The 72,089-nt window shown below is 34.9% G+C and overlaps 1 long non-coding RNA gene across 1 annotated transcript; it reads left to right on the forward strand.

The window, feature by feature from the left end:
- The first annotated feature begins 4,601 nt into the window (after nt 1-4,601).
- Nucleotides 4,602-45,198, forward strand: LOC105505822. The gene is made up of 6 exons (XR_001000810.1): nt 4,602-4,732; nt 7,951-8,006; nt 24,902-24,986; nt 38,539-38,637; nt 42,639-42,683; nt 44,611-45,198. It is a non-coding gene; the product is annotated as an uncharacterized LOC105505822 (long non-coding RNA).
- Nucleotides 45,199-72,089: the final 26,891 nt, after the last annotated feature.

Below are 72,089 nucleotides of genomic sequence, written 5' to 3' on the forward strand. Positions count from 1 at the left end.
AGTGAGCTGAGATCGTGCCATTGCACTCCAGCCTGGGCAACAAGAGCAAAATCCCATCGCAAAAAACATAAGGCAAGATGTTATAGAAGTAAAGGGTTTTATTTCTTGCCTGTGCATCCAGAGTCTATGTTTGTTCTAAGATTCTACACTGTCTCATACACTAAATCAAGGAAGGCACAGAATGTGGATTGCCAAATCTGGGTTCTATTTATTGTTCATCCACTAGGTATCTTGCTGTTTCAAGTAAACCACTCAACAGGTGTAGGACTCCGCTAATTCCTTGAGGTGCTTGTGTATTTGCTTTAATTTTTAAGAAGGACTGGTCAATTAAAATAATCATTTCCAACATTTTCCAATCAGATTTTTGTCATATAACGGATCTAGAAAGAGTCCCATGAAATAAATTGCTCATGCCTCTGTATAAAGTGCTATGTGAAAATTTTCTTTCAGAATATAGAGCCCTCCAAAAAATATGTTTCTTGTAATGTGCACCAGAAAACATGGCTACAGTTTTTAAAATAAAACCATGAAATGGTGAAAAGTTTTGAATGCAATATTTAGAAGCCAATGTGATTTAATCACATATTCACCCCTCTTACAACTCTGTAATTTCCATTGGATTTTTCTGTCTTGATTCATTATTTTGTTTAATATGTTTTATAAAACTGTTTTATATAGTTTATGTAAAAATATATGGTGCATATATATTTATAACTTATTGCTTCAGTTAATATATGTTTAATGTATAATAGCTAAAAATCCTTTGTAAAATAAAGTGAAAATGAAAACAAATAAGTTGTTTCTTCCCACTTTTTTTTTTTCTTTTTTTTTTTTTGAGACGGAATCTCCCTCTGTTGCCCAGGCTGGAGTGCAATGGAGCAATCTCAGCTCACTGCAACCTTCCCCTCCCGGGTTCACGCCATTCTCCTGCCTCAGCCTCCGGAGTAGCTGGGACTACAGGCGCCCACCACCGTGCCCGGCTAATTTTTTGTATTTTTAGTAGAGATGAAGTTTCACCGTGTTAGCCAGGATGGTCTCGATATCCTGACCTCATGATCCACCCGCATCCACCTCCCAAAGTGCTGGGATTACAAGCGTGAGCCACCGCGCCTGGCCCCTACTTCTTAACTTACGTCATCAGCACAGCCTCAGACCCAGTCATCTGAACTATATTTAGCAATATTACCAAACAATAGCTAAATTAATCAACAGTACTAGGAGAATCATAATAATTCAATCAGAGCGGTTATTTTTAATTATACAAGTTAGGAAATGTTTCTAAATTTTTTGTTTTTGAAACACATTGTTTAGTCTAAGGCTGTGATAACACCTTTAGTCCCTTGTCAAGTGAAAGCACATATCCAGGCCCTGGCGCCGTGGCTCACGCCTGTAATCCCAGCACTTTGGGAGGCCCAGATGGGAGGATCACGAGGTCAGGAGATGGAGACCATCCTGGCTAACACGGTGAAAGCCCATCTCTACTAAAAATACAAAAAAATTAGCCGGGCGTGGCTGCAGGCACCTGTGGTCTCAGCTACGCAGGAGGCTGAGGCAGGAGAATGGAGTGAACCCGGGAGGCGGAGCTTGCAGTGAGCCGAGATCGTGCCACCGCACTCCAGCCTGGGCGACTGAGGGAGAGAGACTCCGTCTAAAAAAAAAAAGAAATAATAATAATAATAAAAAAGCACATATCCACACACATACATTCACAAAGCATATATTTATATCTGTTTACATAAGCCTTTTAAATTAAGTGGAACACAAATCAGTGAAAGCAGCTACCTGGCACAGTACAATCAAAACAGCTGGCTGATTGATTAGGTTTTACCATCTGTAATTAACTATTGTATATGTATAGCTTCAAAATTAAAATACTCAAGGAATATAAAACAGATGCAAACTGTATGCTCTCATTTGGTAAACAACTTTAATTTCATGCCTTTTTGCTGCATTGTTTGGAAGTTCTTTGAAAAGCATGTATTATTCAAAAACTGAATTTCAGTCTGTTGCTTCCGCTGTGTGGAGAATGCATGTAAAAAAATACACAAGTATGCAAGTTATTACTGGGTTCTAATTTATAGAAAATTGCTCTCTGGCATAGTTTTTCCACCCACTGCATGTCCTTGATGTAGAGTATAATATATACCATTAGTATTCATCCATGAAAAATAAAATTTAAAAATAATAATAAATCAAATCTTAATGTTTTACTTCAAACTTTTTGATTTTATTTTATTTTTGATGGAAAAATACTGATTGTACATATTTGGAATACAATATGATGTTTTCATATGTGTATATATTTTATAATCATTAAATCATGTTAATTAGCATATTTGTCACTTTGAACATTTATGATTTCTTTGTGGTGAGAACATTCAAAATCCCCTCCTATAGCTATTCTGAAATATACAATTCATGATTTTTATCTGTCACTCTTCTTTGCCATGAGAATTCCAGATTTATTCCTCCTATTTAATTATAACTTTGTACTCATTGACTATCATCTACCCTTTGCCCTTCCACCCAGCTTCCCAGCTTCTGGAAACCACCATTCTACTCTCCACTTCTATGAGTTCAGTTTTGTTTAGATTTCACATATGAGTGAGATCATATAGTATTTGTCTTTCTGTGCCTAGCTCGTTTCATTTAACACAATGTCCTCCGGGTTTATTGTTGTTGTCACAAATGACAGAATTTCCTGTGTTTTTAAGACTATATAATATTTTATTGTATCTATATACATTTTAAAAATATATTCATCCTTGGATAGACACTTAGATTATTTCCAAATATCTGCAATTGTGAATAATGCTGCAAGCAAGATGAAAGCACAGACATCTCTTGGCCATTTTGATTTTGACTCCTTTGAATATATACCCAGTAGTGACATTGCTAGAACATATGGTAATTCTATTTTTAGTTTTTTGATGTGCCTCCCTACTGTTTTCAAACATAGCTAAAGATATACGTAGTTAACACATAATTGTTACAGTATTATTCTGAATCTGACTGAGTACTTACTGTTACAAGTAAGTTTTATACTTTTTAAATTTTTTAAATCAATAGGATTTTTTTATTTCAGCTTAAAGAACTGTCTTTATCATTTCTTGTAACACAGGTCTAGTAATGATCAACTAAACTCCCTTAAATTTTGTTTTTCTGTAAAAATCTTTGTTTGCTTTCTTTCTAAAAAAATTGTTGGATAAAGTATTCTTAGTTGAGAGGTTTCCTTCAGCGCTTCATATATATCATGCCACTCTCTACTAGCCTATAAGATTTCTGCTGAGAATTCTGCTGACAGTCATCTTGGGACTTTCTTGTATCTGATATGTTTCTTGTCTCTTGCTGCATTCAGAATTTTTTATTTGTCTTTGATTTCTAGTAGTTTGATTATTATGTCTTGGTGTACTTCTCTTTCTGGTGGATTTTACTGGAGATCATTGTGCTTCCTATACTTTAATGTTGGCACCTACTCTCTGATTAAAGAACTATTTGGCCATTATTCCTTCACATGTGCTTTCTGGCCCTTTTTCTCTTTGTTCTCATTCTACAAATTCTATTATGCAAAGCTTTAGTCTCTTGATTGTGTCCCATAATTCCCACAGGCTTTCTTCATTCTTTTTCTCTATTTTGTCTTTTTTCTCCAGTGACTGGATGTTCTGTCCAGCTCACTGTTTCTTCTGACTGATCAACCCAGTCTTCTCTTGAAGTTTTGTGTTGAAATTTTTAGTTCAGTCATTGTATTTTTCATCTCTAGAATTCCTATCTGGCTCTTTTTATTATTTCTACTTTTTGTTGATCTTCTATCTTCTTTCTTGTATTGTTTGCCAAATTTTACTAAATTGTATATCTGCATATTCTTGTCATTCACTGAACTACTTTATGAGTATTATTCTGATTCTTTTCAGTTATTTCACAAATTTTCATTTCTTTGGGGTTCATGATTAGAGCCTATTTATTTTTTATTGAGTTATCATGATTCCCTGATGCTTTGTAATCCTTGTGTTTTTATGTTGTTATCTGCACATTTTAGGAGATAGCTTTGTTTTCTGGCCTTTACAGGAGTTCTTTGGCAGAAACAAAGCATCACTATTTTGTTATTTTCATTTTTGAGACAGGGTCTTGCTGTGACATCCAGGCTGGAGTACAGTGGCAATCATATCTCACAGCCTCAAACTTCTGGGGTCAAGCAATCTACTCTCCTAAGCCTCCTGAGTAGCTGGGACTGCAAGTGCACACCACTGTGTCTGGCTAATTTTGTTTTTTCTTTTTCTTTTTTGTAGAGACAGAGTCTTATCTTATTGCCCAGGCTTATCTTAAACTCCTGGCTTCAAGCAATTCTCCCTCCTCTGCCTCCAAAAGGGCAAGGATTATAGGCATGATCCACCACGCCCAGCCCAGAGCTTCACATACTTGGTCTAGCCTGTGATTCTGGAAGGGCTAAATAGTGAAAACCCTAGGCAGGTAGAAATTACTGAGTTCTCTAGTTGGCTGATCCACTGTCTTTGCTCTGATGTCAGAATGGGCTATTGATTGGCTTTACTGACCAACGAGACCACTGTCTGGGCTTTTCTGTCAGATGAAACTACTGGCTGGATAATACAATGGCTTCTGGTCAATTCAGTCATAAGATGTATTCCTAGCTGGAAAATTCTGCTATTTGAAATCTACAGTTAGACAAGATTGCAAGTTAGACTCTGAAGTTAGGCAGGGTCACAACCCTGGACAGGTAATACCTGAGGCTACAATACACTACTTATACAAAACTGAAGATTTTTCTCCCTAACTGGGTGGAGCCATGAAGTGGGCTTCCAGCTGAGTTTATTGTTTCATTGACTTCCCGGATAATGTAAGACTAGCCCTTGTGTTTCTCCAAAATATAGAAAGGTGGACATATTCCTTCGTGGTTAGAGTCATTGTGTGTGTTTTTTGGCTGTGTGGGGCTGCTACTTGTTTTCCCTGGTCAGGCCCAGTCTACATCTTCTCTTCTCACAAATAGGTGAAGCTGTGTTTCCCTGACTGGACAGTTGTTCGCCTGGGTTCTAAGGCTGAGCCCAGAGACTAGCAGTCTAGGGGCTCAAGTTAAATTGTATTCCCACTGTGCTTCTGAAGGGAACCAGAACCAGATTAACTCTGTGGTTGTGTCGTGAGGTTGGCTGATATCCCTGATCGGGAAGCACAGCTGTCAGGAAAACAGAGGTACCACCAAGATCTGTGCACCAGTAACTTTTTTTGTTTCTACTTGACCCTAGGGCAGGCAAGCCATGCCATTTCCCCTAGTATTCTCCATGAGGTGAAACCAGAGTGGACTTCCTGAGTAGCATCTTAGAACATTAGGGAAACTGAATGATTGCCTCTTATTCTCTTTCTTCTGGGGAGAAACTGTGAGTGCAGGGAAACCATCTCCATTTGCTGTGCCAATTTGAGGAGAAGGAATGTGGAGGCCCAGGTAAAGTAAGAACATTCTTCTTACCCTTCAGATTCAGATTTCATTCAATTCTACATCCCATGCTGGTATTTCCGGCTGGTTTCCAGGTGTAGGGGTTTTCAAAAGATATTCTAGTTCGTGGATAGTTGCTAGTTAAACCTTCTGTGGGCCAAGTAGAGGCTGAGATTTCCTGTTTGACTATCTTGCTGACATCACTACCAAGATTTACCTTTGATAGTTGAGACTGCTGAACTGTTTTCATCTTCTAAATTTTCATTATAAATTATTTTATTGATGTTAGAATAAGAAACAATACTGAATTATAATGCATGGCCACTCTTCAAAATATAACAGTGCCTTTGTTAGTCTTTGCAATCGTTGAAGTGACAAAGGATTTTTTTTAATAGAATGTCAGTTATGTAGAAGAGATAAGGGTTTTATTTATCCTGAAACATCTATCTTTGTATAAGTATTTCATAAGAAGCTCTGTGGGATCAGAAGAAGTAGTCCCTCCACCAAAAGCACTTCCTAAGGATTATTTTGCCTCGAAGCCCTCCTACAGGCAAGAGGAGCTTACTGGACTTCCTAGAAGAAAATGTTGTTGTGGCATGAGGCACTTCTCTGATCGTATCACTGCTGTACTAAAGGTATGTTCTACATGTACTTTTTGGGAAGAAATTGATGGTTATTTCGCTAGTGTTTATTGTTGATATAAAGGACCAAGTAAATCTCTGAAGACTAAGGTCTATTTTCTTATAAAGAAAAAAATATTCAGACTGATGCAAAGTTACTTTCTTAGCATAAATTCTAGAGTTATACTTAATACCTTGCCTGGAATACTTGGGCCAAAGTCCAGCCATCTTTGTCGGGCTACTTATTCTGTAAAACTGCAGTTTTCTCTTCTATGCCATTCCACCATATTTTGCTGGTCATTGTGAGAATGAAATTAAAGTACACATGAAGAGCATTTTACACAACACATAATACTTAGTAAATGTTCAATAAATAATTAATTAGAATTTAAATTTTTGTGCAACTCACTTTAATAAATAAAATTCTAACCTTTTCCACTAGTAATTAAGCAAACTTCTTCAAATATCAGGCCTTGTTAATTTCTCAGCTTTTACTCTCATGGCATGAAGTAACTTAAGTACATACATTGTTATACCATCATTTTGCTATTTCTGGAGTCACCTTTCTGAACTGTATATTAATAATCACAATAAAAAACTAGACAACACAGCACAAGGGATCTCAAATCATAAATTTAAAAGAAAAAAATGTATATAATTTAATCCAACAGCTGAACATAAATTATCCTAGAACAATAAGGGCAAAAAAAATGGTTAAAGAATAGAAAGTAAAATTGTGTGCTAATCTCCATAACTTCACTAGACAAAAAACAGTACTTTCATAATCTTGATCAAAGATTTTTCTTTTCAACTTATTTTGGATGCTGTTGTTCAAATATGTATGATCTACTTAGGCTAGAAGGAGGAAATGTATCAATTTGGTGCCTACTAAAGCAATATTTACTTGAATTAGATTTAGCAAAGTATTTCAACGTTATAAGATGGGTAAAATGTTCAGACATAGATTCTTTCTGGGGGAAAATATATTTATAATTACTGCTTTTAGAAATTATTAAAATATAGTTAGTTGTGAAGCAATATTAGTAATGCTAGACTCTGCGTCAGATCTGCTACATATCTGAAAGACAACATTTAAGAGCTTTATTTTTTGCATTCTTCAAATTGAAATACAGCATTTTTTCAAATGTAACAAAAATAATGGTAATATTCTTTGAAAACATTTAGCTCTGTATTTTAATACCAGCAGACTTGAATTATGAGAATTCATGGAGAAGGGATTTATTAGGAGCTGAAATGACTATAGAAGACTGTCATTATTGGTTTAATTCTGACTAGAAATTCTCTCTGAATGTTTATGGCAGTCCTATTTTTGATCAATGAGTTAGAGACTTAAACCAAATGATCTCTCTTCTGTTTCTCTTTCTTCCTCTCTCTTTGTCTGGCTTTCTCTGTCTTGCAAATGGAAAACATCATTAGGTATACACAGAATATAATTTGAAACTTCAAAGTTTTTATGTGATCTGAAAATCATGCCCATTTCTAGTCATATATGTGTGTAATCAGTATTCATAAGAATGTCAATTTATGCATTTTCAATTCTGTTAAATTGACTGAAATCATGTTTACTACTGCCACACATTTTTTAGTGTGCTGTATTTAATATTGTCCTTATTAATATAACAGAAATGTCGATTATTTGTTAAAGTAAATGTATGACACAGAGAAATTTTAGATTTATACTCATATCTCTTATGTTCATATCTCTTATGTTTTTTACAAGTGAAATGTTTTTCTGACCTTGTAATAAAAAATAATAGGTTACTGAAATATAAATGACATTCAAATTAATTTTATTACATAGGCAATTATACAACTTCTAATATGATTCTATGATTATTTATCTTACAACACACAATTGTGCCCTAGGTATAGGGTGTATTCTTTGTTGAGGAGTTTGGACAGTACAGCAGCAGCTGCTCTAGGTAAGATAATCAGGGCAGTCCATTCTGAGAAGACGACGTAATGTACACACACAGAAATATATAAATAATTTAAAGGCACAAGCTCATTTTTGTATGACATGCTTGTTTGTCACAGTAGGAATAATTGTCTTCATCATTTCTTGGTCGTTTTCTTGCTTAGCAATGTTGATCCTGAAGATCAAGTATGTTTCCAAAAACACTTTAGCATGGAGTACGAGAACAATGTAGATTGTTCTCTCTCTCCCTCTCTTTTCCTCTCTCTTTTCTCTCTCTCTCTCTCACACACACACATACACTCTCACCCTCCCTGTATCTCTCTCTCTACACACACACAAACATATCAACATTCTGATCACCACATAAAAAATTTCTGAGATCTTTCATTTCTATGACTTGAATTTATGAACAATAAACTTGGGTCATGTAATAAAATGTAACTTAGTTTATGCATGGAACATATAGCTTAGAAAACCACCATATGTATACCATAAATAAATTGACAAATACAGATAACGGGGATACAGTACAATACAGTTACAGAAACATAGTAATCTTATAAGCGGTAAGCAAATTGGACTTCGAGTATAGATAACACATATTTGTTATTGTTTTTCAAGTTATTTTTAATTTTATTTTCTCCAAATCTCTATTCTCTGATTAGTCTATTTATTTCCAGATGGCATAATTATGTTTCCAAATTTCTAAGATTCTGCCCTTATGGTTTAACTTGTTTTATTTATACCAGAACAGCTGACTTCAACAGCTGCTTTTTCCTGAAATAGATTTTAGTCAATAGTTTGCCATTTCCCTCAATTCAGATCATCTGATTTACTACAGTAGAATATTTCTATGGAATATTTTAGGAGTTTTCTTGTACTGGAAATGAAAATTTAACATTAGATGTTTCAAGTTGTTTGGCCAGTATCTCCCTGAAACTTTCCAATGAACCAAATTAATACATACTCATTTAGCACTGATATTACCAATTGAATAATATGGATCACTAATTCCTCTTTTGATAGGTAATCATACATATGTTTGCCAATTTTTATTCAATTCAGGTGTCTCATGTTTCTTACATGTCAATGATAAGTTGTGTTGGAATATTTTCCCAGTTATGCTATTTACAGTTTTTAATTTAAAATTTAAGTATACTTCATTGCTTTAATACCAAAAGATTCAATACACTTAAAATTTACAAATACACATTTAAAAAGGAAGTTAAGTTAAAATAATAAAATACAGATGCTCCTCAACTTATGATGGGGTTAAGACCTGATAAACCCATTTTAAGTCAAAAATGTAAGCTGAAAACACATTTAACACCTTGATAAAACTATCATAAAGTCAGAAACCCACAAGCCAAACAATCACAAAGCAAGAAGTCTCTGCAATACAAATTTCACATAACTTTTACATAATTTTTAAAATTGTTTTTTAAATATTTTGATAATTTTAAATATCAAATATTTTAAATATTTTGATAATAGAGGGAAGCAAGGGTAATTAATGGGTGCAGATACTGAATTCCGATGGAAGCTTAATGGTATTCAGATGGAAATTTATGCTTTACTTGCTTTTATAAAACAAAATGAATAATAATTTCATATTTTACAAAAACAATGTTCAAGAAATGCATGATCCAACAAAAATAATGTGTAAAGAAATTCATGAAGAAAAATATAAAATTGATTGAAAGATCTTTGAAAGGCCTAGGTAAATGAATAAGTTCACCATGTTTCTCTTGAGGATGATACACTGTGAAAAGGTGCATGCCAGTTATACCTACATCAACCTACAAAGGCAATGCATTCTCTTTTTTTTCTTTTTCTTTTTTTTTTTTTTTGAGACGGAGTCTTGCTCCGTTGCAAGGCTGGAGTGAGATGACACGAGCTTGGCTCACTGCAACCTCCGCCTCCCGGGTTCAAGGGATTCTCCTGCCTCAGCCTCCCGAGTAGCTGGGACTATAGGCGTGCACCACCACATCCAGATAATTTTCGTATTTTTAGTAGAGATGGGGTTTTACCATGTTGGCCAAGATGGTCTTGATCTCCTGACCTCGTGATCCGTCTGCCTAGGCCTTCCAAAGTGCTGGGATTACAGGTGTGAGCCACCATGCCCTGCTAAGGCAATGTATTTTCAATCAAAATGCCCCTGTTTTATTTTTAACCCATTCGGTATGAGTAAACAATTAATATCATAATGTATATTAAAATGAAAAGCCAAGAACAAAGATGTCAATTCTGAAGAAGAAAGAAGTGAAAATTCCACATAATAAATATCGTGGCTTACTATAGAATTATATACTGTAACCTGTAACACTGGTGAAAACTGTCTAATAACACAAATGCAGAGACTGAGGTCTGTATTTTCTTGTTGGCTCTAGTTATCAGTTCAGAGACACTCTTAACTTCTAGAGGACTTTCTCTAGCCCTTGAGCATAGCCCCGACATGGCAGAACCAGAAACTGACATCATGTGGTTCTCATATGACATCTCTTGGGGCTGCTTCCACAGTCACAGATCTCTCTGACTATAGCCAGGACAGTTACTCCACTTTAAAGGAGCCATGTGATTAGACTGGGCTCACACAGATAATCCAAAATAATCTCCCACTCTCAAGGTTCATAACCTTAATCACATTTGCCAAGTATTCTCTCCCCATTTCGGCATGAGATAACATATTCACAGATTTTGAGGATTAAGACCTGAATTTCCTTAGGGATCATATTTTTCATTCTATCCCATAAACTGACGATGAGATAGGCAAGTTGATAGACTGGATACGTACAGATCAGATATAATATATATAAGAGCAATTTTAGCTTACTATCTGATACTTTTTAAGACTAGAAAGATATTTATTGAAAAATATTCTGTGGTGCTCATACATGTTCTCTTGATATTGAGTCCAGTTATTTTTAGTACTTGGTGCAGGGATAAAACAGTAGATACATTGACCTTGCCTAGTTTCCATCTATCAACAGAGTTGAATCTGTTATATCTGAAGCAGAAACATATTTTCATTGACGTTTTTACACATTATTTGCATCTAGAAAAAATGTGGGGACAGAGCTGCTCTGTCATCAGGTCTGCTGAAGGAAATCGTCACCCTCCCCAATCAAAACCAACTATTCATGGATCAACTGCATTATTTGACACAAGGAAGAAATTTTGGTGAGAGCAAGAAACATTCCTCTGCTTAAACTGAAAGATGGGGACAATATTATCTGTAGCTATCATTCATTGATTTCTAGATATTCAGAAATCACAAGTGATCTCTTGTATCAGAATCACAAGTTATCTCTATTACTTGTGTATCTATTTCTCAAGCATAAAACATCACAATAATATTAATCTACAATGCCTAATTTTTAAACTCATATGTGTAGTGGTTCTTAAATTTGAGCGTGCTTCAGAAGCACCTGAAGGACATGTCAAAATACAAATTGTTGGGAGCCACCTCCAGAGTTTCTAATTTATGTGTACAATATACAGCCATACAAATTTGTGCATATGTAAACACAGGCATGATACTTGTTTACAAATAAAAGAGTAGAAACATAACAGTAAAAACATATAAAACAGAGCACTATTATCTTTCTCCTTCACTAAGAGATCATCAACATTAGCTGAAGACGTTTCTTTCCTTGTAATTTCTTGAAGGTAAAGATCTTTTATAGTGCTCCTAGGTTAAAAAATAATAATAAAGTCATAAATAGGTCTCTAATCTAGCCAATGAACAATCACTTGATATCCCTGGTCTCAGATATAAAGAGCAAACCTAGCTCAATAATCTCAACTGAAATAGTTATAAGGGTGAATCCTGGGATCTCTGCAGAACCCAGAAAGGTAAAAGAACGGAGGGGAGGTCCAAGAATAAGGGGATTTAAGGAATCCACTAACAGGAGGCTGTGTGTAGACTGAAACGTGACAGGAGGGCAAAGGAAAGAAATGCTTTGCCCACACTCTGGGCTCTAGATTATCAGGATCAGCCATGACTAATAATAAGTCCTCCCGCCAATGGCTTGTCTGTGCCTGTGTACCCCACCAGATGCCATGGCCATGATGGAAAGGCTATGCTTTTGTGCACTATCACCCAGAGTTGTTGAACTGTGATGCAATAATCAGCAGCCTCACTTGTAAACTTGCCATCAAATTGAGCAAAGCACACTACACCATTACATCCAAATTGTTAGTGGAGGGGTGTCAGGGAGTGAAAGCAGATTCAGCAAACACAGTTATGGTGCCAAGTGTAGGCACTCAGTGAGAAAATGATGCCATGTAGACCACTGGGTAACATGAGATTCAAGACTAAGTGGGCCAATGAGAAAGCAAGGAGCATACTCTAGAGTGTCTGTTCTTCTAGAAGTTTCCACTGAATTTTTCTTCAGAAGTTGTTACGGCAAGAGAGGTAGCTAAAGGGCAGCTGGATAGAGTGTGATTGATTGCAGTTGTCATCCTTCTAAGTATATGTGCAACTTAAGAAAAATAGTAGTTTTAAAGAAAGCTTCCTTGAGAGCCCTTTTTACCAATTACCACTGCCTTACCCTTTCATACAGGTGCCACTGAGAAAAATGGAGAAAAAGTAGCTATTCCAGATGCCTATACTCTTCAATATTATTGTGCAGCAAAGGGTTAACTCAGCAGGTCTAGCTTGCCCAAACTGCAGATTCCAAAGGTCTTCAGGACCAGCCTTTGATCAGTTCCTGAAAGATAACCTCTGAACTCCTGGAATCTTTTGAAATACAAAGCGTGCTTTTGTAGATTTGAGACCTTGGGAATGCCAGTTTATGCTAACAATGTGATTAATGGTAGATGCTTGTTTTCTATTCCTAGACTTTGGGTCACACTGTACCAGTTTGAATTCTGGGGGTTCTGGGTCGGAGTAGCTAAGGTGAGTCAAATGAGAGCCACATGCCTATAGATTTACCTTTAAGTCATATAGGTAAAAAACCTACAAGTCATATAAGTCAAAAACCCTGGGAACCATGGTTCAGGTGAACTTCTCTGATTGGCACCATTTTACATGTGCTGTCACACATCGTTGCTTGGAGAATTAAGCACTGTTTCAGTGATTCCAGTGAGAAAGGACAACTAGAAGCTTGTTCCTGTTCTCTCTTGGACCATCTGCCAAAAGTGTCTTTTCTCTTGCTATTTTTAAGCTGTATCTTTTAACTGCAATAAACTATTACCATGAGTGTAACAGCTTTGCTGATTTCAGTGAGTCGCTGTGGTGAATCTTTGAACCCGGCAATGGTCCTGGGCATCCCTGACACAATTACTCAAAAAGCTAACTGTTCCTCCATAGTGACAGAAATATGTATCATGAGTGTTTTGGCAAAACCAATGAGATAACTCAGTATTCAGAATACAACAATACACTACACGTGCATACGCACACACACAGACAAAACTAGGACTCTGTGCTGGAGGGCTTGGGGTAAACAAGAGATAAAATTCATAAAATTCAATGTAAACTGCATACAAATTATTTTACTTACATAATTGTTTCTATATTTTTGGTATTTATGATTTATGGGCTTGTTTTTATATTTGGTTCGAGGTGACTCCCACTTGAAATATTTTGTTGTATGAAGAAAAGGCTAAGCATGAGGCGGTACAGCCTATCTTTTAAAGAGTAGTAATAGATAACCTGTATGACATAGGTATTGGATTAGCAGGAGACAGGGCAAAAGGTCTCTCTTTTATCACGAATAAAATAATAGAGGAAGATGAGTTGAATTGAGGAAGATAGTAGCAAAAGAGGAAATCACCTTCACACCTCTTTGAAACTAGTGACGCTGTTCTTAAAACCTCAGCTGACACGAATGTCACCTCTAAAATAATCAGAATGTCACCCCATTTTATGAATAATTTGCTACCATTAGCCAAGAACTGTCATAATAAATACTCAAATCTACGAGACTGTGATGGGAATGGCATCCGCAAGATGCAGTCAGTGATTCCGACTGCTTGGTTTCTCAAACAAAGCTTTAGTTGAGTTTTTAATGTCCAAATCCACCCAACAAATAGTTATCAGAGTTCAATTCAAGTTCAGGGAACATTGTATTTGAGTCTTGGATTTACTACCAGAGTTTTATTTCTTCTCAGAGGTATTAGGTGTGAATGATTAGCATAGGTTATTTTATAAACTCTGTGGACATGACTGGAATCCAAGCTCAAAATCCTCATAAACTTCAATTAATTATAAAGTCTAACTTTGTGATATTGATTAGGGTCAGTAATTGTCTGATCTTTGCTTAGCAATTATGGATCATTGCAATGGCATGCATTAATTAATAGAAACATATGGCAGTTAAACATATTTCTTTGTTAATTTTTACTGAGCTGATTTTTGTGCTAATTAATATGAGTGTACTCTAGAAGGCAATAAACAATAATCTCACAGGTACACATGTTGGCTTACAAATACCAGGTTCAAGAAAGGTTTGTTTCCCGGATGGAATGCAGTAAATTTTTTAAAAATATTATGTATGCTTGGTTGTGTGCAATTTTAGATTTTATGATAAATTTTAATTTTAACTTCTGTATTTTTAAAATTTTTGCATTATAGCAGTAAATGATTTAATTTCACTTTTCAGATTAAATTATTTATGCATCTATTCATTTTCTCTTATGACTATTTCCTAGTTATGTTCCCTGCTGTTCTGAGTGCTTAGAATATATATATATAATATATATATATATGGTTTTTTTAAATATAACTTTTGTTTTAAGTTCAGGGTTCTATGTGCAGGTTTGTTGTATAGGTAAACTTTGTGTCATGGGGGCTTGTTATACAGATTAATTGTCACCCAGGTATTAAGCCTTGTACCCAATAGAATGTATCTTTAAATTGTATTTATTCTTTTAAAATATGTAGATCGTGTGTGTTTGACTAATGTAAATGACTCGTTGCTATAGATATTTCCTGTCGTGATTTTTTACTCAGCATTGTTTAAAGACCTATTCACACTGCTTACCATACAAGTAGTCTTTTTGGCTTTTGACTCCTGAGAGTATTTCACTGTTTGTATTTCATCTATCCCTCAATAATGTGCCCCTACACTGCCTTCTACTCCTTACCACCAGGTACCATTGCAATTAAAATCTCACTCTTGGCTTGTTTGGGAAATTTATAAGAATCTTTCTAGGATTTTTGAGCCATGAATGCTAATACTTAAACTATCTAATACTGCCAGTAGTGTTGCACCTGTGTACATTCCTGCAGGAAGGGCAAGATGGCTTTCTGCTTTCAGAAAACTTCTCAGTTTCAACTTTACTAACTTTTTGCCACACTGATATATGTAGAGTAGCACCTTACTAATGTTTTACTTATTCCACACACTAAAGAAGTTGACTGTCTCTTTAATCGTTAATGATTTACTTTTATTTTTCTACCAATTGACTTTGTCCATTTTTCTATTGTTTCTTTTGCTTTTTTGTCCATTTTAATTAGGACTTCTTTTGTATCATAGATAATCTTTCACCGTTGATTTTATGTTTTGCAAATATATTCTAATATGTTAAATCTCTGTTAAATTTGCACAAGTTGGATTTTATTGAACAGAAACTCTAGACTTAGACAGTGAAACCTTAGTATGATTAATTCAAATTTATTATTTATTCCTGTATGATTTGTGATTCATTTTGGCATGTTTAGTGTAGTGCTTAACCATTCCTAAGACATAAAAATAGTTTGCATATTTCTATACATCATGTTTTTCAATTTGCTTTTATACAAGTTTTACATTAATCCTAGGTCAGACATTTTAAACAGCATAATTTTAGCTTTACTCTCTTTCATGTAGCAAACCCATTTTCCTAACACTACATTATAAATAGTTAAACTCTTCACCCTTTGACTTGTGAGACCATATATTTTCTACATAAAACACTTATAAATGTCTCCAAATTGCATATGTCTTTGTCTGATTGTCTATTCCTAATCCATTATCATACTGCCCTTATCATAATGTCTTTACAACACACATGCTAAAGCCTCATAGGGAAAGGACTTCATTGTGACCCTTATTTTTTCAAAGTTAATTTAACTCTGTGTGGTTCTTTATTTTTAATTTTAAAAGGTTTCAAGACTCTTGAAATTGTAAAGCCTGATACTACGACGACTATTACTCTGAAACTCATTTTGGGTTTTTAAAAAATTATCATCGTATTTAATTTCATAGGTAAAATCTTCCATGCTATTATTGACATGTTGATTGTGTAGGGGTTTAAGTTATTACAAGTAATGTTACTGTGAACATTGTTTCCGGGTACATATATTTATGATTTTTTTAAACAGGTATGCCAATGGCTAAGATTTGGTCTTTGTATCCATATATGTCCAATTTTAGTGATTAATGTTTGGTATTTAGTATTTATTATCAATTTTAGTAAAATAGTTTCGCAAATATAAATTGTATTTAATGTGATCTAGTAGAACATGCAATTTTAGTAAAATTGTACCTGATGTGATCTAGTAGAATATAGTAGTTGTACCAAATATTATACTCAGTAATAATGTATGAATGTCCCCTTTGCTACAAATTTTGCCACTTTCATGTTGTCAAACATTTAAACATTTTGCCAACATACTGTGTTTGAAATGTGGTTCTACCCTGGAGTTTTAACTTGCATTTTCTAGGTTACTATTAGTATTGAGCATCTGACTAGGTTCCTGGAGGGCCCCAAGAAAGGCTGCCAGATTTATTTGACTGGCTGTCTATCTGTGGGATTCTAACTTACGTAAGAGAAAAATAAATCACATAGTATTGGAATTTCTTTGTATGCACAACTAAGTCTAAACTCTCACTAATACAGAAAACTTGGAGGGCACCTGACATTTTCTGTTTGGGTCAAACCTCATTTTTACAATAGACAAATTTTAAATAGTTTAGATTTAACAGAAAGTTCGCTGAGATAGTACAGAAAATCTCCATACATTCTGCACCCACCTTCCCTTATTATTATCTTATATTTGCATGACTCATTGCTGCAATGAATGAAAGAATACTGATACCTATCTTAGTTCGTTTGGGTTTCTATAACAAAATATCATAGACTATATAATTCATAAACAACAGAAATTTATTATTCACAGTTCTGGAAACTTCAAAGTCCAAGATCGAGGCACCAGCAGACTTGGTGTTTGGGGAGGGCCCTTCCTCATAGATGGTGCCTTCTTGCTGCATTTTCATATAGCAGAAGGGGAAGGTATATTTCTGGGGCCTCGTTTCTAAGGGCATTTATTGCATTCATGAGGCTTGAGCCCTATGACCTAATCACCTCCCCTAATACCATTACATTGTTGGTTAGGTTTCAATTTGTGAATTGTTAGGGAACCCAAACATTCAGACCACACCAATACCTTTCATTTTATTAAAGTCCATAGAATATTTATATTCTCTTGGTTTTAATCTGATATCCCTTTCCTGTCCCAGGATGCAATCAAATTAGTTGCCGTGCCTTTTAGGTTCCTCTTGGTAATGATAGTTATTAAGACTTATCTTGTTTTTGATGATCTTGACATTTTGAGAAGTACTATTATTGTAAGATGTGCTTTACAGGAATTTGTTTGATGTTTTTCTCGGGAGTATATTGGGATATATGATAAGTTGGATTCCATTCAAATTAAAAACATTTGCTCTGCGAAAGACACTGTCTAGAGAATAAGAAGACAAGTCACAAATGTTGAAAGAATATTTGGAAAGAAATATTTAATAAAATACTGTTGTCTTTAATATTCAAACTACTCTTAAAACTCAGCAATAAGGAAATGAACAGACAGGCTGTGGCTGCAGTCCCAGCTACTCGGCAAGCTGAGGTAGGAGGATTACTTAAGCCCAGGAATTCAAGTCCAGTCTGGGCAACTCTACCTCCAAAAATTAAATAAATAAATAAAATAAGGTAAATAAAACAAGAAAATAAAAACTTAATTAAAAGTGGTCAAAATATCTGAACAGACACTTCACCAAAGAAGATATACATATGGTAAATAAGCATACACAAAGATGATCAACAACATATGTCATTTAGGAATTGCAAATTGAAACAATAAGATACCACTAGCTATTTAGTAGAATGACTAAAGTCTCAAACACTGGCAACAACAAACTCTGATGAGGATTTTGAGGCAATAAGATTTTGGTAAAAATGAAAAATGGCACTGCCACTTTGGAAAACATTTTAGCAGTTTCTTACAAAACCAAACACTCTCTAACTATATGACCCACAAATTAATCTTTTTGCCATTTACTTAAGTTCATTGAAAATTTATGTCCACACACACAAAAATGCACATGGATGTTTACAACAGTTTTCTTCATAATTGACAAAATCATGATGCCCTTTACTTTTTGAATTGATAAGTAAACTGTGGTACATTCTGACAATTGAATATTATTCACTACTAAAAAGAACTGAGCTACCAAGCAATGAAAACATATGGAGAAAACTTAAATGCATACTACTAGGTGAAATAAGCCAATCTAAAATAAAATATATACTATATGATTCCAAGTATATGACATCCTAGAGAAGTCAAAATGATGAAAAAAAGAAAATGATTAGTGATTGCTGGGGTAATGGGGGAGAGGCTGATGACTAGGTGAAGCACAGGGAATTTTTAGGACGAAGAAATGCTTCCATGTGATACCATCATAGTAGACACATAATATATATATGAATAGTCATTATAGACATATAATACATATATGAATAGTCGTTATACATTTGCCCAAACCCACAAAATGTACAGCAGCAAGAATAAAGAGTCAACCCTGTAGGAACTATGGACTTTGGTTGATAATGATGGGTTAATGTTTGCCCATTGATTGCAACAAATGTACTATTATAGAGGGGAACATCAATGGTGGAGCCTGCGTGTGTGTAGGGGAAGGAGGTGTGTAAGAACTTCATATGTTTTGCTTAACTTTTCTGTGAAGCTTTATTCTTATTTACCATAAAAAGAAAGTCTAAGTAAAAGATAAGGAATACAATTATTACATTAAAGATGTACAGTATGAAACCTAATGCAACCACTGAAATCATAAGTCAAAGCATTATACATAATAAGCAATGTAAGAGAAAATGAAATCATAAAATGATGTAACTACTCTAAAATAAAAAAGAAAGACAGGAAAAAGAGACAAATAGGCTATATAAAAAAGCAAACAGGAATATAATAGAGCTAAACTTTGTTATAGCAATTACCACATAAAATGTAAATAGTTTAGACACTCAAATTAAAAGACAGAGATTTTGAAAAGATCCGACTATATGCTATCTCAAAGAAATGTACTTTGAATAAAGAAACAAATCGGTTAAAAGTGAATAAATGAGAAATATATCAAGCTAAATATAAAAAGCTGATATGAGTACATTACAATAATGCAAAGCAAATTTTAAAACAAAAAACTCCAATATTATCAAAATGATAAAAGGGTTAATTTATCATAACAGCAACATATCGTTACAATTATGCTTATATGTAAACAATTACATTTGCACATCTAAAATAAATGAAGCAACCACTAATAAAACTGCAAGAGATATAGATAATGCCATAATGGCAGTTTGAGATTTCAAAGGAACTCACAGTAATTGATAGAACATGTATACAAAGATCAGTAAGAATACACTGACCAACTGGACTGCAGTAATATCTATAGAAGCCTACATCCAACAAAAATAGAAAACCCATACTATTTAGGTATATGTGGAGTACTTTTGGACATAGAATTAATCTGAGCCATAAAACAAATATCAATCAATTTAAAAATATCTTTTCTACTAATAATGGCATCAATAACAATCTATCAAATCACAAAATATCTAGCATCCAAATAATGCACTTCTAAATAACCCATTATCCAAAGAAGAAATAAAAAGGGAAAATATAAATATAAGTTAAGCAGTTTTAACTGGAATATTTGAAAGTGAAAACACTTCAAAATATGTAGGATACTGCAGAAGCATTAAGGACATTAGGGAGTAATTAACTTATAGTGGTGAATTTCTACCTTAGAAAAGCAGAAGTGTCTTGTTAAAGTCTTCACCTCAGCAACCACCAGAAAAATAGAAAAGCTTAAAGAAAGAAAGAAAAACAAAATTCAATGTAAGGAGAAGAAGAAGAAAAAAAAGAATTAGAGTGGAAATCAGTCAACTGGAAAACAATAGAAAAATCAATGAAGCCAAGAGCTGGTTCCTTGAGAAGATCAATAAAATTGATAAACCTCTATCCAGATACATCAGAAAAAAAAAAAAGGAGAACAAAAGATATAAGCATCAGGAAAAATATAGGATATTAAGAAAATTGAGTTACTAGTTAAGACAGTTACCCCAAGGAATTTTCCCAGTTCTGATGGCTTTACAGCTAGAATCAGCCAAATATTTAAGGAAGAAACAATACCAATTCTACACAAATTAATCAGAAAACAAAACAAAAACAAAAAGAGAGTGAATAGTTTGTAACCTATCCTGTTAGGTTAGCATTACTGCACTATCAATGCAAGACAAAGACACTGCAAAAAAACAAACAAACAAACAAAAAAAACAAGTATTCCTCATAAATCTAGATGAAATTTGTTTTAAATAAAAATTGAATCTATCTGTGCAATCGATCTGTCTATCTATATTAATAATTCTTGTACTAAATGCAGCTTATCTTAGAAATGCAAGTTTGGTTAAACATTTGAAATGCAGTCAGTGTAATTCGCCATATCAACAAACTAAAACATGAGAAATAAAAGACATCTAAAATGAAAAGCAAGGAAGTAAAACTGTCATTATGTACAGATGACGTGATCATTCATAAAGAAACTCTAATGAAATCCATAAAAAGAGCTACCCCAGAACTAATAAATGAGTTCAGCAAGGTTGCAGAATAAAAGAGCAAAGGACAAAATCAATTGCATTTTGAACACTAGCAATGAGCAATTAAAAATTGGGATGAAAATGTTTACCACAGGATCAATATATGAAATACTTAAGGATAAATCTGAAACATGTGAAAGACCTGTACTTTGCTGAGAGAAATTAAAGGAGCTCCATCTAAATGAAAAGCATCCAATGAACATTAATCAGAGAATTAATACTGTTAAAATGGCAATACTCCTCAAATTTATCTACAGATGGATACAATTTCTGTCAAAATCCCACCTAGCATGTTTTCAGAAACTTGTAAGATGACCATAAAATTCATATGGAAATGCCAAGGACCCAGAAATATTCAAAACAACATTCAAAACAATCTTGAAAATGATTGTAGTTGAAGAACTAACAATACTTGATTTCAAGTTTTGGCATAAAAATAGGTCCTTGGAACAAAATAGACTTTAGATTAGAAACTAGAGTTGACCTACATAAATAATAGATTTTTGACAAAAGGGCAAAAGCAATTCAGGGGAGAAAGTATAGTGTTTTCATAAATTACGTTGGAACAATTGTATATACATATGTTGTTTTCCATTTTCGTTTTTTAAGAATTTTTTTATACTTCATACCATATTGGAATATTAACCCAACATTGATCATAGGCACAAATGTGAAACATAAAACCATAAAACTCCTAGAAGAAAACATAAGATAAAACCTTCATTACTTCAAATGAAACAATTTCTTAGATATAACACCAAAGCCAAAATCTATCAAAGAAAAAAATGATACACTTCTTTCATCAAAATGAAAACTTCTAGTCTTTGACATATATTGCTAAGACCAAATGCAAAATATGTACTGTATGAAATAAACATTTACAAATCATATACATGATAAAATACTTGAATCCAAAATATAAAATAACTTTCAAGGCCCATAACTTAGAAACCAGCAATCCAATTTACAAAACGAGAGGTGATTAGAACCGATAATTCATCAAGAATGATATCGCCAACAAGCATGTGAAATATGCACATGAAAAGATGCTCAGTATGATTAGTCATTCATAAAATACAAGTTAAAAACACAACTCATTGTTACTGCATACATATTAGAATGGCTAAAAGCAAAAAGACTGACCATACCAAATTTTGGCAAGCATGTGGAAGAACAGGAATTCTCATACACTAATGGTGGGAATGTAAAATGACATAACCACTTTGGACCACAGGTTGGCAGTTTCCTAAAAACTTAAACATACATGGACTATACTGACATGATATACTGCTATGGATTTAAGAGAAATGAAATTTATGTTTCTACAATGACTTGTACATGAATGTTCATAATAGCCTTATTTGTTTTTACACAAAACTAGAAATAACTCAAATGTCCATTAATTAGTAAATAGATGAGCACACTGTGATATGTCCATACCATGGAAGGCCCTCTTCACCAGCCCCAGCCCCAGGGAGGAACTCTCAGTCTCCTCATTATCTTTCAGCTTGCTCATTACTTCTTATGAAAGCTATTTTTTTCTTCTAAATAGGATAGATTCCCTCTTATCAACTATATTTCTACTGCATGAGGAATATCCACTATGACCCTTACATTAAACTACAAATATGTATATGGCCCTCCCTCTAAATAGGAACAGAAAATGTTATTTATATTTATATTGCAAAATTTAGAAATATTTATATTATAAAGAATTATTTGGAAATGAATATATCACTATGGTTAAACTGGTCATTATATTCTTACAGGTCTATCCTAAAATTAGAACAAGCTGAATAAGCTGGAAATCAGATTTTTAGAACTTATCATAGATCTGAGGATACAAAAGAGGTTTAAATGATCTAAATTCAATAAAGAAAATGACAAGTATTCCTAGGAAGAAAAGACTTGTGACTGCTTACAATCTTTTCTAAATATCTTAGTTCTGCACTAATTCTAATATGATTCATGTACCCAGATAGGAACAATGCTTTTCATGATATCTGTTTCCAAAACGTTTACTGAATACACCATTTTAACTACTCCTATTACTTCTATAATATCAGTAAGATAAAAAGAGATAAGCATAAACTGAATCACAAAATAAAAGCCTCTGAATATAACTACTCTAAATTCCAAATTTGTGTAGTAAGCTTTAGAGTTGACCTTGCCAATGAGATGAAATTTAAACTTTGTTTTCAATGAAAGCATCAGATAGGTAACATTACTCTTAAGAAAGCTTATAATTCTCTTTTTGAAATGCATATCTAAAACTTAGGTATTGCACAGAGCTATAATATGGGATGTATATAAAAGAAGATACCTGTTTCATATATCCTGCAATAAAATGGGAATCAGTGAATGAGCCAACTTAATCTCTTGCCTATTTTAAAACCTGAGCACACACTTTCTAGTAAAGAAAATCAATAGAAAGGGAGACAAAAAATTTAAGAAAGAGAACCAAAAGTCTGAATTAGAAACATATGCTATTAATACCTCAACTCTGCTATGCTATTAGGCAGTTTTAAATACTTAAAAGTTTAGCAGGAGACTGAAAGGATTATGTTTGCAGATACTATAATACACGCATAATGTTAATAAACCTGACTAATCAAGAAATCCCTGTTTAATGTATCATGACTCATGAATTCTTGAATGTATTTTTACAATTATTAGACATATATGAGGTTTCCTTCAAGGATGTCACCTGGAAATAAAACAGATGTGGAACTTTGAAAAGAATTACTTTACAAATACCTTGTATATATACATTTAGATAACCATTTTGGAAAACCTAAAGATAAAAGTTAGGAAACTAGCTTTCAACTCATGTACATCATTTGATCGCACTGCACCAGATTACTCTTAGAAGGAGAGGGTCTGATCAACCCGATAAACACACTCTGACTAGGAAACTGTAAGATAGGAATAAACTCAGCATACAAGATGTTAGGACCAATGTTTGTCTGAAAGAAACAATTTACTCTGTCAAATCTTTCTATATATAATGAGAATAATAGAAGCACCATAGTTACATGAGGCTTACATTACATATTATTTGTAAAATACTTAGCATAGTGATTGTATACATTAGATACTCTTCTATATATAAATAAAATTAATAAATCAATGATGGTGAATCCAGAACTGAAGTTACAGTTTAAAATATAATACTAAGACAATATTAAAAATGATAACTGATAACAATAAAAGACTGATAGTCTTGTTTCTGATAATCTCATGATTAATAATTACAATTTGAAAATAAGAAAACAGATTTTTAACAAGTACCAAAATCGATTTCCCCTAAGATTAATTACTTCTGAGAAAGTATTGATGAGAGTCCCTTGGGCAAGTCATATATTTTCTGGCTTCACAATTAAATGATGACCTTAAAATGAATAAAATCTTAAATCTTTTCCAAATCTTGACTTCTATGATTTTGATTTTTAACATGTAATAAATATTTTATTTAGACCTTAGTTTTAAGGGATTAGAATATATTTCCTAAAAAAAAAACTACTCATGTATCAATAATATTTTGATAAAAATGATTTTCCAATACCACTAGTGGTCATTGATAAAACAGAAAAATCATTTCGAGAAAGTTTGGTAATTATAATAATTAAACAATAAGAATTGCTAACATTTGTGGATCACACTTTGTTTACCAGGCACAGTGCTATGGATTTCATTTAAATTGCTTTATTTAATATCCTCCTAAATCACATCAGGTAAGTAGTTTTGCTCATTTGACCAGAGGTTCAGAGAATTAGGTAATATAGCACAAGAGCTGGAAATGCAGTCATCCAAATTTAGATATTAAAAAGAAGAAATACAAAGATGAAGAATTTATGTTTATGGAGAAAGATGACTACCTTGAAAATGAAAGTAAACTTGAGGCCAGTGAATGTTTCTAGAATATGGAGTTTGACATGTCTAGTACAGGGGTGGTTGAAGTCAGAGGTTTGGGATGTCTAATGAGGGTCTTTGTCTTCCTTCAGTTTTATTAAACAGAGCATACGCAGATGGTAAATGTTCAACTTGATTAAATTGACCAGATGGAATTAGAGAACAAATTCGAAATAGTTTGAGAAAGAAAGTAATACAGATCTGAGGACATAGACCAACAAGTTACCAGAGATCACCAAGGCAGCTTAACTAAACAAAAGAGGGAAAAGACCTATAAGAACAGCAATAATTTATCTTATTGGAGGATTAGATAATTAAAGAATCTGTCAGCTACAATTTAATTGAAATTTAAGATGTATAAAAATGATAAAACATACTTTATATATATATATAATATATGTATATCATGATAGTTTGCCATAATTTAAAGAAATGGGTTTGTATTCCCAGATAAATTTTTAAGAGAAGCATAATTCCCTTTAAAAAACCTGAAAAATAATATCTATGTAGTCATATGTATTATTTGAATTTTTACAAAACTGAGGAATATAACACTGAAAGTATTCTAATTATTATAAAAATTAGTTAAAACTATGAAAAAAAATCAGATTATAGCTAACAATTTTAAAAGACCTTAAGATAAAGTCTTAAATAATAAAATCATAACACATGTAAAATCTTATAAAAGTGTCAGAAATTATCATAAAGAACTTCTAATTTTTACAAGTATTACCAGAAGTGACAAATGAGAATAATCAGTATAAAATTTTCTGTTTGTCATTTTGTTTTGAAATTTCTGGCTAAAGCCAAACCATGTGAAAATTAGAAAGAGGTAAAAAGAATTTTTGGAAAGGGTTAGATCAATTTATCATGTCTTGTGACTTACATATGGTTACATAAGACAATATGACATAACAAGAAAATCTAAGAAAACAAATGAAATATACCTGTTAGATAAATTTTCTTTTAACTAAAAGTAGAGGATGCTGATACTATTGTTTTTAAGGCATGTGGTAGCATTTAGCACTCCAAATTCATAAATATTAGTACCATGTAGATATCATGAATTTGTCTTCCAGTATTTAAAACAAGGTTGTTTTTGGTATTTTTAAAAGGATAACTCCCTTTGTGTAGAACATCATGAACACTTCAGAACGTTTACCAGTTCTGCCGTGCTCAAAATTAAGTGCATGTGCCAACCTCAATCGCTGAGACTTTCATGAAAGCTGCTGCATATTTCCAAACCTTCTGTGCAGACTGGAGAGGGAGAAGGCAGGAAAACAGATCTACCGTGCTCTGTTGATAAACAGTGATCCAGAGGGAGCATACGTCTTTATGACACAATTTTTTAAATGTATAATATGCATCTTGTATTCACAAAAAGTTTTAAGTGGCTCCAATAAATGCTTTCTAAAGTACATGCATTCTTCTTCTTTTTTATTTTAATTTTTATTTTTGAAACGGAGTCTCACCGTCTCCCGACTCGCTGCAACCTCTGCCTCCCGGTTCAAGCAGTTCTCAGCCTCAGCCTTCTGAGTAGCTGGAATTGCAGGCGCTTGCCACCACGCCCGGCTAATTTTTGTATTTTTAGTAGAGACGGGGTTTCACCATCTTGGCCAGGCTGGTCTTGGGCCGGCGCGGTGGCTCACGCCTGTAATCCCAGCACTTTGGGAGGCCGAGGCGAGTGGATCACGAAGTCAGGAGTTTAAAGTACATGCATTCTAAAGCTATTTTCTGTCTTAGAAAGGGGAGCCATTATGTAAAAGTGCCTCAATATAAGCAGGGCTAATATTAGAGAACAAGAAGAAAGTTTCTGTCCTAATCTCTGTTCATTTATAAATCGATTTTAATATTACAACTATGTATTAATAGAAGTAGTTTCTAAAGTACTTATCATTTGGAATCAGAAAAAAGCAAGTAGCCTAAAATATGAAAATAGTCTAATAAAATACATTAAAATGATTAAATAAAATTCAGTCAGGAATATAAATTGGGTATTTTGTAATAGGCAACGTGAAGAACTGCTGAAAATGACAACTACATTGTACTAATTATATAATATATATCATCACAATTACATATATGATATATAGTGTATATAATATATTGCTTATCTAATTTCATCTCTCTGACTTCCCTAAATTTAGACATTTTCTTTGTTTAAAAATGAGAAACTTGTAGCTCTAAGAAACAAATAGCTTTTCCACAATCACATTAGTATTCTGCAGAAATAATGTTTGCATATATATTGGTCTAATTCCAATACTGGGAAATTAATTATTTTAATTAGCCGTGTAGATCAGTTCAATAAAATTAATCAGTTATTTCAGTTAAGTATCCAAAATAGCTTAAATATTTAGACCATAATATTTAAAAGTATGTAGAATTATCTTAAATGCATATCTGATGAGATTGTATGTGTGTCCATATCTATAATAGATTTATGGAAACAAGGAAATATGTGAATATAAAAAAAGTTCACTCTACTTTTTTCTAAAACTAAAGGGTGACTCTACGTTGTTACAATATTGCTTCTGTATTTGTCATATTTCTTAAAATCGACTATGCTCAATGATACTTACAAACTTCCTGAAAAATGGAATCTAGTAAACAAATTTTATTTGTTAATTTAATGGTCATGAAAGAAGAATGAAGAGATTTTTTCAGAAAAAGCACAATCAGTGTTACAGGTAATTTATTAAGAATATGAAAAATATAATATTTGATGCAAGAGTATAAAATATGTAGACTTTTAATTTTTTAAATGTCACAAAAACAATTCAATAATAACTCAATGGGATGAATGGCAAAAATTGCTTTTGTCTCTGTTTAAATGAAGTAAAGACACTGGTTACCTGATTTGGTGTGGCATTAAAATATTATGTTAACCAATAGGCTTTCAAGAAAGTTTGCATTTGTTTAGAAAAATAACCAAATAGGCTTTTTGGGGAATAGAAGCTTTCATGTCAACTCTGTGGATAGAAGAAGATACTCATGTCCTAAGTTAATTTCTCAGCAGAATAAGAAGAAATTCAAAGGAAGTTAGAGAAGGGGCAGTAGAAAGAGAAGAGAAAAGGTAAACCCACTTGTTGAGTGGACTAAAGCTCAAGTTATTGGAAGGGAATGAAGGAAGGAAAATGAGTCTTAAAAACATTTTTTATTTATCATAATTACAGATAATTATGTATTTATTTATCTACCTATTTATTTCAAATTATGTTTCAAAGTAATTGTTTGCCAAACATGATGATCCATAAAGGTGAAATTTTAAAGATCCACACTGTCATGGTTGTAACTAGGGCCTGTGTTTGGAAAAATGTTGGCAAACTTTAGCAACTGTGTCACTGTTGGCGGGGAGATTTATAAAGATACAGCTAGAAAGAGCGTTAACAGCATTTCCAGTGATAACTTTGGATTTTATTTCAAGTACTAATGGAAGAAAATGAGAATTTTAATCAAAAGAGTGGCTTAACTGTTAGTTAATGCTCTCAAATCTCCAAAAAACAAATAAAAAACAAAGAAACACAAAATACAGGAAAACGTTATTATGTAAAATGTAAGTTTAGTGTGAGAGTTATTTGGTAGAGTGGGAAGAAAATTGCTTGTCGTCAAGAAGGGGTTGTGCAGCCCATTTAGCTCCACTCCAATCTCAAAAGAAAAAAAAATTGTAAGGCAAAGAAAAAGGAAAAAAAAAATGATACTAAAAATTTTACCCAGAACTGTTATAAAGGTCAGTGGTCATATTTTCTACATATTGACAGATGGCATATGTAATACAAGGCATTTATTGATTTTCCTTCCAAAGTGTCATGAAATATGGTGAAGACACATATAAGCAATTAAAATATTGCCTTAAATTTCTTATATTTCAAATATGAATGTTAAGAACAGACAAAATATCTAATTACCTAATACCCTGCACCTGAGATCTTTAGGCCTAAATCGGGTTGAAATACAAATAGCTGACACCTTTTTCTGATATAAATACTATTGATAATGTTTCAAAGATGTGGGCATGGTCATCGACACTAAATCTGTTTCTAGGAGGGTATCAGGATACATTTGGCTCAAGTAAGGAAATATCAGCTGAGTGTCTTATTAAAAGGGAGGTGGTACTGTAGGTGGTTTTATGAGTGAAAATTATCACACAGATCCAATCCTTGGCTCTTTTCATTTTTCCATCTGCATTTTCATCATGGTACTTCTTCCTTTATAATCATAGGATAGCTGCCATAACTGCAGTGATTATGTCTTCCCACATTTATTAAGAAGGGAAGAAGAAAGCCAAGGAGATTTCCTTTCATTTCTCTCTATTATTGTCAAGAAACTAAACATTGTTCCATGACATCACAGATGACATCTTTTGTGTCTAGTTGAGTAGAACGGAGTAGCCCAAGTTCTACTATGCCTGTCAGAGGGAAAAATGGAAACAGATTGTTGCAATTACATAAATTCTTACTCTGGGACCACTTTTACATCTAAGAAAAATCAGGAATCCACTGGTGAAGAAATGAGAATGACAGGAAAGTGACAAACAGTGTCTGCTGCAATAAGGAGAATATATATGCTAAGAAGGAAATTGTTAAAGTGTTTAGAAAAAGATAAAATCTAATTACCCAAAGAAGGAATGGGAGTATATTTTCAATAAAGAAGATAATTTAATTGAACACAATGTGAGGAAAAGCACAATTATTGCTCTGTTCAGGGGAAGGAGCAATAAGGAGATTCAGAATACCCAAAGAAAATAAATCACTATAAAATTCTTTGGGCAGATCACTGTCGTATTTGATGTGTTCATAAAATATCACCTATTTTATGATTAGATATTATCTGTGGACACACCTTTATGAAGCACAAATGAACATATCAAGACAAATAACAGCAAGACATCTGAAAAGCAACATAATTAAATATAGATGACAAGAGTAGAATGACTAAAATCCAAAGCACTAATAATACCAAATGCTGCATCAGCATCTCTCATTCATTACTGCCGAGAATGCAAAACAGAACAGCTAATTTGGAAGATATTTTCAGTTTCGTACAAAACCAAACATACTCTTGCCATATGACTCAGCAATCTTATCTTGATCTTATTGGTATCTACCCAAATCTGCTAAAAATGTATGTCCACACAAATACCTGCACATTGATGTTCACAGTTTTATTCAAGATTGCCAAAACCTAGAAGCAACCAAGAAGTCTTTCAATAGGTTACTGAATGAGTAAACAATGGTACATCCATACAATGAATTAATTATTATTCACTGCAAAGAAAAATGAGCTCTCATGCCAAGAAAAGATATGGGAAATCCTTAAATGCGTGTTACTAAATGAACAAAGCAAATCTGAAGAGTATAGAATCACTGTATGATTCCAACTCTGGCATTCTGGAAAAGGCATAACTATGGGAACAGTAAAAAGATCAGTGGTTAACAGGGGGTAAGGGAGGAGGGAAGAATAAATAGGTGGGGAACAGATCATTTTTAGGGCAGTGAGGGTATTCTGTACGGTGTTACAATAGTAGATACATATTCTTATACATTTCTCAAAAGCCATAAAACATGCAACACCAAGAGTGACTCTAACGTAAACGATGGACTTTTAGTGATATTGATGTCTCAATGCCAGTTCATTATTTGTAAAAAGTGAACTGCTACCACCTACCTAAATTCTCAGGCCAATAGCAGCTCTGCACTTCCCTGGGATGAGGCTCCCAGAAGGAGAGACAGGTGGCCATTTTTGCTGCTCCACAGCTCCCACTACTGTTGCCATCAGGATAAGAGGGTGTGCAGTGATCAGGGACTAATCCAGACCCCCAGCACAGTGTAGCTGTTTGCCATGTGGGCCCACACCCCCGCTACTCCACTCTAGGAACGGCCTCCAGACCCAGGACTCCAGTCACCCCCTGCCTTGGCTCTCGGGCCAGCAGCAGCCCTGCATTTCCCTAGGATGGAGCTCCCAAAGGAAGTAGGGAGGCCAACATTTTTGTTGCTTTGTAGCCCTTCCTCCTGTTGCCCTCAGATATGGGAGGGAGCACAGTGATTGGCAACTGATGAAGATCCTGGACATAGTGCAGTAGCCTTAAGGGAAAGTGGTCAGACTGTTTTCCACACAGGTCCTTACCTCCACTACTCTTCACTGGGCAGTGTTTCTCCACCTTGACCCCCAGTACAACCACATTTTCCCCATCGAGACACTTCAATCAGTGACATCTCTGCATTTTTCTGAGGAGGGAATCCTAGAAACAGCCTACAGCCCCTCTCCCATTGCAACTACAGTGGTAATGAGTTTACTGCCCTCACAACTGGAAAGGAACAAAGGGCCTGATCACTGCACTAGATCACCAGGACACCACAGCTACTATACAGAAAGGAGTTCAGTCTCTCTTCCCTGTGAGCCCCCACCCCTCTCTCTTCACCAGTCAGGGCCCCCAGCTTGGGAACACAGAACAGCTGTCTCCTACCCACAGCCAAGCATTTCCACTGCCAGTGGCTCTGTGTTTCCCTGAGAGTGACTTCCAGAAGCAAGAAAAGGTTCTCTGTCCCTGCAGCAGTTCCGTCCCTGCTGCCCCAAGACTGGAGAAGAAACAAAGAGCCTGTGGACTTTACTCATTTCCAACACAACACAGTCACCATCTGGAAAGTTGCCCACTCTCTCCTAACTGTGAGCCCTCAACCACAAGCTTTTCATCAAGTGGGGCCAACAGCTGAGCCAACAGTGCACCAGCCCCAGACTCTTGCTGACCATTTCCAGTAGCAGTGGCTCTGTGATTTTCTGAGGTGGAGATCCCAGAGGCAACTGAAAGTCTGTCTGCTACTGCTGCTGCTCATCATCAGGTAAGGTGCCCTGGTTTTGGTCCAGAACACAGCTGCCCCACCACAGGCCAATCACACTAATGGAAAGCCACTTTGCATCTCTCTCTGGGGTGGAGCCCCAAGAGACAAGTAAAAGGTCCTCTGCCTCAGGCACTGCCATGGTTCCTTCTCCTGCTGCCTCCTAGCTGGAAAGGGAACATAAAGCCTCAGTTTGCCCCAGTGCTGCAGTGTAAAGCCCAGGAGTGCCAAGTTGAGAACTGCAGCCAGCACTTAAATGGGAGAGGAGCATACACTTTCAGAGCATTGAGCAGTAGCATGGCTGCAATCATGAGGAAATACAGAGGAGTCATGTGTCTAAGCAAAAGTCTATCTACACATCCTTTGCTTACACGCGATCTGTTGGATCAAAGTCCAAATTTCAATACCAAAAATGCTAACATACTCTCTTGTGAAACCATGGACGAGAATTCAGCTACAGATAAAGACTTGCACAAAGCCTTGGTCCTCTGGAAACATATAGAAAAGAAGTCAACTGACGGTACTCAAATTACACCACAGTTAAGGGAGCACCAAGCTATACAGATGAGAAAGAACCAGCACAAGAACTCTGGTAACTCAAAAAGCCAGAGTTTCTTCTTACCTCCAAATGACCACACTACTTCACCAGCAGGAGTTCTTAACCAGAGTGAAGTAGCTAAAAATGACAGAAATCGAATTCAGAATATGGATAGGAATGAAGATCATCTAGATTCAAGAGTAAATTGAAACCCAATTTAAGGAAATTAAGGTTTACAACAAAACAATGTGGGAACTGGTAAACAAAATGACCATTATAAAAAAAACAAAAAAAACAAAAAAACCCCTGATCTGATAGAGCTGAAAAACACACTACACAAATTTCATAATGCAATCACAAATATTAACAGCAAAACAGACCAAGTTGAGGAAGGAATATCAGAATTTGAAGACTGGGTATCTAAACTAACTCAGTGAGGCAAAAAATTTTTAAGAAAGAATAGAACAAAATCTCCAAGAAACATGGAATTATGTACAGAGACCATGTCTCCAACTCATTGGCATCCCTGAAAGAGAGGGAGAGAAAGAAAGAAATTTGGAAAACACATTTTAGGTTATGGCTCATGAAAATTTCCCTAACCTCACTGGAGAGGCCAACATTCAAATTCAGGAATAGCAGAGAACCCCTATGAGATACTACACAAGAAGACCATCCCCAAGATATATACTCATCAGATTCTCCAAGGTTGAAGTGAAAGAAGAAATGTTACAGACAGCTAGAGAGAAATGGCATGTAAGAAATGTTTCAGCAGAAACCCGACAAGCCAGAAGAGATTGAAGGCCTATATTCAGCATTCTTAAAGAAAAGAATCTCCAAGCAAGAATTTCATATACAACTAAACTAAGTTTCATAAGCAAAGGAGAAATAATATTATTTTAGACAAGAAAATGTTAGAGGAATTTGTTACTACCAGACCTGTCATAAGAGAGGCACTGAAAGAAGTGCTAAATATGTATAGACTATAACCAACCACTACAAAAACAAACTTAAGTACATAGATCATTCATACTATAAAACAATCAAACAAACATGTCTGCAAAATAACCAGCTGATAATATAATGCCAGGATCAAATCTGCACATATCAACATTAGCCTTGACTCTAAACAAAATTAATGCCCCAATTAAAAGGCAGACAGTGGCAGACTGGATAAAGAAGCAAGACCTGATGGCACGTTGTCTTCAGGAGACCTATCTCACATGCAATGATACCCATAGACTCAAAGTATAGGAATGGAGAAAGATCTACCAACCAAATGGAAAATATAAAAAAACAGTGGTTACTATTCTAATTTCAGACACAACAAACTTTAAATGAACAAAGATTAAAAAAAAAAAGTTGAGCATTACAAAATGGTAGAGTTCGATTCAACAAGACAACAAACCAGAATATATATATATATATACACACACAACATAAGATCATTCAATTCCTAAAACAAGCTCTTAGAGACCTATGAAGAGGCTTAGACTTCCACACAATAATAGGAAACTTCAACACCTCACTGACAGTATTAGACCACTGAGGCAGAAAACTAAACAAAGACATTCAGAATCCGAACTTGACATCTGACCATATGGACCTAGTAGACATCTACACAACTCTCCACCCCAAAACAACAAAATATACATTCTTCTCATGTGCACATGACACATACTCTAAAATTGATCACATAATCATACATAAAACTATCCTCAGCAAAAGCAAAATAACTCTAAGAGTTTTGTTTACCAAATACACTCTCAGAGCACAGCATAATAAAACTACTAATCAATACTAAGAAAACCACACAAAACCATACCATTACATAGAAATTAACTAACCCACTCCTGAATGACCTTTGGGTAAGCAATAAAATTAAGGCCGAAATCAAGAAATGTATTGAAATTAATGAGAACAAAGATACAACATACTAGAATCTCTGGGACACAGCAAAAACAGTGTTGAGAGGAAAATTTATAGTGCTAAACACTCACATTGAAAAGTAAGATCTCAAATCAGCAATCTAACATCATACTAAGAGGAACTGGAGATACAAGAGCAAATCAATCCCAAAGCCAGGAGAAGACAAAGAAAACAAAAACAAAATCAGAGCTGAATTGGAGGAAACTGAGATGTGAAAAAACACACAAAAGATTAACAAATCCAGGAGCTGTTTCTTTGAAAGAATCAATAAGATAAATAGACAACTAGATAGGCTAATAAAGAAAAAAGAGAGAGAAGATTCAAATAAACACAATCAGAAATGACAAAGGGGATACTAATACTGACCACACAGAAATACAAAAAGTCCTCAGAGATTACTAGGAACACTTCATTGCATACAAGTTAGAAAACCAAGAAGAAATGGATAAATTTCTGGAAACATGCAACCACCAAGATTAAACAGGAATAAATTAAATTCCTGAACAAATTAAAAATGAGTCCTAAAATTGAATCAGTAATAATAAGCCTACCAACCAGAAAAACCCAGGATCAGATAGCCGAATTCTACCAGATGTATAAAGAAGAGCTGGCACCATTCTGAAACTATCCCAAAAAAAATGAAAGAATATGAATTCCTCCCTACCTCATTCTATGAGATCAACATCATACTGATACCAAAATCTGGGAAAGCCATGGCAGAAAAAGAAAATGTCAGACCAAATCCTTGATGAACATAGATGCAAAATCCTCAACAGAATACTAGCAAGCTGAATCTACCGGCACATCAAAAATACAATCCCTTATGATCAAGTATGCTTTATCCCTGGGATGCAAAGTTGATTCAACATATACAAATCAATAAATGTGATTCATCACATAAAGAGAACTAAAAACAAGAGCCATATAATTATTTCAATAGATGAAGAAAAGGCTTTTGATAAAATTCGACATCCCTTCATATTAAAAACCCACAACAAAATAGGCATGGAAGAAACATATTTCAAAACAATGAGAACCATCTATGACAAGCCCATAACCATCATACCGAATAGGCAAAAGCAAGAAGCATTCTCTTTAAAAACCAGATCAAGACAAGAATGACCTCTCACCATTCCTATTCATCATAGTACTGGAAGTTCTTGATAGATCTATCTGGCAGGGAAAGAATGAAAGGCATCCAAATAGGAAGAGAGGAAGTCAAAGTATCCCTGTTTACAGACAATATGATTCTATACCTAGAAAAAGCCACAGTCTCTGCCCAAAAGTTCCTTAAGCAGATAAACAACTTCAGCAAAGCTTCAGGACACAAAATCAATGCACAAAAATTAGTAACACCTTTATACACCAACAACCTACAAGCCAACGGCCAAATCAAGAATGCAATGCCATTCACAATAGCCATAATAAGAATAAAATACCTAGGAATACAACTAACCCAATGAGGTGAAAGTCCTCTACATTCAGAATTATGAAACACTATTCAAAGAAATCAGAGATGACACAAAGAAATGGTAAACCATTTCATGCTCAATAACAGGAAGAATCAATATTGTTAAAATGGCCATACTGCCCAAAGCAATGTACAAATTCAGTGCTACTCTTATCAAACTACCAATGACATTCTTCACAGAATTAGAAAAAAACTATTTTAAACTTCATATGGAACCATAAAAGAGCATAAATAGCCAAGAGAAATCTAAGCAAAACCAACAAAGCTGGAGGCATCACATTACCTAACTTCAGACTATGTTACAATGTTGCAGTAACCAAAACAGCATAGAAGTGGTACAAAAAAAAAAAGACACATAGACCACTGGAACAGAATAGAGAGCCCAAAAATAATTCTGTACACCTACAATCATCTAATATTCAATGAAGTCAAGAAAAACAAGCAAAGAGGAAAGGATTCTCTATTTAAAAATGGTGCTGGGATAACCAACTAGCCACATGCAGAACATTGCAACTGGACCCCCTCCTTATACCATATTAAAAAAAATCAACTCAAGATGGATTAAAGACTAATGTAAAACCCAAAACTACAAAAACCTTGGAGATTGCTTCTTGGCCTTTTGGCTAAGATTAAGTGTAAAAACCCTGAAAAATAACCTAAGAACTATAATCCTGGACATAGGACCTAATAAAGATTTAATGACAAAGACACCCAAAGCAATTGCAACAAAAACAAAGTTGACAGATATGACCTAATTAAACTAAAGAGCTTCTGCACAACAAAAGAAACTATCAACAGAGTCAACAGACAACCTATAGAATGGGAAAAAATAGAATGGGATCCTATAGAATCGGAGGAATATTAAGCCAAAGTTGGACAGTGTATAAGAACTAAGGTCATACCAGAGGATCAAATGAAGTCACTACTGCTGTTTTGGCACTCTGATAGCTGAAATTGCCACAGACATAAATTCCAAATTATCCAAAGTTATGTGTTTCTATCACTGAATCTAGATTTTAAATGTTGGACAAAAATCCAAATTAAAATAATTTAATAAAGACATTTTGATTCCCAGATTAGTATATGAGGAAAACAGAGGTAACTCCACAAAAGAAAGAATGTACGGAGTGGCACAGTGTAATAAATTAGAAGACAGAGGGGTTCAAACCAGTAGCCTCATTCAATAACTTATTTCTCACAAGGTTAAAATTTTCTTAAGTTTTAACATATTACAATGAGCAAATTTAATAAAATTACTTTTTAAAATGAACAAAAAGTAACTATTGTTCATAACTCATTATCATTTGACAATCAACAATATAGATAAATGAGTTTATTCCGAATTGAAAAGATTATATTAAGCTAGAAGTATAACTACCTGCATGGCCTGTTTTACTAGATTCAATACACTTTTAAGAATTCTACAGCAATTTAGAGTTGCCTCAGAAGTCTCAAGGGATGGCTTGGGAGGCAGAGTGAGCAGAACTCTGGAGAATTCTGTTTTAATTAAAGCAGTTTTTGAACATTTGCTACATTGGAGGTCTGCATAAAATTATTATTTTGAAAGGGTTTTGAGCTCCCAAAATTTGAAAACCAGTGAATTATAAAATGGCAGCTTCTACCCACACTGTAAAGAAACAATCTGTATATAAATGAATTCTGTTCTTTAAAGAAAATGATTTATTTGTTTCATAAGTGAACTACGTTTTATCAACTGTTTACTACAAAGCAGATACTTTTCTGGAATTTTCAATAAGCTATTGAATTTAAATAAGTTTTATAGAAGGATAGGGATCTAGTGTTTGGTAGCACAATTAGGGAAATATAGTTAACAGTAATGTATTTATGTTTCAAATAGCTAGAAAAGATTTCAAATGTCCCATCATAAATAAATGATCAACGTTTGAGAAAAGGAATCTTCCAAATACCCAGATTTGATCATTATACTTTATAGGTTTGTATCAAAATATCATATGTACCTTATAAATATTTATAACTACTATGTGTTCCTAAAAATTAACAATAAAATTAAAAGTTAAATATCTTCACAGGTTTGCCGTTGCATGTAAACAAAACAAAGTTAGACATATGTACAATCATTTCAAAAGACATTTAGTTTTATGTACTTAGAATCTCTTGGCATGTTTTGGTGTTGCCAATTAATTTTCACTCAAACATTCTGGTCTACCCTACTCCATAAAAGCCTTGTTGCAGTTGGGTTGAAACACCAAGAGGTTCAATGGGTTAATGAGACTAATGTAATATCCCTCTGCTGTATTTACACAAGTGGAATCCCTTCATTATGTCAATAGAATCCTGTAAGCAAGCCCATGCTTTCTTCAAAGTGCACTTGCATAGACTGTACAATACCTAAAGTGAACCCTAATGCAAACGATGAACTTTGGGTGATTATCATATGTCAATGTAGGTTTATCAGTTACAACATGTGTACCACTCTGGTGCAGAATGTTGATAATGGGGGAGGGTATACATGTGTAACAACAGAGAAGACATAAGAAATCTCTGTGCCTCTCTCTTATTTTTGCTGTGAATCTAAAACTTCTCTAAAAACAGCAAGTACTAAAATTAAAAAGTGCACTTGAATATACTTGAATGCCACAAAGTATCTGAAAATATTGTAAATCTAAAAGGCTCCAGCCAAGAGGAAAATACATTTTTACAGTAATCCTCTTATTGGCAAAAACTATCACTTCCTCTTAAACAGCTGTTAATCACCCACATTTAATCTCCAGTTTCTAACCACGAAAGGAAACTAGAAGGTATATATAGTATAAAGAATATCTTCCTATATAGAGAGAGAAAACTTTAAAATATGTATTTGTATATGTTTTTCATATAATAAAATTTGCTTTGTCTCTCACTTCTAGCTTGTTAGAGTTGGCAGAACTATTACATGCATTTGTATCTTCTGCCTATTGCCTTTCTCCTTTGCTTCATCTTCCAAATGGAGCACAGGTATGATGCCTAAAGATGTAAAAGCCATTTTGCAAGAATGAAAATGAGTGCTACATGCTAAGGAAGGTGGAATGGAAGGTTAAGAACAGTTAAGGTAACTGAGGACATAATAGAATTGCCATACTTCCTCTCAATATTCTTCAATACTATGTACGGAACAGAAAAAATATCCTGATGTAGCCAAATTACTGGTTCATTCAACTGAAAGTAATTCTAATTGATATGACAACTGCAGATATTTATTGACTTATTATGGAAGTTAGAAATTGAGATGACAAAACACAAAGGTGAAAGGAGGTATAAATTATACATGTTCTACTTTTTCCTATGTTGCCACACATGACTATATATGTCCCAAATTAAAAACACATATCTATTCAATGTTAGATGTATTCATGAAATAATATTTTCATTTAATAAAATAATCTTCTATATATTAACAAATATTGATGGATTTTTTAATTTTGTAAATTTTATAAACACATATATTTTTCCAAGAACAAATAAGAAATATCATTAATTCAATGAAGCTAAAATATGAAAAATTACTTTTATGTGTTTATTCAGTTCATATTCAACTTAAAGCAACTCACCAGGATTATTGGTCATAATTCAGTTTGTTTATTCTTTTTAGAAAAAAATATATTTTATATAATAAATGTCTGTATGAGGTTTTAGAGTGATATTTCTATAAATATTACCTGATTAATTCTGAAGATTCTCAAATTTGAATTCAAGTGTTATAGAAGAAATGAACCTATACATGGTGCTCGAATCAGATCTGCACAAAACACTCCTCAATTATTATTAACATGGGCCCTGAAGGAAGACAGTCACATACTTTTGCTGAAGACGGAAGTCAAACAGGATTTGTAGGGCTAAATTATACAATTTGTCAATTCCTAGATTTTATAACATAAATTGACAAATAAAAAAAACCTATTTAAAAACCATTTAAATAGCTACACCCTTATAGGTCTTTCCATTTATAAATTATATGTTTATGTAATAATTGTAGACAGAAATTTTGTTCATATTAATTAATTAGAAGTCACATATGAGGCTGGCCACCATGGCTCATGCCTCTAATCCCAGTACTTTGGGAGGCCAAGGTGGGTGGATCATTTGAGGTCAGGAGTTTGAGACCAGCCTGGCCAACATGGTGAAACCCTGTCTCTACTGAAAATACAAAAATTAGCCAGGCGTGGTGGTGGGCACCTGTAGTCCCAGCTACTCAGGAGACTGAGGTAGGAGAATTGCTTGAACCTGGGAGGCAGACATTACAGTCAGCCAAGGTCACGCCACTGCACTCCATCTTGGGAGACAGAATGAGACTTTGTTTCAAGAAAAAAAAACAAGTTATCGTATGAAACAAGTCCATAAACCACAGTTTAATACACAGTTTGAATACTAAATAAGATGTTGGCCATACTTGCCTTTCCTCCCAAAGTGAGCTTTGGTTCATTTGACACAATTTAGGAGTAGACATTTTGTTTAATGCCTCTTTTATATCCACTGAAAAGGAAAATTTCAACATAATATTTGAAATTGTTCAGGGGCTTATCACTGTATTTTTTCTCTTTATCAGATTGTTTCTCAAATGTATTCATAACTTTTAATTTCACAATATATTTGGTCAAATCTAGACACATGCAAACATGTATACACACCATATTTATACATATTCTCATTTTTCTTTTTATGTATGAATATCAATTCCTCAACATAATGTTATTTCTAACATTGATATGGTAAATATTGCTCAATGCATTCACAATTCAGTAAAAATGTATATAAATCTTAGAGGCATATTAAATCTTTTGTATTTACTCTTAATTCAAGAAGTCACTACAGGAGATAACATTTTTATGTAAAATAAAATTTACATAAAATTATACATAAGAATTAAATTTCAAAAGGAGTTGGATAATGCTTATACTGTTGTGCTCACTTTTTCCTATTTTAGCATAAATTACAACAAATTTTCTAAGGCAAAAACACAAACAGTCAAAGGGAGATATGGTTGTGAAATAATACAGTTAATCAAATAATTTCTAGTATATTAACAAATATTGATAGGTTGATTATATTGAAATGTTTCCAAAAATAAGGCATTTATAAAGGTAGAATTCAATGTACAGACTACACATGCTTCAGAAAGCATTCAGTTTAAACCTATGTGATCTACGTATTATTTTTATTGAATATACTGTGTGAAATGTAAAAAACATGTGTACAAAGAAAAATGAACAAATGATCATGATATGCTAACAGTAATCACAGAGATACAGTAACAGACAACACAATAAAAGATTAAAGTGATGCTGAGTGTTCACTGATGTATGTTCTGTCACAAAAAGTTTAGGCCACCAGTAACAGAGTATGTAATAAAAGATTAAAGAGATACTGAGTTTTCACTGATGTATTTTCTGTCATAGGAAGTTTAGGCTATTGTTTTCCCAACACCTCAAGTGGGAAAATAAATACCTTCGAGGCAAATAGAAAGTTTCTGTAGGCCAAGGTAATTTAGTATCTGTTCTGGCAGATGACATATGCAATTTTTTATCCTCTCTGAGACCACCTGAAGAGCTGTCCTTGTGTGCCTAAGTGGTTATTAAAATACCTCTTTGTAAGTGTTTACCTGAAGGCTATAGGAAAAGTGAGATGTCTTCTCAATTCTGGAGAAATTCAATGTAATAAAGTTGATTTTAAGCTCTATTACATCTCAACTCTATTTTCTCCATGGTTATTTCAGATGGAAGGAAGGGATGTCTCTGTTGGAAAACAGATCTGTGGTGTCAAAAGACAGTATTTGGATTCTCGTCTTCATAACAGTGAAAATAATTCATGGGTAATCAGTAAAGCCATTCTGAAAAAATAAAAATACAGTGACTCCTTAGGAAGGGAAAACAAAATAAGAATGCACCTGGATTCTTGGTACTGTTTCAGCAAAAGTAATTTCTGTCTCTTGAACATCCTAGGCATTTTCCTGACTCTTCTCTGTATGGAGCAGTTTTCAGTTAGAAATTCAAGGGAAATTTCCTTTACCTCCTTCGGACTTATTCTAATCACATGCTCTCAATAAACCTATCTTAGGCCACCCCACCCTCCATGCCAACACTCGTAATCCTTCTCACCCTGTTCTATTCTTTTCTTTTTTCTTTAACATTTCTTTCCTTCTTACAAACTGGACATTTTACTTAAATGTTTTATTGTCACTCCTTCTCGTAGAATGAAAGTTGTGCAAGGGCAGATGCTCAGGCAGTATCTGTGGAGATGATGGGTGGATAAAGAAATAATTAATACTCTGTAAATATTTATTTGCTTTTAATATGTGCCATGTCCTTTCAGACACTATAGATATTTTCTCTGTTTATACATAAATATTCTAATGTGAAATATAGCTATTAAATAAATGCTTAAATGTCATCAATAAATATGAAATATTATGGGAAATTATAGGAGATAATGATATCAAATCCAGGGCTTCAGAGAAGTTCCACTACGAAATTGAGCTAAAATTTTGTTCTGATGAATGAGTAAAACAATTTCTAAGAAATATGAGCAAAAAGCTTTTTGTTTGCAAACATTGTTTGAGTCACCTTGCTTGTTGACCTAATAACAGTATTCAGATTATACTTAACCTTTGTTATCAGAAATTTGGTCTCATTCTTTCTCGTGTGACTCATATCCTCCAAAATAAAAATAGAATCACTTTATTGATTGGCATAGGTAGTCAAGACACCCTTACAAATGATTGACTATTTAAATATAAAGTTAGATATGACAAATACTTGTTTTATATATAAGCAAAGGGGTGATGCAATGAGGATTGTTACATCTCTTACTTTTACGCACTTAATTTATCAACAACTACTGATTAAACCAGAGCTAGTAAAACACAGTGTAAACTCTGACTAAAAATATCTCTAACGTACCAGAAAAGATTTGGCTCCTTTTTTCATGATGATGAGGTATAAATATTCCACGGAGCACTAACTAGAGAGGAAGGGGTACACACGAAAGATATCTTGGCTATTTGGAATCTCATCAGACAACTTGCCCCTCTGTACATCTCTTTTTTTTTCCTAGCAGAATGAGGTGAAGACTAGAAAAGGGAAAATTGTCTGTGTTGAAGAGGTAAGAATCATCAAATGTCTTCGGTTTCATGTGAATATAATCAGGAGAAGGTGAAACAGAGATGGTCTGTGAATTCTTATGCGTCAGTTCACAAAGTTGCTATCTCATCTCAGACAATACCCTCACTCACAGGATAATGTGTTCTTGGCAAATATCATAGCAGCCTCTTTAAGAATATCTACAGGATGGGTCTGCTTGTACAGTTGTGCAGCTAAGGCACTGGTAGAAATTGTTTGCTGTGTACTACGAAAAAAAATCTGATGTAGATGTTAATATTGGATAACATTAAAAGATGAGAGAATAAGCTGTCCAATCCTGGTGTTTCTGAGATTTTGGTCAGCTGTAAACCAAAAGTGTACATATTCATTTTTCTCATTTGTCTTGTACTTTTATGGCAAGACAAAATAAGTGAGTAGGTTGACTCTGTACACGTTTCTGAAGAATGCACAGAGGAAGGGTGAGACCAGTAATTGGGTGTGTGAAGTATCCTTCCAGGACACCTACTGAATATTCTTTTGCCTATTACAGTGAGAAGAGTTTTTATTAATCACCAAGTAGTTGATCACTTATTCTCAAGATTTATGTAAAACAAAGGACACAATTGAATGTGAGCATTACAATTAATGCTATGAGTCTCATAATATTTCAATATATATTATTCTTTCAGATTTAGGTATTTTACCTCTTTGTACAATGAATAGTTGGAGAGATCCTCCAAATATATGTATTTTGGAGATGGTGCCTCGCTCTTGTTGCCCAGGCTGAAGTGCAATGGTGCAATCTCTGCTCATTGCAACCTCCACCTCCCGGGTTCAAGTGATTCTCCTACCTCAGCCTTCTGAGTAGCTGGAATTACAGGCACGTGCCACCACTCCAGGCTAATTTTTTGTATTTTTAGTAAAGACAGAGTTTTGCCATGTTGGCCAGGCTGGTCTCGAACTCCTGACCTCAGGTGATCCACCCATCTTGGCCTCCCAAAGTGCTGGGATTATAAGCATGAGCCACTAGTTGGAGAGATTCTTATATGCAAGAAAATTTTCTTATTCTCCATAAAAACCCTCTATGTTTTATTTCCTTAAAAATAATGCATATTTGTCATTATTCTCAAGCCAGGTGTTACTGTTACTTAGCTAGTTTTTTTTTTTTAACTGGTTTATGTCTAACTGACTCTAGTCTTTGTCTTTCCCACCAGCTGTACACTCAAACAGCTGTGCCTCCCCTTCTTTCACTCAGAGCAATTTCCAGGGACTTGTATTTAAAGGAGAGTGAAATGTTGTCTCTAATTATAACAGCAATCTGTTCCGCAGTAGTTTTCACACTCTACTTACATTCCTTACTGTGTTTTTCCAATACTTTTACTCTTTCTTCCATTTCTCTAATTTTTGCTCTAAACCCATCAAACTGCTGATTAGCTGAATTATTTTTCACACTCATTAATTCTAGCACACTTTTTTTGAAGCCTGTATGGTTGTTTGCACTGATATTTAACATCAAGTTTGAGTTATTTCTCAACTTGTAATCCATGCAACTTTATTCATTCATAAATAAAAACATTCCCACTCTATCCCTCCCATTGTAGTTACTCTGGATAAAGTAAAAATGGATACTTTGCTTCTTATTAGGTATAATAATTTAATTCCCTCAAGAAGAGTTGCTTTACCAACTTAGTTCTAATTCTTATCCAGCCTATATTTGTTAAAAGAAATAAGTCCCTATGTTAGACCCTATTGTAAATATAGTTATAGTCCTCTTTAAGTTAGGAAACAGGAACTTTACTAGATTGTGTGTGTGTGTGTGTGTGTGTGTGAGTGTGTGGGTGTATACGCACATATCTATCACAAGATTTGACACCAACCTCTACCCTCGACAACATGTCTTTGGGTACAAATAAATAGACGGTTTTAAGGATGGATATTTCTTGTCATAGCGCTTGTCTCTTTACTGTTACTCAGTGATGCAAAGCTAAAAAGAGCACTGTGCTCATGGTGGAAAATAATTGCCAGGACTTGACAGGGAAGAATGTACTCATTCCACACCCCGGGCAGAAGTCTGCTGAGGTAAACAGAAGAAAGATAGTTAGTGAGCAAATTCATCAAGACCAATATCATGTATTTCTCCCCCTGGCCTGATGGCTGATTTGCACTCCTCCTGTAAGCAACAAAACTGCAAAACCAGTGCTACAAAACAGAAGCACCTGTAAGTCCGTGGGAGTACATCTTTGCTCAACAAGAGATCCTGACAACTAACAACTAACAACCATCTGCCTGAGACACAGTTCGAGTTTTTAAGATGCATCAGTTCCCTTTTCCAGCCTGAAGCCTCATCATCAAACAATGCTTCCAACGCTTGGCATCTTGAATTATAGAATTATAAACTATTAGAGCTTGCTCGGTGGGCAATTATGTGAGGCAACCCTCACACTTTCCAAAAGATAATGAGCGTAGGCTAATTTGATGGCAGTTCAAGGTCATGCATCTATTTGAAAAAGAGATCAGAATAAAATCCAGATTTCAAATTCCTGATCTAGTGTTATTTTTATGCTGCCTTCCTTAAATAGTTATTTCTTAAAGTTAAACTAAAAGTAATCAAGTCACAGGAAGCCTCTGAATTAACATGACATTTTGAAGACTATGATTTTCAAGATAAGCCTTCTTAACCTTATCCCCAAGCAATCAGCTGTTGTTTGAACTTTACAACAGATAACCCATGCTTTTGTTTTTCTTTTCCTTTTTTTTTTTTTTTTTTTTTTTGCCAGATCCCCTGGTGAATGAGTGGAGAAATTGTTGAGTTGGCAGCCCAAGTTTACGAAAACAATCTGTAACACTGGAACAGTGAAGCTAACTGGCACATATGGGCAGTGAAAACATGGCCATGGCCTCATTAGCACCATGTGTTAAAAAATGGAGGTAAGCAGTCAAGTGTGAAGGTGAGGCAGGCATGGAGAAGGTCTGTGCACCCTAAAATGGACATGCTTGGTTTCACTGTGGAGTTTTTCCTGGTTGTAATTAAAGCCTGATCCTTTCCAGCTGTAGTGGCACAGATTGTTTTAAGATAAACTCAATCTATAATTAAAAATCTCGTTAATCATTTCCCAAATTATTTGTTGTAATGTAAAATGGAGATGGAAACCATTCCTGCTGTGAAAAATGGTAACAATATTAATAATTGTGGTTGTAACAGATGTTAATTGCAAAGGGACCTCTCTGTTACTGCTCATAGTTTTCCATTTTCACACCTCAATCACTAAGCAAGCAACTGAATATCCAAGTAATCTTTAATTCAGTGTGTTTTCTATTTTTAAATACATTCAGCATTTTTAAGTGTATTCATTGTGATATAAGAATTTTAGTTGTGATTTCAGATTAAATTTATTAAAATACACTCAAAGTACCTAAGTGTAACTGGACTAAAAATGAGATTATTTAACTTTTATGGTCACTGAAAATCCATCTAGATACTTACTCTTAATATTTCTAGCTATCAGACTTTGAGCTTTTCTCTGTCCTAGAACTCAATCTTCATATCAACTTTATGAGTTTATAGAAATAAAGGAACTTGCCCAAACTAATGGGAATAATCAACAGAACTCTAAATAGGTGACCATTTTAGTTGTGGTTCTATGGTAAAGAACTTCCCAATATTGTGTGTGACCAAATGTTGGTTTCCCTGGGAGATATCCAGGTTATATTTATTGTCCCCAAGACCCTTATGGTGCATTTAGCAGTTGTTTCTGATTTTTTGTTGTTTAAAATCATTATCAATAGTTGCATTAATTTAGGATGGATTAATTTAGGATGGTTTTGGCATATCTCTAATTTTTACTTTCATCTTCTGATATTGTCTCTATTGTATTGTGTGAGACACTCATGGGTAGAGAATTGAATTCTAACACATTTCAGTCTGAAAGACAACCAAAACCCCAATTTTAATTTCTGGACCTTTTCCAGAAGCAAAAGACCGAACATATTTAAGGACAGGATGCTAACTAATAAAATGAGGTACACTCTTCTACGTGGCTATCCTTCCTGGCCACTTTAAAATAGCCAGTGTGCCACGACCCTTGCTGAAGTTAGAAGATACCAAAAGCTACCAGGGTTAATGAGAAATTCTGTCCATTTTTATTGGCTATATTTTAAATACATGTATTATACAAAGAGTAATCCTGCAGTAGAACACATAGTAGTACAGCTGTTTTGTTATAATGATCATTTTTGTCATCTATGGTTCAAAACTACAATTCTATATTTGTTATATTGTCATGCTTTTGTCTTTGTTGCTCTGTGTTATTTAAAAAAAAAAAAAAATTCAACAGCAATAAGCCCAAACAAGTACATGTGCAAAGGAAAAATAAGTTCTGAGTTTCTATTGTTTAGGATAGTTGATATCAAAAATGTAATCACACAAAATGTTCATGTTGCACATTTGCCATCCACATTGGTGACACAATGAAGCACAAGAGAACTCTGGGACTTGAATTTGTTGAACAATCAGTATAAAGCTAGTAGACATGTGAAAAAAATGTGTGCCCAAATATAATAATTTAGCAAGAGTAACTGCTGAAAGTGTGTTTACACACCTCCCTATGAAAGCCAAATTTACATTCAAAGATTTCTTTCCAAAATTGTTTTCGTTATACTCATATTCAAGTTTTCCTATGCACTTCCTATGCACTACAAAAAATCAAATAACCATGAACGTGTGGCTATGCTAACAGAACTCCATAGATAATAAAATGATCCCAGTGTATATCTATGTCATCAGATAACTTCAAATACAAAGTCAGTGGAATCCTGATATAGGTTAATTTTTAAAATCCAATTTGTGAAATCAAAGTGAAGTCATTAAACATTCATTCTGTCAAAGGCTAAACCTTAGCCATTACTCTGAATGCTACCGTAAGGTTATTATTAGCTGTCATACTTTACCAACTGAAATAGAACTTGTAGTTATCTGAGTTTACTTATGCATACACATACAGACAGAATATGATTGAAATACAAAATTTTAGTTACGTAGTTCTTGTACAAAACAAAACAAAATTCTGCATATTATGATATTTTGCACTCTGATGCCCATTATCAGTTACATTTTAGAAATGTCTGTCCTTGGAAAAACTATTTTATAAATCAACCTAAAGAACCATGCGTGGTATTTAACATTATGTAAGGCAACACCTATATTTCAGTTGAAGTTTATTTAAAGTTGAAAATTTTATTCAAAATATTCACTGAATAGGAAGCTAAAATTTAATCCTTAGTAGCTTTTAGTATGTGTAGTTATTTAAAACAAGACTTAGAGCTTCCTGTTTTCCCAGGAAGCACCCAGATGGCAGCGTGGGTCTCCCCACCCATCCCACCACTGGTAGCCAGGCAAGCTACACCTGCTAGAGTTTCTAGCCCAGTGGTGCTACTTCTGCCTACATTTGCCAAGGGGTAAAACCTCCTGTTTCCCTAAAAATACCCAGATGGTGTGGGGGAAACTCTAGCCATCCCACCTCTCATACCCAAATGGGCCATACCTGCTATGGCTTCTACCTCAGTAGTCCTGCTTCAACCTGAACTCTGTGGGCAGGCACAGACCTTGTTTCCCTATGAAGAACACAGACAGCACATTGGGGCTGACCTGGCAAGGATGCCATTTGTATGCCAACTGCAGCCCCTACCTGAGGGAGCCTCATTGACCAGAATACCCTACAATAGAAACACAAGCATGGAGACAGTAATAAGAGGGGGCTTCTCTAAGACCCAGGAACAGACTAGAATAGAAGTCAGTGAACCACACCCACCTTATACCATAATCAAATTCCCAAGGGCATGAAGAACGATAAAAGCATAATATTTCCGAAGGACGGCAACTTCAAAGATTAAAGGAACAGCGGTCCACACAAATGAGAAATAACCAGTGTAAGAACTCTGACAACTCAAAAAGCAAGAGTATCTCCTTACCTCCAAATAATTGCATGAGCTCACCAGAAATGTTTCTTACCCAGGCTGAAATGACTGATATGACAGAAATAGAATGCAGAATATTGATAGGAATGAAGATCATTGAGATGCAGGAGACAATCAGACCCTCTCTGTGTTATGTAACGATTCAAATTTTAAAATACAGAAGCTGATGGACAAAATGGCTATTATAAGAAAGAAGCAAAATGACCAGACAGAGCTGAAAAACAAACTAGAAGAGTATCTTAATCCAATTGCAAGTATTGACAGTAGAATTGACCAAGCTGAGGAAAGAATTTCAGAACTTGAAAAGTGGCTGTATGAAATAACTTTGTCAGAAAAAAAGTTTTAAAATCAACAAAGAAGAATGAACAAAACCCCTGAGAAATATGTACTCAAGTAAATCTGTAACTCATTGGTATCCCTGAAAGAGAGGGAGAAAAACCAAGCACCTTGGAAAATATATTTCAAGATATCAGCTATGAAAATTTCCCCAACTTGGGTAGAGGGGCCAACACTCAAATTCAGAAAATGCAGAGAAACCTTGTCAGATACTACAGAAGAAGACTACCCCCAAGAGACATAATCATCAAATTCTTAATGTTGAAATGAAAGAAAAAAAATGTTAAAGACAACTAGAGAGAAGAAGCAGGTCACTTACAAACAAAACCCCATCAGGCTAACAGCAGACCAATGGCAGAAACTGCAATCCAGAAGAGACTGGGAGCCTATATTCAGAATTCCTAAGGGAAAGAATTTTCAACCAAGAATTTCATATCCAGCCAAACTAAGCTTCATAAGCAAAGGAGAAATCAGATTCTTCTGACAAGAAAATGCTAAGGAGGATTGTTAACACCAGACCTGCCTTACAAGCAGTCCTAAAATGAGTGCTAAATATGGAAAGTAAAGACCATTACTGGCCACTACAAAAACACAGTAACATAGAACAGTGACAGCATAAAACAGCCACACAAACAAGTCTGCATAATAACCAGCTAACAAAGTGATGACAGGATCAAATCCAGACATATCAATAGTAATTTTGAATATAAATGGGCTAAACTCCCCAAATAAAGGTCACAGAATGGCAATTTGAATTAAGAAGCAAAACCCAGTGGTATGCTGTATTCAAGAGATCCATGTCACATGCAATGACACCCATAGACTCAAAGTAAAGGGATGGAGAAAAATCTGTCAAGTGAATGGAAATCATAAAAAGGCAGGGGTGGCTATTCTAATTTCAGACAAAACAGACTTTAAATAAAACAAAACCAAAAGATCAAAAAAGACAAAGTGAAGCATCACATAATGTCACATAATAGCAAAGAGTTATTCTAAACAATAGGACCTAATTGTCCTAAATACATATGCACCCAACACAAGCACCCAGATTTATAAAGCAAGCTCTTAGAGACCGACAAGGGGACTTAGATAACCACCCAATAATAGTGGGAGACTTCAACACCACACTGAGAGAAATAGACTGATCATCGAGGCAGAAAACTAAACAAAGATATTCAGGAACTGAACTGGATATTTGAACAAATGGACCTAATAAACATTGATAGACCTCTCTACCCTAAAAGAACAGAATATACAGTCTTCTTATCTGCATATGGTACATACTATAAAATCAAGCACACAATCAGGCATAAAACAATCTGGAGCAAATTTAAAAAAAAAAAAACCTGAAATCAGACCAACCTTGCTCAGACAACAGTGCAATAAAAAAAATCAATACTAAGAAAATTACTCAAAACCATACAATTACATGGAAATAAACAAACTCTTCCTGAATGCACTCTGGGCAAATAACGAAACTAAGACAGAGATCAAGGAGTTATTTGAACCTAATGAGAACAAAGATACAACGTAACAGAATCTCTAGGACACATTCAGAGCCATGTAAAGAGGAAAGTTTATAGCACTAAATACCCATATCAAAAAGTTAGAAAGCTCTCAAATTAACAACCTGACATCACAATTCGAGGAACTAGAGAAACAAGAGCAAACCAAGCCCAAGGCTAGTAGAAGTTAAGAAATAACCAAAATCAGAGGTAAACTGAAGAAAACTGAGACATGAAACAAACATACAAAAGATCAGTTAATCCAGGAGTTGGTTATTTGAAAGAATGAATAGGATAGATAAAACATTTGGTAGACTAATAAAAAAAAACAGAGAATATCCAAATAAACACAATCAGAAATGAGAAAAAGGACATTACCACTGACCCTGTAGAAATACATAAACCTTCACAGACTGCTAGGAAAACCTCTATGCATACAAGCTGTAGAAAATCTAGAAAACATGGATAAATTCCTGGAAACAAACACAACCTCCCAAGATTGAACCAGGAAGAAATTGAGTGCCTGAACAAATCAATGATTAGTCCCAAAATCTAATCATTAATAAAAAGGCTACAAATCAGAAAAAGCCTAGGACCAGACATATTTACAAATTCTACCAGATGCATAAAGAAGAGCTGGTACCATTCCTACAGAAACTATTCCCCAAAATTGAGTAGGATGAACTCTTTCTTAACTCATTCAATGAGATCAGCATCATCCTAATACCAAAACCTGGCAGAGACACAACAAAAAAAGAAAACTTCAGACGCAAGGTTGGTTCACCAAACATAAATCAATAAATGTGATTCACCACATAAACAGAATGAAAAACAAAAACCACAGGAGCATCTCAATGGATGCAGAAGAGGCTGTCATAAAATTCAACATCCCTTCATGTTAAAACCCTCAACAAAATAGGCATGGAAAAAACATACCTCAAAATATTAAGAACCATCTGTGAAAATCCCATAGCCAACATAATGCTGAATGGGCAGTTGGAAGCTTTCCTCTGGAAAACTGGAACAAGATGAGGATACCCTCTCTTACCTCTCCTGTTCATCATAGTACTGAAAGTCCTAGTGAGAGCAATCAGGCAAGGGGGGGGAAAAAAAAAAGGTATACAAATAGAAAGAGAAGAAGTCAAATTATCCCTGTTTGCAGATGATATTATTATATACCTAGAAAACTCCACAGTCTCTCCCCAAAAACTCTTTGAGTTGATGAATAACTTCAGCAAAGTTTGTTTGTTTGTTTTGTTTGTTTTTGAGACAGAGTCTGGCTCTGATGACCACGCTGAAGTGCAGTGGCATGATCTCAGCTCACTGCAGGCTCCACCTCCCAGGTTCATGCCATTCTCCTGCTTCAGTCTCCCGGTAGCTGGTACTACAGGCGCCGGCCACCATGCCCAGCTAATTTTTTGTATTTTTAGTACAGACGTGGTTTCACAATGTTAGCCAGAATGGTCTCGATCTCCTGACCTCATGATCCACCTGCCTTGGCTTCCCAAAGTGCTGGGATTACAGGAGTGAGCCACCGCACCTGGCCTCCAGCAAAGTTTTGTAACATAAAGTCAATGTAAAAAATTAGTAGCACTCCTATACACAAACAGCATCCAAGCTGACAGCCAAATTAAGAATGGAATGTCATTCACAATAGCCACAAAAAGAATAAAATACCCAGGAATACAGTTAACTAAGGAGGTGAAAGACCTTTACAATAAGCATTACAAAACACTTCTCAAAAAAATCAGAGATGACACCAACAAATGGAAAAATGTTCCACGCCCATGGATAAGATGAATCAATATTGCTAAAATGGCCAAACTGCCCAAAACAATTACTGATTTAATGCTATTCCTATCAAAGTACCAACGACATTCTTCACAGAATTAGGAAAAACTATTTTAAAATTTATATGGAACCAAAAAAGTGACTGAATTGCCAAGGCAATACTAAGCAAAAAGAATAAAGCTGGAGGCATCACATTATCCTACTTCAAACTGTACTATGAGGCTACAGTAACTCAAACAGCATGCTAATGGTGCAAAAACAGTCACATAGACCAATGGAACAGAATAGAGAGCCCAGAAATAATGCTGTACACCTATAACCATCTTAACTTCAGAGAAAATGACAAATTTCCCATAAGCAATAGGAAAAGAACTCCCTATTCAAAATATGGTGCTGGGAAAACTGGCCAGCCATATGTGGAAGATTGAGCCCAAATCCCTTTCTTACACCATATAAAAAATTAACTCAAGATGTATTAAAGACTTAAATGTAAAGCCTAAATCTATAAAAACTCTGTAAGATGACCTAGGAAATACCATTCTGGACATGGGACCTGGCAAAGATTTCATGATAAAGATGCCAAAAGCAATTACAACAAAAACAAAATTGACAAGCGGGACTTAATTAAACTAAGGAGCTTCTACACAACAAAAAAAACTATCAACAGAGTAAACAGATAACCCACAGAATGGGAAAATATTTGCAAACAATGCATCCAACAAATATTAAATATCCAAAACCTATTAGAAACATAAACAAATTTGCAAGCACAAAACAAACAACTCCATTAACTCTTTTCCCATTTTACCCAGGAATACTTGTCAGTGGTGCTTGTGGCTGCAACATTTACCCTAAATAAGTTTGCCACAAAATATCTCACTTTTATTATTATTATTGCATCACTCTAGTGTATCAGCTTTGGAAACAAAAGAAAACATTGTATTTATAGCATTCTGGTTTTAGTAGATGTATTTCCACTCACAAAATATAGTAATTCTTGATCACTGAAAATGTCCAATCTGAGAAAATGTAGCATTCTTGCATGTGATGTTAACATTGTTATTGAACAATTTTTGGCCTAAGATTGATTTGATAAATTCAATTTTTCCAAAATGGATGATTCTGATGATTCAGACAGTTCTGTTTTTGCTTCTGTTTAGAAATAATTCCAAGAACTTTTATGTTTTCTTTTCACATTGAAAATCAGTCAGATTTGCTTCAGCCTCAAAGTGCATGTTTATGTAAAATTAGATGAGTGCTGGCAGCGAGCTGTATTTTTTTTTTTCCTAAACAGCAAAAAAGTTAAAAAGTGGGGAAATGACAAAAACAGACACTATTTAAAAGAAGACATACACACAGCCAAAAAGCATGTGAAAAAAATGCTTAACATCTGTAATTATTAGAGAAATGCAAATCAAAATCACAATGAGATAGCATCTCACACAGGTCAGAATGGCTATTATCAAAAAGTCAAAAAATAACAGATGCTGGCAAGTTTGTGGAGAAAAGGGAACACTTACACACCGCTGGTGAGGAGTTCAGTTATTGTGGAAAGCAGCTGGTGATCTCTCAAGGAACTCAAAACAGAGTTACCATTTGGCCCAGCAATCCCACCGTTGGGTATATAACTTAAAGGAATATAAATCATTCTACCCTAAACACACATGCACATGTATGTTCATGGCAACACTATTCACAATAGCAAAGACATGGAATCAAGGTAAGTGCCCATCAATGGTAGACTGGATTTTAAAAATGTAGAAAATATATACAATGGAATGCTGTACAGCCATTAAAAAAATGAGATAATGGCCTTTGCCGCAAGCAGACTAACAGAAGAACAGAAAACCAAATTTCAGACATTCTCACTTTAAGTGGGAACTAAGCATTGAGTTTGGACTCAGAGAAAAAACCTGTAGCCACTGGGGCCTATTTGAGGTTGGATGGTAGGAGGATGGTGAAGATAGAAAACTACCTCTTGGGTACTATGCTTATTATCCAAGTGCTAAAATAAACTGTACACCAAATCTCCATGACATGCAAATTGCCTGCTAAGAAACCTGCCTGTCCCGAGCCTAAAATAAATGTTAAAAAATATTAAAAAATAATAAAACACGTTTAAAACGTAAAAACTAATTTTTTGTATTCCTCGTATGAATATTTATCAAAGAAAGATACTCTGAAGTCCACAGGTAAAAAGACAGTAGCTCTGAATACATTTGGGCTGTGATATTTTCACATTTAAACAGAAAACAAGCAGGATTGATACTATTCTTTCTCTACCAGTGTATTTTTCTGAACATTCCCCAATTAAAAACCTGCTGTAAGATTTAGTCAATTGAAAGCATCAAACATTTTAATTAATTAAGCACACAATTAGACTGTGATGAAGATTATGAACATATTTATGATAAAATATAAAAATTGAATATTGAATGTTGAAAACAATTTTTCTTTATAAATTCACAAATTACTTGGTATTAGTGATACATATAGTGAGAAATTGATTAAAATATATAAAATGTCACAGAAATAATTTAAATGGCTTATATTTTAATGTTTAAATAAAAATTAACAGTATTTTTAAAATTTTGCTGTAATATATTTCAGGTGCATTTTTGAAAATAATTTTGTTTTTAAAAACATATTTTGAAAATTTTTATTTTAAAAAACAAATTTATTTTGATAATTTTTTATGTCTCAACTTATTAAACAAATTCGTTAGTAAAATATTTCAGAAATTACACAATATTTCAATTATTTTCAGCAAAATATTTTGCTTTCAGAAGTGTCCTGGTCTAGAAAATAAATTATATAATCAACTTATTGCTAACACATAAAAATCTCTTTCATTTTAATTTAGCAAATGCCGTAGCAACACATAAAAATTCCGTATTTTAATTTGAAAAGATTCAGAAAAAAGAGAAATCAGAGAGAATGTGGTCTCCAAAAGACCTCAAAGAATCTTCTTAAAGATACACATGCTGGTAGTTTTTGATAAAAGAAAACAGTAATTATAAGAAAGTATTATTTATCTAACACTATGGCAATTATTAACAAGTAACAATTTGCAGATAGTGGGATTGTGAAGCAGGATATTCTCGACTCCTTTGCAGGACTTGCGACTTGTTTACCCAGCCTGCAGCACTCAACTCCTCATAGGAGGAAGTACATGAGTGAACAAGGCAGGAACTGGAGTACATGAGGCACTGGAAACCAGCTGGCTATTTCAGCACCAGCAGGAGCAAACTCCACTCACTCAGACCTGCTGTGCTCCACCCCTTGTGGGAGGGAGCACACAGGTGAGTGGGTCCAGGAGCTGAGGTGATTGCATTTGGGCACTGGAAGGAGTAAACTCTGTGCAGGCCCTGCAGCAGCATTTTGGGGATGCCCCCAATCTCTGAAGTCCCAGAGAGCATGTTACAGTGGTCTTTTAGCTCTGCCATCTGCAGATGGCTGAAGTGTTAACAGATAAGCGGGCCCTCTGCCTCTTTGATGAGGCACCTGCCTTCCACCAACAAGGGCAAAGAGCTAGTGTGGTAGCTTTTTGTATCCACACTCATAGCTATTGAGCTCTTGGCCAGCATCCAGGAAAAATGAAGTCATGCACAAAATTGAAAGATAATAAATGTGGGGGATTTTATTGCCAATGAAAGTGGGTCTCAGCAGGAAGGGGAGCTGAAAAGGGAACTGGGTGGGAAGGTAATCTTCCCCGAAGTCCAGCTGTGTCTGGCCAGATACTTCTCTGAAGTTAATTACACAGGGAAGCTGTCCTTCTGAAGTCAAGCTGCATCTCTCTGATATCCAGCTGTAGTCCCTCATGTCCAGTTGCTTCTCCTCTCTGTCAGCTGAGTCTGGGGTCTTTACAGGCACAGGATGGGATGGGGTGGGGCCATGGATGGTTTAGGAAAAGGCAACATTTGAGCAGAAAAACAGAGATATAAATTCTCACTTTGGGCTGCTGTCTCAGGCTTTTCAGCTTGAGGGTGGGGCTTCACTAGGGATCTGCCCTTTTATACCTAGAATTTCTCTGCTTCTTGTCCCCATCTGTTGTACTAATCAGGATAATCTAACTTCTATTACAAATATTAGGCAAATATTCATGGCTTAACACAATAAAGTTTGTGTGTCTCTTGTGTAATGTTACAATACAGGTAAGCAGTGGCCTGTGTTTTGGGCTGTCAGGGAGACAAGTCAACTCCATCTTCTACATCTGTGATATTTAGGGTCTCAGAATCCTCCACTTAATTGTAGGCATTTAGATAAGAAAAAGAGCTTGAAGGAGCGTGGGGAGACTTTGTAGGGGTCAAGCCAGAAAAAAGTCCATAATTTCCTTTGAAAACACTGACCAGAACTGAAGGCATGGCTCTGCCTAACTGCAAAGGGACTTGGAAATGTAGACTAGAAGTTGTCTTTATAGTTTGTTCTCATACTGCTAATAAAGACATACCTGAGACTGGGTAGTTTATAAAGAAATGAGGTTTAATTGACTCAAAGTTCAACATGGCTGAGGAGGCCTCACAATCATGGTGGAAGATGACTGAGGAAGAAAGTCATATTTTACATGGTGAAAGGCAAGAGGGAGGGTTTGTGCAGGAGAACTCCAATTTATAAAACCATCAGATCTTTTGAGACTTCTTCACTGCCATGAGAACAGTATGGGAAAAACTACCCCCATGACTGAATTATCTATACCTGGTCCCACTCTCGACATGTGTATTATTCATTTCAAGTTGAGATTTGGGTGGGGATATGGCCAAACTATATAATTTCACCCCGACCTCCCCTCCAAATCTCATGTCCTCACATTTCAAAAACAGTCATGCCTGCCAACAGTCTCCCCAAGTCTTAAATCATTTCAACATTAACTGAAAAGTTCACAATCCAAAGTCTCATCTGAGACAAGCCAAGTCCCCTCCACCTATGATTTTGCACCTGTAAAATCAAAAGCAAGCTAGTTACTTCCTAGATAAAATGAGGTTACAGGCATTTGGTAAATATATTCATTTCAAATGGGAGAAATTGGACAAAACAAAGGGGCTACAAGCCACATGTAAGTCTGAAATGCAGTGGGGCAGTCAAATCTTAAAGCTCCAAAAGAATCTCTTTTGACTCCATGTCTCACATCCTGGTCATGCTGATGCAAGAGGTGAGTTCCCATAGTCTTGGGCAGCTCTGCCCTGTGACTTTGCAGGATACAGCCCGCTGCCCCAGCTGCTTCCGTGACTGGCACTGAGTGTCTGCAGCTCTTCCAGGTGCATGGTAGAAGCTATCGGCGGATTGGATGAACCATTCTGGGGTCTGGAGGACGGTAGCCCTTTTTTCACAACACCACTGAGCAGTGCCCTAGTGTGGACTCATGTGGGACTTCAACCCCACATTTTCCTTCTGCACTGCCCTAGCAGAGCTTCTCCATGAGGACTCCACCCCTCAGCAGACTTCTGCTTGGATATCCAGGCATTTCCATACATCTTCTGACATTTAGGCAGAGGTTCCCAAACCTCAATTCTTGACTTCTGTGCACCTTCAGGCTCAACACCACATGGAAGCTCCCAAAGCTTGGGGCTTGCGCCCTTTGAAACAATAGCCCAAGCTGTGCATTGGCTCCATTTAGCTACAGCTAGAGTAGCTGGGATGCAGGGCATCAAGTTCCAAGGCTGCACACAGCAGGGGGGCCCTGGATCCAGCCCAGGAAACCAATTTTCCCTCCTAGGCCTTTGGGCCTATGCTGGGAGGGGCTGCCACAAATGTCTCTGTCATTCCCTTGTCTCAATGATTAGCATTTGGCTTCTCATTACTTAAACAAATTTCTGCAGTTGGCTTGAATTTCTGCCTGGAAAATGAGTTTTTCTTTTCCACTGCATCATAAGGCTAAAAATTTTTCAAACTTTTATGCTCTGCTTCCTCTTGAACTCTGCTACTTAGAAATTTCTTCCACCAGATAGGCCTAATCATTTCTCTCAAGTTCAAAGTTCCATAGATCTCTATGTCAGAGGCAAAATTCCACCAGTCTTTGTATAGCAAGAGTGGCCTTCATTCCAGTTCCCAACCAGTTTGTCATTTTCATCTGAGACTACCTTAGGCTGGACTTTATTGTTCATACCACTATCAGCATGTTGATCAAAGCCACTCAACAAGTTTCTGGGAAGTTCCAACCCTTCCTACATCTTCTTGTCCTCTGAGCCCTCCAAGTCTCTAGGAAGCTCCAAAATTTCCCACATTTTCCTACCTTCTTCTGAGCCCTCCAAACTGTTCCAATCTCTGTCTGTTACACAGTTCCAAAGTCACTTCCACATTTTTGGGAATTTTTAGAGAACACCTCACTCTACTGGTAACAGTTGACTGTCTTTTCTCATGCTGCTGATGAAGACATACCCAAGACTGTGTAGTTTATAAAGGAAACATAGTTAATTGAGTCAAAGTTCCACATGGCTTGGGAAGCCTCATAATCGTGGCAGAAGGTGAATGAGGAGCAAACTCATGTCTTACATGGCAACAAAGAAGAGAGAGAGTTTGTGCAGGGGAACAAGCCTAAATACAAAACTCTCAGATCTCATGAGATTTATTTGCTACCACAAGAACAGTATGGGGGAACCACCACCATGATTCAGTTATTTCCAGCTGCCCCCATCCTTGACACATGGGGATTATTACAATTCAAGTTGAGATATGGGTGGGGACACAGCCAAATCATATCATTGTCAAAGCAGACAACTCACAGGTATTTGTAAACAATTAGATTTCTGCCACAATCACCCACAGAGAGTATTTATTCATTGAATAGTAAGTCATATGTCCATTTACAGCTTATTTAAAACAGTGTTCATTACAAGAATACAACATGAAATGCCTCCATGGAGAAGCTAACAAAGAAAATGGGTAGAGCAGCCAAGTATAGAGTGACGGAGACTGAGGCAACAAACAAGCACACATCCCAGGAAAACAACAGCAGATTTTACCAGCTCATCTGGACACAAACCTAGAGTAACCGGTCCACAGATATTTAAAGAGATGTTAGTAGTGAAGACTTTATGAGAGAATCTCTGACATTAAACTTTCTTTTCAAATTCAAAATTTATTTTAAAAAGGTTTTGCAGACAAATTTAACAGTCATGGATCTTTTGTGTATGTAGGTTGGGATGGGGTGGTGGGAAACGAGTGAAAGCATCTAATTGCCCACATTTAAAATATAAAAGAAATAAAAAAGGAAAGGGGACTATTGAGGCAATAGAGTTGATAATCACAGACATAAAATCTGTGCTTATCTAGAAATATGGTTTGAAGTTAAAAGATACTTTGGCTCTAAGAATGGCTGCAGCGGGTGAAACAGATTAAGTAACAGCCTGACAACCAGCAAGAGAAACTAAAATAGTCATAGCACCCCCAAATTAAGGCAAGGGCCAGTAGTATCTAGATATAGGGGCTAATGAACTGGTCAAATCGACCAGTGGCCTAATGAAGAATAGGTAACTTCTATTTGTTCAATTTTTTTCTCCTGAATATTTTCACATTTCCAGCATAATTCCCAGTATGTATCTACATAGTTAAAACTACCTTTCAGCCAAAGTGTTTCATGCCAAAAAGCTGCTGTTTTCTTTTCAAAAAGAGGTGGTTCTTAGAAATGCCTCTACACTCCATGCTGTACCACAGTTAATTGTCTTCCTGATAATCCAATTTCCAAGTCCTGCCTGAATTAATTAAATTAGACTTTCAGTAAGCTGGAGTGGCACCTTACTTTAGTACGTAGAGACAGCTTAGACATCACTTACATAACTAACAATATAGATTGAGACTTCACTGCTGTGCATTTGGGGGCTAGCCATACATTGAGAAATATAAAGTCAGGAGCCATGTAATAGCATTTCCATTAACAATGAACCACAGGCTGGGCACGATGGCTCACTCCTGTAATCCTGGCACTTTAGGAGGCCAAGATGGGTGGAGCACAAGGTCAGGAGATTGAGAACATGCTGGCCAACATGCAGAAACCCCATCTTTACTAAAAATACAAAAATTAGCCTGGCATGGTAGCATGCTCCCATAATCCCAGCTACTCAGGAGGCTGAGGCAGGAGAATCGATTGAACCTGGGAGTCGGAGATTGCAGTGAGCCAAGATCATGCCTGGTGACAGAGCAAGACTCCATCTCAAAAAACAAAAACAAAAACAAACAAAAAAATGAACCACATATAAGATGGTGGTCCCCTAAGATTATAATACTGATTTTATTGTACTTTTTGTATGTTTATATGTGTTTACATATACAAATACCATTGTGTTACAAATTGCCCACAGCATTCAGTACAGTGTGCGGTACAGTAACATGTAGCCTAAGAGTAGTACACTATATTATATAGTCTAAGTGTGTAGTAGGCTCTACCATCTGAAGTTTATGTAAGTATATCCTATAACATTTGCACAACGACAAGATCCCCTAAAGACACATTTCCCATAAGATTTTCCCATTGTTAAGCTATGCGTTACTGTAATAAATGACTTATGAAATAAATCTTAATATTTTTAAAAAGTAATTTATGATTTTTCTGGTAAAATAATTTGCACACTTTGAAAGACACAATGAATTTATTGAATTCATTTATTGTGTCATAGTCTGTTCATCATTACCTTACAGTACAGCTAATTAAGATGAAGTAGTTTTTTTATTATTTACATAATGATGTTCATTTTATAATGATTTTATTTCATAATACTTAACCTTCATTGAATATCAAAGTGTTTTTGTAGTGATATTACCCTGTTCACCTCATTTAGATTTAAAAGATCAAAAGAATTATTGTTTATATCAGTAAGAAATTGATTTCATTCTTATAAATTGAACTGACTGAATAACTGGGACGGTGTTTGTAGGTTTATGTTACATTATCAATTTTGAAACTAAATCAAATGGTTGTTTAATTAATTTATCTTCTTCATTTTGCATTATTAAATGACACATGGAGACAGAAAATAGGTAGAAAGCTTTTCTCAAACTGATTTGAAGAAGTATTATGTGTATTATTGCTTTCAGAGTAAATACTAAAAATCTGAGGATCAGCACTGCCTATCAAGGAATGAGATTCCTAGTCATTGTTTCACTGGACAGAAGGAAAGGTGATCAGTGGCAGAGAGCAATACAAAGATGGGGAGAAATAGCATCTGATTGGACAATGCATGATAGGCATGATTACAAAGTATAAACCATAAGAAAGGGAAGCAAGGGAATTTCCGCAAAGTGAATCCATTGAATTTTTGGTTGAAAGAATAGTCCTGTCATTTCAGGCACAAAGAAAGACATTGTTTTTCTCATCAGCAACCTCACCTGTAGGTCTGTTCCCAGTCATCTAGCATTTTGTGATGCTGTAAGAAGAAATGCACAAGCGTCAAAGCAAAGCTTTCCCTATTAGATCATTTTGCCTAGCACTGACATTTTAAAAGGTCATTTAACAAACAGTGGTGGCAGTTTCAAAGTATTCACAATTAGAGGTTTTGTGTAGTATGTGAACAAATGGGAAGTATAAAAGAATTTTACATATTTTAACATGAATTTGTCTCTAGTAATACCCTTAATATGATAATTATAGTAATATTTTAGCACATCTTAATATTTTATCAGGTTTTTCCAAACTTCCATGAAATTTTCTTTGTCAATTGGGAGATCTTAACTTGCATTAAATACATCAATATATTCACCTTTATCAATATCTCTGGTGAATAATTTCACTCTAAAATGTAAGTCCAGTTTTTCTCTGTTATTTCAATCATGTTCAGTTGTTTGCCAATTTATGAGTAATTATTTAAGGAGATTATATTTAGAGACAATTTGTTAAATTATATAAATTTAGGGTTTAATCTGCTAAATTTTATAAAAGTGATTATAGCAAATGCAAGGAAGCTAAACATTAGAAAAAATTATAATCTCCATTTTTGTTTTTCAAAATATTAGATTTCAAATTCTACCTTCTGATAGTTGACTACTTTTACAGCATATATTACTTTTAGAATCTTTGCATTCTAAACCCGAGTTCTGAATATTAAGTTTAATACAGAGTCACTTTCCACATAAGGAAATATGGCTTCTACAATTATTAAAAACACATCAAAAGTGTTCTGATAACAAAACAAGACTATGTTTAGTAATACATTCTAATGTTTTCAGAAATATTGTCCATTCTGATCATAAGTGTGATTTCTCTAGTCTGAAGAAATAAAGGAACACAGGAGATTTATACTGTATAAAATAAAATATATTCATATTAAAAATTTAAAAAATATATTTCTGTGACATACAAATATATGCATATATATTGAATAAATATATATTGCACTCAACCACGTATTTTCAGGGGAAACTAATAGTTGATCTTGTCTTGGACTCTTTCGGAACATGATGAAATAACGATCTACTTGTCACTGCCCTGCTATTCTTCCTGTTCTCTGACCAGATTATAAGTAGAATCATATAATAAAATTTTGTAAATAACCAAGAGGAATATTTTGCACAAACTATTTACTCAATATTAGAGAACTGTTTTTAGGCAAAGCCAAGGCTAGAACAAAGTTTTTCTGATGTCTGCTGCAGTGATTTTTAGAAAGTGAATATACGTAACTGACTACTTACCAAAGTATTTTATTGACTCAGCTTTTCATATACCTATGCATATTTATCTGCACATGTTTATCAAATACTTTGTATAGCAGGCTCACTACATACTTAATTGAATAGTTTTCCTAATGTACTATTTGCATGATTTAAAAAAACAACTGTAGTCTTTGTTAGCACATGCAACAGGGACTATACAGGAAAGAGACAAAAAATGAAGTTAGACCAGTTTGGCTCGTTATGAAACAAAATCTTCTTTTGACCAGCATTTCTCTACTTTTTTTTCCTTCCTTTAATCTTGCACATGGAAAAGATAGTTCAGCCTCCTATGGAGTATAACATTCTATAACAGATGCAGAAGAAATATTTCAGCATCTTCAAATACCTCTTATCCCTACTGTTGATTTCTGTGTTAGTTTTGCCTAATTGGTTTAGCAACTCTGAGGAGCTGTGTTGTGTTTTCTATTTGGATGATGCTTTAGTAGTAATTTTAGGCTAAAGACTTCATTCAATTGGCCCTTTTGAAATGTATTAATCTTGTGGTGTTGGTGGTGAACAAAGGATAAATTAGGAAGCCTTTATTACTGATCTGTCCAAAGCTTTCATGTTACTTGATCATGCTCTGCTGTTCATACAGTTGAAGGCAATTAATTTTAGAAATGAGACAAGCTGTTAACACAGAACAGTTTGCAAGCCTTCCTGTAACACAATATGATACATTGAAGACACTGTACTTTATTGTAAAGTGTTGGATCATTTCAATTAATTTTCTTTCAATTCTAAATTAGCAGGGTATTTAAATATGTGCTTGCTCTGTTCTGTCCTCTTATCTTTCCAAATTGGGTGTTATCCTGGAGTCTAAACAGAGAGGTCAAATGTAAAAGTTCTAAGTGTTTTTAGTTGTTTGGCAGCCTTGATAGCATTCTATAGCTCACTTTCTTTTAATGCTTGGCCACTGGGATCCTGAATAGGCTGTTTTAATGTTTTTAAAATCAGTTTTTTAAACTCTTAGATTTAGTTTCCTACTTAAAGATAGACAATTTCTTTGAATACCCAGAATTCAGATCTCTGCCAATATTATAAATATACTTTTAATATTACAGCAAATAATCCATTAAGATGACAAAAAACCTGTTAATTGTACAATGCAGTTTTATATCATTTAGATGAAAGGAAAAGCTATTTAAATTGAATAGGTTAATGTTTCTGTATTACTTAAAAATGTATAATTCTATGGAACTGGATTTCCCCTTTTATGATACACATGCTAAGAAAAAATGTGTCATAAAATCAATAAAATATTCAAACTCCACTTACGTTAATTAAATTCTCCCAGCTTTGGGGTTTTTTTTATTTTTGTTTTTCTATTTATATATCTACAAGCCTGACATCTTAGAATTAAATGAGATTGATCAAAGTTTATAATGACACGGTATTTTAGGAAATGTTATTTTAAAGAACTTCATGATGAATGGGAAACACAATAGAGACAATGTATCCATATGAACTACAGCTACAACAAAGCTTTAGAAACATTAAAATTACATTCATCACACATTACAGACATTTCATTGTTCTATTGAGCTTATAAATATCAGCATCAACATATCAGTTGAAGTGTGAGGACAATTGTAAATACCATTCCCAACGTTTACAGTTACCATTGCTATATTAAGTCAAATATCAGCACAGTTAATGAGTTAAAATGGTTAAACAGAAAGCAAAGTGATACAATGTCACTTTTTCAAAATATAAAGATGAATCTATTTTTGGAAAATTGACTAAACTGGCTCACTTATCATATACATGTTTATAGGGAAAGATATGATCTTGGTTGAATTTTCCTCACTCTGAACTATCTAAAAACCATCTTCCCAATTCTGTGTAAGAGAGATGTACATGGTAACAGATACCAGAAGTAGCTTCACTGAGTTAGAGGTAAATATACAACACAGTGTGCTTATACAAGGTCATGTATCCATGGACCTTAAAGGACTCTAGTTATTTTAAGCAAATTACACACTTAAATGTAGGCTTTCTTTCCTTTGTCTTCATCATGATGAAAATAAAGCAATAAATACTACATATACTATGTAAAAAGAAGCAAATTCTATAGGCATGAGGAAAAAATAGCTACACATTTCTGAAGAAATCTAAATATAATTTGTAGTTGAAGAAAAAATATATTTTTGTATTTGTCCTATATAAGATGGTACTTTGTGGCTCTATCATGTAATAGGGGAGGTTTATGGGAAAAGATGAAAACTGGCTACAGGTAAACAAAATACAATGCATTCCAGCCAACATTTTTTTTCCTAAACAAATCATGCATAATTTGAAGTGTATATAATGCCATTTGAGTAATGAAGTCTGCACATGATAATGTCCTTTTATTTTTCCTAAACTCTAAGGAGTTTCATTTAATACTGGTATAATCGGAATTCAATGATCTTATATGACCTTTGGAAATAGAAATAATATTTTAATATGACAACTTTTATACATTTAAATTATATTTGGATGAAAAAACTTATGAAAATGTGTATGTTTCCACAGTATAACAAATACACCAAATCCCTACATAACAGAACAGAAAATATGCCCAGTATGAGACTAAATAGTACAGATGTCTGAGTTCCTTTAAATAGATACCTGCGCTGAAATGTATTTTATTATGCATTAAGGTTCAAAAGAAAGAAACTTGTATAAAAGTTCAGTAAATATTTCTCTAATTATGCTTTTCTTCCATATTAATTATTCATGTTGAAAACTAAAATGTTGGCCCTCATCATGTTCCAAATACAGTAAGACATTTTTTTAACTATGTAAATGCAATCCAGGCACACACTGTAGTTAAAAGCCTCATTGCTAGAGTTGAAGTCATACAATAGCCAGCAATTCACTGTGGACTTTAGGAGAGTATGAGTGGGTCAAGTTGAGAGTTCAGGACGCAGGAACCTATTACATTTTGTTTGTTTGAACTTAAGGTAAAGATTGAGTGTAATGAGACTCTCTACATAAATACACAAAAGGAATGAACATTCAGAACAGTTTTAAGATGTTAGAGAGGCCCTATTTGGGTACTAGCATTTATCTTTATTCCCCGAGTAACTCTGTGAGTAACAGACACAAATCTCAACCTAATGCCCAGAATTTGTGACAGAGTAACTTTAAAACCATAGAGCCAATCACAATGTTTAACCATATCGGGACTAAAAATTTGTTATAGCATCTAGCATACTTTATACATAAGTTCTTGTGAAATTGAATAGGATATTTGACGTACTTTCTACTGAATAATGGTCATATGTAGATATAGAAGTTACCCCTTAATTAAATTCTTCACTTATGCTGGATGCAGTAACTCACACCTGTAATCCCAGCACTTGGGAGGCCAAGGAAGGAAGACTGCTTGAGGCCAGGAGTTTGAGACCAGCCTGGGCAACTTAGCGAGAATCTCTCTCTCTACAAAAAAATTTAAAAATTAGCCAAGCGTGGTGGCATGTGCCTTCAGCCCCAGCTACTCAGGAAGCTGAGGTAGGAAGATCGCTTGAGCCCAGGAGTTCGAGGTTGCAGTGAGCTATGATCAAGCCACTGCACTCCAGCCTGGGTGATAGAGCAAGACTATCACAAACAAACAAAAACCCTCTTCAGTCATTCACTTAGAGTATTAGTCCATTTTCACACTGCTATAAAGAACTACCTAAGACTGGGTAATTTATGAAGAAAAGAGTTTTAATTGACTCACAGATCTGCAGGCCATAAAGGAAGCATGACTGGGAGGCCTCAGAAAACTTACAATCATGGCAGAAGGTGAAGGGGAAGCAAGCACGTCTTGCCGTGGTAGAGCAGGAGAGAGAGAGACTGAATGGGGAAGTGCCACACTTTTTAACTGTTAAGATCTTGTGAGAATTCACTCACTATCACGAGAACAGCAAGGAGGAAATCCACCTCCATGATTTAATCACCTCCCACGAGGTCCCTCCTCTGACACATGGAAATTACAATTCGAGATGAGATTTGAGTAGAGCCAATGCCTGTCACTTGGGTAAGTGAAGGAGATTGAACAGAAGTTAAATGCTAGTATTTCCTCATGTAATTGCCTTATATTAATACGTTGTATTTTATTTTAAAATTAGAATAGCTACACAAAAAGCAAAACTTATTCATAATCTGATCCCTAAAAATTAAGCAAGATCAAGAATTACAAATTTTTCCAGACTCCTCTCTGTACACATAGACATATTATGTATGAATTATAGAATTGATATTCTATGATACATACTGTTTTGTAACCTACATGTCATTTAAATCTTTTTATAAGGTGAAATATTTTCCAAGAATTACATATTTTGGTGCTATAGATTCCTTAGTGGCTTCCAAGTATGCCTCTGTATGTATATGTATTTACTTAATACATCACCTATTAATGGATTTTATATTGTTTTCCACTTTCACCATTGTAAACAATACATCTCAAAATTAATATTGTTCTATTAAAAGCAAAGCTAGACAGTAAGATATTTGATACTTGGCAAATTTTCTTCAAGAAATGAAGTACCAAAATATTCTGCCCCTAAAAATTTATGAGTGCCCTGTTTCTACATACTCTTATAATTAACCTTAAGAACTATTTTTCAAACATACATGTAAAAAGAGTTACATGCAAATATATATATATATTTATATCTCATCATCAAAACTGGACCTGCTTCTAAGTGATCTTGGCATGATACCAACATGATTTTCCTAGAATTGCCATATCTCTTTGTCTTATAAGATTTTTTATCATAAAACTCTCAAAGCTTTAGGTCATGGAATTATGGTCATTGCATATATTTGGTAGTTTTTTTAACTGATGCTATAGTGTTGTTCTGTCTGTATTTGTCTTTCACCGATATGAGATAAAGTAAGCAAGCTTTCACTAATATAGCCAGATGCACAAACATTTTTAAAATGCGTGGGGTGGTCATTGTGTACATGAGATTGACATACTTTGGAGAGTTTGAATTTTGCAAGAGTCTTGTCTGTAACATAGAACGTGATCTTATATAATGTTTCTGATTCTGATCATCTTCACGCCTCTCTTAAAAATGTAAAAAGTCTTAGATTTTTCTCAGCATCATCAGCTCATAGTACATGTTCTCAGAACCATCTGGCCTGTTGGACTACATAAGAGCAGTTTTAGAGGGAAATAAATGTTGAAGCCAGATGGATGAATATACAGAGAGTGAAAGTAAAGTCGGTGAGCATAAAGAATTATTTCTAGAAATTTTACTTATAAAGTTAAAAGAGAGATTCATTGTTGTCTAGAATTTAACTCTCAAAGAAGAATGTGGTAGTTTTGTTAATTTCTATAGTTTTTAGATGAGTCTTAAGTATTATTATGTATTTATGATAAAGTTTCAGGGGAGAAACAGTTCATGTCACTGCTATGTACTAAGTGTTTCTATCCCGTCAAAATTTGTATTTGAATACTGTAACTCCCAATGTATTTGGAGGTGTGCAAACCAAGAAGGGATCCTCACCAGAAACTGAATCTCTCAGAACCTTGATCTTGGACTTCTCCCGCTTCCAGAACTGTGAGGAATACATGATGAATGTCGGTTGCTTAAGTCAACCAGTGTATGGCATTTTGTTTCAGCAGCCCAAGTTAACTAAGATAGCCAATAAAGACAGAGTTGATAGAGCAAGACCCCTGGAGAAATCACAAGTCAGTTTGGAGCCATGAGCACAGGTAAAATAATTGTGTGGCTTAGAAGGCATATATGCATCCTCCTTGTCCTGAAGAGAAAGAGGAAAGACTGCAGTGAGTATCAATACATGTATTGGTGGAGAAAGTAAGTAGTTGTGGAAATTCCTAATTGATAGCCTGAATTACTTCTTTATATCAGGAGGCAAGGTCATCTCCTCAAAGAATGTTTAAAATGGGAAGAGATATAGTGAAAGATTAACACCTATAATGAATAAAAAATGAAAGCTGACTGGGACTGGTTCTCAAACTTCATGGAAAACTCAAACTTAAAATAATTTTCCAGTAGAATTTTGCTCTTGCCATTGGGGAAACCAGCACCCAATATTTCAGCATAGGTTCTTTTCTATTTTCCCTAAGTGTTGGCCAGTCTGAGAAATAAAGTAAAAGAGTACAAAAGAGGGAAATTTTATAGCTGGGTCTCCGGGGGTGACATCACATATTGGCAGGTTCCATGATACCCCCTGAGCCACAAAACCAGCAAGGTTTTATTAGGGATTTCAAAAGGGAAGGGGTGCATGAATAGGGAGTGGGTCACAGAGATCACACGCTTTAGGGGCAACAAAAGATCACAAGGATGGAAGGGCAGGGCAAGGTCATAAGGCCGGGGTGAAATTAGAATTATTGATGATGTTCCATGTCCCACTGTGCACGCATTGTCGTTGATAAACATCTTAACAGGAAACAGGGTTCAAGAGCAGAGAACTGGTCTGACTAGAATTCGCCAGGCTGGAATTTCCTAATCCTAGCAAGCCTGAGGGCACTTCAGGAGACCAGGGAGTATTTCATCCCTTATCTTCAACTGCATAAGACAGACACCCCCAGAGTGGCTGTCCATAAGCCTCCCCTGGGAATGCATTCTCTTCCCAGTTTTATTCTTTACTGGGAAAATAATTCAGTGATATTTCTCCTACTCATTTTCTTCAGTAAGAAAAATATGACTCTGTTCTGCCCAGGCCTGCAGGCAGTCAGACCTTATGGTTATCTCCCTTGTTCCCTGAACATCGCTGTTATCCTATTCTTTTTCAGGGTGCCCAGGTTTCAAATTGTTCAAACCCACATGTTTTACAAACAATTTGTGGAGTTAATGCAATCATCACAGGGTCCTGAGGTGATATACAGCCTCAGCTTACAAAGATGATGGGATTAAGAGATTAAAGTAAAGACAGGTATAGGAAATTATAAGAGTTATTGATTGGGTAAGTGATAAATGCCCATGGAATCTTCACAATTTATGTTCAGAGATTGCAGTAAAGCCAGGCATAAGAAATGATAAAAGTATTAATTTGGGAAACTAATAAATGTCCATGAAATCTTCACAATTTATGTTCTTCTGCCATGACTTTAGCCAGTCCCTCCGTTAGGGGTCCCTGACTTCCTGCAACACTTGCCTTTCTTGTTTGTTGAGAATTTTCTCAACCAATTTTGAGAAACATTTAAGAATTATTAAAATCTAAAAGATTTGATGAGCTAATTGGCTAATGGGGAACCCAATTACAGTATAAGATCCACTGATTTGAAGCCAAGGTACACTGTAAGAGCATGCTGATGGGTTGCTGAGGTTGGTTGAAGATGATAATTTGCCACACTGGTCGAAAGAAAAATCTAGGAAAGAGGCTATGTTAGCCTGGTGCATTCTGGAGATGTCAGGAATTCTGGAAAGATTTGAAGAAGACAGAGACCATCATGTAGAACATCCTTGATTAATGTAGAGGAGCGATCTAAACATTAGTAGTAAACACGAACAAATGCAGAGGATATACTCAAATGAGATGAATTTCAAATTAGATGATAATTTTGCCTAAGGCTAGAGTCTAGTGGCAGCCCTAAACAGTTAAAAGAGTGCAAAAAGCTGTGTGTTCAAAATCACTTTGAATATGATTTAACTAAGTGTTACTTAAAAGTACACATAATAACATTAATATTTACTATTACTGAAATAATAACTTGGATTGAGTGATTAACCATTGTCAAACTTGTACTGTGTAACTAAATATGCATATGCCTTAGCTCAATAAACTTCATTTTAAGAAAGTATTATGACCATTTATAGAAGAAGAAATCAAGAGTTAGCATGTAAGTAGCTTATTGAAGATTACACAGCTGGAAAGAGGATGTGCTTGGATAAAAACTAGGTCTATCTTATTGGAAAACTGCCTCTGGAGTAGGGATAAAGTTGGAGAGAACAGGGGGTTTGTTTGTTTGTTTTGAGACAGTCTCACTCGGTCAACCAGGCTGGAGTGTGGAGCGCAGTGGTGCAATCTAAGATCACTGTAACCTCGGTTCAATGCAACCTCCCAGTCTCAAGCAATCCTCCTACCCCAGACTCCTGAGTAGCTGGGACTATAGACATGTACCACAATACCCAGCTAATTTTTGTATTTTTTTTTTAGAGACAGGGTTTCATCATGTTTCCCAGGCTGATATCAAACTCCTGAGCTCAAGTAATCCACCCACCTGGGGATTACAAGAGTGAGCCACCATTGCCTGGCCAGTTGATGGAGGCTGAATGCCAGGGAATTGAGGATTAAAAGGGTGGTTAGGTGGTGGTTAAAACAATTTAAATTTCTTTAAAAACATTTGTGAAAAAAGAGTGAGATAGTACTGTAGCTTATGAAGAATCGGAATAAAATTTGTGGGTTTTTTTTTGTATTTTATAATTTTTGCATTAAGAACAGACAAGTTTTAGCACATTTGGGACAGGGATGATGCCTAGTAAATAAAGCTTATTGAGGAGGGGTAGAAGATAAAGCCAATATAAACAGATGATATGACTTTTCATAACATGAGATGAAGTGAGAGACAAGGAATATTCAGAGCAAAGTGTCAAAGGAGAAGAAAAGATCAGTGACAGTCATTCATTTTTGTATCAGTTTTTAGATAATTCATGGACCCAGAAAGGGATGTAGTTCTTTCATTTGCATAAGTATCACTCTTATAAATTCATTACTTATATAGATATTTCTATTGAAGTAATTTTAATTAATTCAGAACTTGCTAAATCATTTTTCTGTCAGGAAAAAATTAGGGCAACAATGAAAATTGTATATTGAGAATAAAAGAAGGAAGGAGAGAAAAGGAAATGAGAGAGGGAGCAAAAGAGAGAGGAAGAAAGGAAGACAGAAGGGAATATTATTTGTTGAATTGAATCCTGTTCTGCAAAAAAAAAAGTTGAAGTCCTATCTTCTGCTGTCCATGAATGTCACCTGACTTGGAAATAGGGTCTTTGTAGATGTAATCAAATTAAGATAAGGTCATTACAGTGGGCCTAATCCATTATGATAGATATCCTCATAAGAAGGGGAAATTCGGACACATGTTGAAGGTGCCTTTGCAAAATTTATAACTTTTGCAAAATTAAACTAAGGAAAATTTGCAAAATTTGCAAATTATAACTAAGGAAATTGTAACAATTCCACCTTGCCTCTAATCCCTAACCTGTCCTTATCCATTCGTAGGTGTAGGCTGAACT

Source organism: Colobus angolensis, unplaced genomic scaffold (genome assembly GCF_000951035.1).
Source record: "Colobus angolensis palliatus isolate OR3802 unplaced genomic scaffold, Cang.pa_1.0 Scaffold13, whole genome shotgun sequence".
Lineage (NCBI taxonomy): Eukaryota > Metazoa > Chordata > Mammalia > Primates > Cercopithecidae > Colobus > Colobus angolensis.